At 41.3% G+C, this 72,089-nt stretch overlaps 2 protein-coding genes and 1 pseudogene across 2 annotated transcripts; 2 read left to right on the plus strand and 1 right to left on the minus strand.

Moving 5' to 3' along the window:
• Positions 1 to 4,106: 4,106 nt before the first annotated feature.
• Positions 4,107 to 18,207, minus strand: LOC148216514 (vomeronasal type-2 receptor 26-like). Its single transcript, XM_088135836.1, has 4 exons — positions 17,917 to 18,207; positions 9,891 to 10,118; positions 6,839 to 6,965; positions 4,107 to 5,017 (listed from the first exon to the last, which is right to left on the minus strand). Exons 1-4 carry the CDS (start codon positions 18,205 to 18,207, stop codon positions 4,107 to 4,109), a joined length of 1,557 nt encoding a protein of 518 aa, XP_087991962.1.
• Positions 18,208 to 30,160: 11,953 nt separating this feature from the next.
• LOC148216515 (vomeronasal type-2 receptor 26-like) lies at positions 30,161 to 37,691 on the plus strand (annotated as a pseudogene).
• A 6,766-nt stretch (positions 37,692 to 44,457) lies between these two features.
• Positions 44,458 to 55,606, plus strand: LOC148216516 (vomeronasal type-2 receptor 26-like). The gene is made up of 5 exons (XM_088135837.1): positions 44,458 to 44,739; positions 45,355 to 45,648; positions 47,465 to 47,692; positions 53,831 to 53,957; positions 54,696 to 55,606. The coding sequence occupies exons 1-5, from the start codon at positions 44,458 to 44,460 to the stop codon at positions 55,604 to 55,606; spliced, it is 1,842 nt and encodes a 613-aa protein (XP_087991963.1).
• The last annotated feature ends 16,483 nt before the right edge of the window (positions 55,607 to 72,089 follow it).

Genomic DNA, 72,089 nt, shown 5'->3' on the forward strand with positions numbered 1-72,089 from the left:
GACTATGCTAGGAAAAATGTCGCCTTGGCACTGAAGCCGCAGCTGGACTGCCTCGGTATTAAGGAAGCCGTGGCAATGTCTCCTCATTTGATTTTCCATCATAGCAGCTGCATTTAGCTTCAAAACAAGAACCACCATAATCGTTTTTCTACAAAGTTTTCAGATTGATAGATGCATTCCCTGAACATGTGAGGGGCATTCTGATAAAATGGCTGCCTGAAGAGCTATTGACAATTCTAAAATCCCCCTTTACCAAAAGACACACTGAGAAGGTGGTCCCCCTCGCCCTCCTCCACCCCCTGGGCAAGTGGCTCCCAGGCCCTGGGCTTCAGAATATGCACAGTATTATTTTCTAAACTTCTTCGGTGGTTTATATGGAGCCCAGAGACATTACGGGAAATGCCAAATAATACACTGAAAATTACGTTGTGATGGAAAAATAATAAAATAAAGCTGGACACTCTCCCCCCTCCCCCTTGCCTCTCCAGCAAACTCTTTACTCCCCCCTCCCCTTTGCCTCTCCTGCAATCTCTTTTCTCCACTTCCTCCTGCCATTCTTTGCTCATGCAAAACTGGATTAGCTCCAAGCTATTGCATGACCCAAGAGTGACCACGTTCCCCTGCCAAAAATAGCCCTCTGAACACCATCATACTGAAACAATGGGAGGGTCATCACCTGTCTGCTTAAGGGTTTGCCCTGGTTCTTATCTCACAATAGAAAAAACCATTTATCCCCCATTTAACACTTATCCAAACCTATCCTCGAATCAGAACCCTCAGATTTCCCGCCTCTCAACCTCAACAGTGTCTAAATTCTATGCTCTTCTATTGTTCAGGGCCCCTCTTTCCTGAAAGCAGGCACCCAAGGATCATTGCAATAAAGCTGGTTCTTCTCAGTGTTGTGCTCCTGTCTTTGGCAAAAATTCCACAACAATATCTACCGCTTCTCCACTTTTTTCTCCATTTGCTGACTTCATACAATTCTCTTGTTTAGTATGGAGGTAGATTCAGACCAAGAATTTTTTTTGTCAATGCAGAGTTGTATTGTTAAGGGCCACATTGCCAATTCTTCTACCCTATGGATAGGCAACCAATTTGTCAAGGGGCTGCAGGTTATGAGAGCTGGATTTAGGAAATGGCAACAAATGTTCAATGGGAAACTTTTTGAATTCAAGGAGGGTTCACATGAACAAAAGGGATGATTTCCCATTGGAGGGGGCACCTCACTGGCCTCCAAGCAGTGCTCAGGGAGGGATTGTTCCACCAGATGAGGGGATGGTACCCAAGTCCCATTATGGTTTTGCCCCCCCCCCCCAATCCTCCTAAGGGGCAGAGGAAATAGCCAGAGGTTGGAGAAGAAGTTTCTTTCACTTCACGTTGAGTCCCCATATGTCAGCCCTACGAGATAGACCAGATCAAGGAACAGATTTTGCATAAGCCTAAACCTACTTTTATTAGAATGGTTATAGTAACAGAATCTCACAAGTCTGAGTGTGCTTCCCCTCCTCGCTCTTTTATCTTCATGTGTTGATTAGTGGGGCTGGGAGGACCAAATAGCACTTTGGATCGAGAGGAAAGTAGGAAGGTCCTGTAGGGAGAAAGAGAGGCTCAGTTGCAACCAGGAGGTGGCAAAAAGGTGGGAGGTGCAAAAAGAATGGGAGACATGTCTCTTTCTAATGGCATCTCTCTTCCCAGATATAAGGGATGATTTTGTCCTTTTTGTTTACATAATGGTTTCTGAATATTTGCTTAAAGACCACCCCTTGGCTCTCTACAGATTGACAGATAGTAAATGATTCTCTTCGGGTGTGGAAGGAGAACAAACACTGGACAAGACTAGTGGGATATTGTTCCCCTTTTCCCTTTGAACCAAATTGGGGTTCTATGAGAGGGGCCCTACTACTTTTGGGGGGGGAATCCATGATGGTCCACACTCTTATGAAGCAGGGGCAGCAGGACAAGGCATTTCTGGTGCTCCTCAAGAGCACTGGGGGCTCCTCTGTGTGGCCTGGGTCCCATAGTTGGTGTATCAGTGATGAAGCATTACGGCTGCACAGGTGGGCCCTTGGGGTTTAAGAGGGGAACGGGGACTTGGAAGAATGAGTGGGGAATGGACAGGGATTGATTAAGAAAGCAGCCCTCAAGGATTGGAAGAGGTGGGGCAGACAGGGTCATCCCAGTAGAGGAGAATAAGAAGATCTGACCCAACATTATGTTTTTATACTTCTAAGGTGTGTTGTTGTATCACTATGTTGATGTCTTAGAGGGGCCAGTAAAAGTTCTGTATGACTGTGTCATTTGGGCAGGGAAGTACCATAGTGAGTCAAGTTTCAGACTGCTGGCCAATCAGATTGGCCAAAGTTATTGCTGTTTTTTTTTTAAATTTGGGGATGGAGTGAGGTGTCAAAAGATGCCAGGACCAACCTCCAGCATGTTTTTAGAAGCCATTTCCAAATGTTATCTGGATGTTCTGGACTTCAAAAATGTTTCAGCCCCTTTTGCCTGGGCAGGAGCTTCTGCATATCTCTGATAAGGTCATCTTCCTTACTCTCTACACTGAGGGCCTTCAGAAATCAGGTCCGGGCAGCAACCGCGCTCCCCCGTGGGAGAAGCTGAGTTCATGCTCATGGTCTCTGGCAAGTTATTCAGGGACCATCTTCTCCCAAGAACATCTGCCCACCCCACAATCTCACAGGGAGGGCCTGCTCCTGGTTCCTTCTTTTGAATCCTCATCTTATGGGACCTGGGAATTGGGCCTTTTCTCTGGTTGCCCCTGTTCTCTGGAATGATCTCTCCCTCTTATAAGACAGGCCCCAACTCTTCTTGACTTTCGGAAAGCCCTTAAAACCTAGTGAAGCTGAACCCCTTGCTGGTTAAAAGCTGCCTTCCTGCAACTTAAACACTGGACATGCTGTCTTCTCTGATCATATTTCAATGATCTGTCGATAGGTTAGCTGTTCCTTTCATTCTCTCACTTTAGTTTCCTTCAAGAATTGAAAACACCTCTTCTTTGATTCCTCCTTTTGGCAGAGTGGCACCAGAGATAACACTGAAACAGAGACATGTGAATGATATCTTTATTAAGGGTATAGTTTCACAATGCAAAATTGCTTGCCGCAGTTCTGGGAGACCAAATTATGATTCTTACGTTTTTGTTCTATTTTCTGCAAATCAAGACCAAGGTCGGGATGCAAGGATCTGATCTCATAGGTTGCCCATGCCAAGAGATGACCTGTCATATGCCAAAGGGGAAGAGTAGATGCAAAAAGCAAGGAAGCGTGAGAGATGACACAGGTCAGCAATGCAATCAATGTTGGAGAACCCCTGGCTCTTGACCCCAAGGTTAGTCCTTTTATATTCTTTGGGGTCCAGCCTACTGGCCCACTCTTCTCAAATCAGACCTTCATATCCTAACAACCAGCTGACTTCTGCATCTCAGGATTGCTCCAAACAAGGAATGTAGTTTGTCTACTCTCAGTTAACATTGCATCTCATGAATTGGGAGGGCATCTCTGGATGGAACGACCAGACATTTTAGGTGCATGCTTGCCAGAGTTCCTGAAGCTGGCCCATCCCATGGCATTGCCTATGGTCTCAATGTTCCAGATTTTGTTTTTCCCTTGGTCTTCAGCCATTTCTTGTTGGTAAAGTATTTACAGAACCCTGTATCTTGGACCTTGACTAGCTAACGTATGTAAGGAGTAAATATCACATGTGCCTCTGATGATTCAGCTACAAATTATGGCATCACCTGGAGCTAATCACTTGAATTTAGGAAGAAGAAGAAGTCCTAAAGAAGTCCTCATCCACATCAGGACAGGATGAGGAGGATTTATAATATCCCCACTTACTAGTTAAAAACTGAGAAAAAATGACAAAACCAAGCATCAAAAAATGGAGCACATGGGGCACATGGTTCAGCACCGTCGTAACTATGAACAGTTGCTGTACAAGTGGTCATTAACTGAGGACTACTTGTAGTCAGCCACTGTAATTCAGAATTGATATGGATGGACAAAGATTGTTTAGAACATCTAAAAAGGAAATTACTTCCAAGACCTGTTATTTTATAACACCAGTCAGCTGTAGAAAAATAGGATCTAAAATCATGATCCTTCACTGATTTTCATCATTAGGTGTTCCTTGGTGTTCATGTGAGGTCTCAGGATAATGATGTAGCATTTAGGGATGAATATGCAGCCCAGTAAGCCCAGGCTGGAGGCCAGGCTGGAGAAGATCTGCACAGCCACCATGTATTTCCCTTTGGTACTCAGGTAGGTGGGGACAAAGGAGACCCAAACGCTGCAGAAAACCAACATGCTGAAGGTGATCCACTTGGCTTCATTGAAGGTCCCTGGCAGCTTTCGGGCTAGGAAAGCCACCAAGAAGCAGATGGCAGCCAGAAAGCCCATGTAGCTGAGGGCAATGTAGAACATGGTGACTGAGCCTTCATTGCATTGCAGAACAATGTGTCCTGTTTGGGAATGCAGGTCAGAGTCAGCGAATGGGGGAGAGATTCCCAGCCATATCAGGCAGATGCCCAGCTGAATCCCAGAACAGGACAAGACAATGGAGTTGGCCAAAGTCTTTCCCAGCCATTTCCTCATCCTGCTGCCTGGCTTTGTGGCCAGAAATGCTACCACCACCATGACAGTCTTGGCCAGCAAGGAAGACACAGCAACTGAGAAAACAACACTGAAGGTGGTTTGTCGAAGAAGGCAGGTCACCTTCCTGGGGCGACCAATGAATAGAAGGGAGGTCAAGAAGGAAAGCAGGAGGGAGACCAGGAGAACGTAGGTGAGGTCCCGGTTGTTGGCTTTGACGATGGGAGTTCCTCGGTATTTAATGAAGATTCCCAGAACAAAGAGAGTGGCAAGGGACAAAGCAAAAGCAAAGAAAGCCAGGATGAGTCCCAACATTTCCTGATAGGACAAGAAGCTTATAATTTTGGGGACACACTGATCTCGCTTCTTATTGGAATATTGGTCATCTGGGCATTTGTTGCAATGAGCTGCATCTGAAAAACACAAACCGTTCCTTTTTGATTAGCATCTATCTTTATCTGCAGCTACAGCATTTAAACAATGCAATTTAAATTAAGTATTCCTACCATATACTGTATAAAGTATGTTTTGGAGATGATGAGGTGGGAAAGCATAGTGAAAGCATGTGGAGACCTTATTCCAAAACACCTTTCTACAGTACTTGGTGAAGGCTTAAGTTGCGTGGTGTGATGGAATGTCTCTACAAGGAGGAGAGTGATCAAGGCAATCAAGAAGGAGGGGGTGCACTCCAGGAGGGTGGAGGAGGAAAGAGGCAACACAGTCTGCAGGGGGAGCGTGAGAAGAGAAAAAGAGGTTCAGGATAGCCACTCCCTAGAATCTCACAGGGTATATCCACTAGTTGCTGTAGAATAGATTTACTTCGGCAAGATTCTGTCTATAAGGTGTAAGCAAATCTAGGAACTGTACTCGACTGGATGGTTTCATTGTTGTTCTTGGGCTGGGCCTGACATATAGTTCTAAAATAAATTAAGAGTTTAATAATGTAAAATTCAGCCCTCTCATCCACATATTTTCCCATTGTTCCATTTGCATATTACATCCAACATTTTAGCCCATTTTATCATAGTTTTGAACTTGTTCATCTCCTGTTTCGAATCTCAACAAAAGTTTGTACATTTTAGCAATAAGGTGTTCATCATTAGTACATAACTCAGTTTCAAATTCAGTTTTATCATGTTCAGAACCAAAAGTCCTTTTATCCACCTTAAACCTTTCTACTAATTGTACATGTGAAAACCATTGACACATATATCCTGTTAATATCAAATCTTCTCTTGATTTTATTTTAAATTCTCCCTGGGAGAATCCTAGTGTGCCACCCTAAGTTAACCATTTCGCTTAGTTACCATTTCTCTTCTGTAAAATGCTTCCTATGGTGAGAGCCATAAAGGCATTTTCAGACACAATCTAGATTCCTATCTATTCCAAATTCTCAAAATGGCACATCTAATAAAATGATTTCTGAATTCTACATTAAACTTAACTTTGTCATACCATAAATAGCCATGCCACCCAACTCTCAAATCATGCCCTTCCAAGACCAGTAACTTTCAATTTCCCAGCATCACCCACTCTTGCATCCAGACTAAGCAGCAAGCTGCAAAGTACAATTTCAAATCTGGTAAATCTAAACCTCCTCTTTTTTGAGCATTTTGCAACACCTTATATTTAACTCACAGTTTTTGCCTTGCCACACAAATTTAGATATATCTTTCTGCCATTGTTTAAACGGTAAATCAGTAGTCAGAATAGGTATTCTCTGAAACAAAAGTGACTTTCTAGGTAGGCTAGGTGTCGTTTATGTGAAGCTTTCCCACTTTCGCAACTCTTCTGCAATGGGGTTGTGCAAGTCCTTGGAAAGAGGTGTGGAATGCCAAGGAGCATCTTCCAACTCTCTTTTGTCCTGAAGTTAAGTAGAAATTTTCTCTCTTCGTTTAAATGCTGAAGACCAATGAGATGACCAAATCCCACACTTGTCTTCTTTCATGAACCCTAACAAGAACAGAGGACATTCACTCTTTTTCATTATTGTAATGTTAAAAGCAAGACCACTGCGCAAAATTGCGTGCTGGTGCCAACTCTTTGAAAGGTCTGTTGGCAGCTTAAGGAATCGCTTGCTTTGAGAAATTAAGGAGAAAGTAATTGTACCTAATTCTATTAATTAGGTGTACAATTAGCATGAAAGAAAGCACCTTGAACAAACCCTGCCCCAAAGAGCAAGAACGAATTCTGATTGCTTCCACAAGTTCCCTCTTTGCTTTAGAGCTCCCTACCTTCCTGTCTGGAGATTGTTCCTTCTTGACACGGAGAACAGTCGTAGCAGCAAACCGGTTCTCCCTTTCTCATGAGCTTGGCGTATCCTGGGTGACAACTTTCAGCACATCTGGAAGAAGGCACCGTCTAAGCAAAGAGGAGCCAGGGAAACATGGATTAGAGGGCTTTCCTTCTAGGACCTGAGATGTGTTCTGAGCTGGGTCCCCACGCTGGCTTAAACCATGGCTTCTCTTAATCATGCCTGGTTGAATGCTTTCTGTTCCTACATTATGCTGAGTATGAATCATTTTTCCACACCATAATGTCTGTGTGCACACACCATGGCAAACTGAAACCAAAGAAGCCTCTCTGTGTCCGTAGATAAGCTATGATTTCTACCTTGGCAGGTTTCTTCAACTGTTTTCCCTATTTTGGGAAGAGTCAGCATGCTATCCATCAGAGGTATGACCTTTACGTTCCATCAGGTTCAGCTAGAATGGCCAGTGGTAATAACTTGGGAAGTGTAGCCCCAGTCATGATTTGCAGAAAATTGCTAGTTCCTTTCTTGGCTGTTGGTAGGAGAGCTTCTAGCATACACTTGTCTCCAGGTCTCTTGTCTTTTTCCAGTATATATCCATTGAATCTTAATTTCCTTATAGGTGAGATTCGTGCCTCCTAACTCCTTAGACCATTCTCAAAGGAGGCTCAAGTTCTCGTGAATTGCCATCCCAAAGCTACAGTTAGCATGATATCCCACCGTGTTCCACAAAAATGTTGGGATTCCCACAGTCAGAAGGACCAAAACTTGTTGAGAGATCCTTGTTCTATTGACAGCTGAGAAATACTTTTTTGATATCTGAACTGTGGGTTGAATTGTACTGTTTGATTTTAACTCTTGCATGCTGCCCACTGTCACTGCCATGAGATGGGCAACTGTATAAATCATTTCAATTAATTAAAAATCAGCTCCGTCCAGCTACATCTTCTTCTTCTTCTTCATCATCATCATCATCTTCTTCATCACCATCAATAATGTTATTGGGTCTGCCCAAATCTTGATGTTATCTGGGTGGATGTCCCAGATTAGGAGTCAAGGCACCTACTTCTAATAACCGCTCATATATCCTCAACCCACGGACTTAGTGCTCTCTTGGAGATTTTTCTCTAATGGGTGTGGACACGTGGAAGTAGTAGTCAATTCATCATCCAAGGCCTTGCGTCTTCCATGGTTCATTAAATCCTCCTAGGAACAGAGAGTTCTGAAAGCCAAAATATTTCTGAAGGATCCAGGAAGACCAGGCTGTGATACAGGGAGCCTTCCTTTGTTTGATGAAAAACTGATAAACCCAAACCCATCTGTGGCTCTCCTAAATGGGATCCTCCTAAATCCTTCCCTGCTTGCTAGGTGAAGTAGGTCATAACATTACACAACTTCATTGTGCCCTGTGCCTTCTTTAACAATAAATTAGTGGCACAGCTGTTACATGACTTGCTCCTCACCTCTAAATATGACCCGACATTTGATTCAAGGTTTGTACAAACTTAATGCTATGGCCAAAAGAGATCCAAAATACGGGTTGCAGAGAACAGATCCCCTTTTCAGTCAAACTGATAAGCTCCTCTCCTCTTTTCATGTCCATGCATCGCTGAGCTCATTCAGAAGAAATGCAGAGGGGGACAGCCACCCTCGAGACCTTCCTCTCACTTGCCAGTCCTTCTGTTCATTGTAGAGAGAAACTTCTTTGAGCTCTCGGCAGCCAGATCTGCTCGCCACAGACTCGACTTGAGTCCAGCCGGTGTTACTCTCAAGGGGACTGAGGCTTGTCAACATCTTCCACGGAGCTAGATTTGCAGTGCCACCCCAGTGAGGCTACTGGGCCATACAAACCCTGCGCCAACCCCCTCCAGTGATTTGTTCTCTTAGACTTCGGAAGCACAGACTTCCTGCATTTCTGAAGCAGCCTTTCTCGACTGGGTTGCACAACCTGGAACAGCCAGTCAGCCAGCTGCACTTGATCAGCTGGTCCAGAATCAGAGAAAGGAGCAATATGCCAATACTCACCCTTTGACCCGAGTTTCCACATCCAGGAGAACCAGGGTTTCAGGCAGCCAAGGAGCACCCTAAGCAAATTCAAACACTGCTGGCATAGCAGTTACGGACAGGGAGCCCCGTCTGCCTTCCACTCTGACTGTTGGAGTCGCATCTAACACTGACCTTCAAGAACCAGGACTCTGCTCATGTGCTGCCAGTGAAAGGGATCTCTTTCTCCCTCCATCTCTCTTGTCTATCCAGAAACATTCCCTTGTTTTATTCTCCATTCCCACGTGAAGCAGTATCCTTGCAAAAGGGGCTCCCCCTTAGTACATGTTTGTGTGAATGCTACATCCCATAAGTTTGCCTCTCCTTTAGCTGTGGCAAGAAGCCTCCAAAATCAGCCTTCCTTTGTCACAGCAAGAGTCCCCGTGTTTCTCTCTCTGCCTTCTCTAATAGCCAAACGCTATATCAAGGGAATGATTTTTTTCAGCTTCCCACATGGCCCGTCCCTCCACCTGATGTCTCTCTGTCTGGCAATTCAGTGTGCTGCACTCATAACCTCTGGCTTTTCTCTTATTGAAAAAATTGTGCCACTCTCTGACTTTTATGCCTTTCTCTGATTGAATCGAATAATGTGCTAAATTCTCATAGATGAATACTCTTCTCATTTTACTGGTTTGAACGTCAGCTTTAATTTTTTTGGACTGTATTCCCCAATTGCTTATTGACTGACTTTATATTAGCAGTCTCAAGTATTAGCTAGTACACTGCTTGATTGGTTATTAATTATGGTTTCATATTCAGGTTTAATAAGAGAATTGATGCCATAGCAAACCTCAGTTTTTCATTTAGCTATCCCACCACTTAGACATGGTGCATGCTACTGAATGAAACATGATATCTAATCAATAAATGGGGCTTAGGTTCCCTTACTTGGAGGCTATTCCAATTGTGTTCAATGGGATTTTTTTCTGAGCAGACCTTTCTGCATCTGAAGAGATCAATAAGAAGACCCAAAATCAAGAAGCATTGTCTACCTTGTTAAATGACGCTGGCCATCGGATGGCATTCTGATTGATGGAGACCTTGACACCTGAGGCAGCCTCTCTTTCTACACTCCCAATTTTCACCCCAGCACCAGACTTGTTGGGAAATACTGCCCAGTGCATGATATCAAAGTCAGTAGCAGGAACTCCATCTTCATCCAAAGAAACTTCATCCTTGGAAATATTATAAAGCTGGAAGTTTCTCAGAAAACGATGAAGCTGTGAAGACAGAGGAAAATCAGGCTTGTAACTTTGCAGTTTTCCGTTTGAACCCTTATTCCATGTTTTTAGTACATGTAGTCCTCGCTTAATGACCATTCGTTTAACGATGGTTCAAAGTTACAACAGCCGTGGGAAGGGCCCTTTATGGCCCATAAATCACTTCTGGATGTCATAAAATGTTGTGCTGCCCCCTCCACAGTCATGTGGCTGCACATCAGGTGCTTGGCAACTGGCCTGCATTTACAACTGGTTGCCAAGCAGCTTGCGATCATGTGATCACCATTGGAAACTTCTCTGCTGGCTTCCCAAGAACGTCAATGCAGGGAAGGTTGCAAGCAGGGGGGTTGAAGGGAAACCTCTTGGCGGTGTGCAGGAATGGAGCTCAGATCCTGAAGATTTGAGCTCCATTCCTCCAGCCCCAGAAAGAACTTCCCCTCTGTGCACGGAGGGCAGGGCAAACATTTTGGCGGGCTTTAGGAACGTTTGAGAGTGAAAGGGCTGCCTGCCGGGAGGATTTCAGCTTTGTGTAGAGCTGCAATCCTTCAGCAGACAGCTCTTTCACTCCATCCACTTAATGACCTGGGAGTTTGCTTAACGACTGTAGCTGGGAGTGCCTGGATTGTGGCTGTTGAGCAAAGCAGTCACGTGGGCATCTCGCTTAATGACTGCTTTGCTCAACGATCAAGATTCCGGTCCCAATTGTGGCCATTAGGTGAGGACTACCTGTACTATTATTACAGTTTGGGATTGGTCTAAATAACTCAGCTGCTTTTATTTGGAAAGAGATTCAGCATTTTAGGGAAGCATTTCTCCTGCCTCTCCAGAGAATGCTCGATTTTCTTTCCAATATGGTTTATCCTTTCTTGAAGTAATCACTTTATCGTCCTACTAAGCTGTAGGTCAGCAACATAATTTTAACAAAAATGAAAATTACAGAAGGCTGGAAGTTCATGCGATAACTGAATCACATTAGACTTGGGTGTTCCCCTGGGATATTGCATCAGGTATTATGACTTGTTTTATGCTTTAATTTCTAAAAAATGTCTTGTGTGTGTGTACATAGGGCTGTTATAGCAGATTTCAGGAATCAATACATTCCCTACTGTCTAAAAAGGGATCAAACCCGGCTGTTGATTGTTTTGTGCAGTGTTGTTCAAACTGGGCAACTTTAAGATGTGTGGACTTCAACTCCCAGAATTCCCAAGTTCAGAGAGCCAAATTGACTTCTTTGATTAAAGACAATATGCACGTTTATTCCTGACTGGAAACCTCTTATGGACTTTTTGTGGAAGAGAAAAAAATAACCTTATGATTTATGTTTGATGATTAGACAGGACAGATTATAGAAAGAAGAGAGACCTGTTGTAACCATGGAGTAAGAGGTGAATTTATATTTGTGCTTATAACTGCTGTAAAGAAGATTGGAAGCCACTTCTTTATATCATTTCTGTTTTTCTTTTTCTTCTTTCTTGCAATTTTAGCCTTCTCTTTGATTTCTTTCTTTGTTTTCTTACTTTTTCTTAGTTTGTATTAGTCTTTATCTTCCTTTTTAAAACTTTTAATAAAAGTATATATAATATGGAACATTACATACAAAATTATATGTATATAAAAAAGGAAATAGAGATGCCAATATTATAATACTTCATATAAATCAGTGGTGCAACCACCTCTGGATATATTGTGTGCAGTTCTGGTTGCCCCACCTCGAAAGGGATCTAGCAGAGCTAGAAAAGGCTCAGATGACGTAACCAAGATGATCCCGGGGCTGGAGCAGCTTCTCTGTGAGGAAAGGTTGCAACATTCAGTGCTTTTTAATCCGGAAAGGGGTAAATGAGAACGGCATGATTAAGGTATACAAAATTGTGTATGGTGGGATAGAGCGGAGAAGGAGAACCTATTTTCCCCTTCCCAAAATGCTAGAACCAGAGGTCACCCAATCTTGGAAGAGTCAGGGCAGACAAAAGGATTTTTTTTCCCCACACAACATGTAATCAGACTTGGAATTCACCACCCCAAGATGTGATGCTGGCCACCAGCTTGGCTGGCTTCGAAAAAGGGTTGGACCAATTGATGGAAGTGATGGGGCTCAATGGGTATTAGCGCTGAAGGCAACGTGACTACCTCTGAAGGACATCTGTTGGGAGACTAGTGGGTCTCCTTGTGCAGTTGGTTGGCCACTGTGAGGACAGACTGGGCCAGGTGTCTGAGCCAGCAGGGCACTGCTTACTGTATATTCTTGTGTTCTTAAGATATGTGGATAGGCCTCTTATTGCCCCTAGAAGATGCTGTGAAGGGACACTGATTTTGTCCTTCCTTACTATGGTCAGATCTTTTTACCAAGAAAACTGGTTGAGTTTCCAGAGGTCCCTTAAGACTTGGTTGTGCCAGCAGGCCTGGGGACACCAGGGGATGGGGGAATTAGTGAGGTGGCTCCCTTATTTTTAACATCCTTTTATTCTCTGTTTTACTTTGGTTTTTATATGTTTAATGTATTTATTGACTGTTTTTAGCTTTGTTGTACACCGCCCAGAGTCGCCTGTGGTGAGATGGGCAGCCATATACATTGGTTTAATAAATAGATAAGTAAATAAATAAATAAAAAACTATTTTTAATCCAGAATACAAAGCCTTTACTCATTTCCTGGAAACCAGGCTAGCTGATCAAGGGTGAACCTGAGGATTACTTGGAGTACCATGGTGCTTATTTAATTTGCAAATGGGGAAGGTCTCTTTGTCACTATAGAGGTGTCTCTGTCACTACAGCATTCCAAACCGGTTTAGATGGAAGTTTCAGCAAGGGAATCTCTCTCTCTCTCCCTGTCCCCCTCCCTCCCTCCAAGACTCCACATCTGGCCAAAACAAAAACTATAAATTGAGCAACTGCTCTTTGGAATATCTCACACCCACTCCTGCAGCCCTGCTTACCCTCAAGTGAAAACTAAGTAATTGAATGGGAACTATCAGTGGAAACTCAAAGAAAAGTCCTACCTGCCATGGCTGCACCATCTGGGGTATCTGATGGTCTCCAACCCGTGTCCTCCTCCTCCTTAGTTGGGCAGAATGGGCAGCATTGTGGACCCAGGACACAGCCTGGATTGCTGTGGATATACTGGAGGCATCCTCAGAAAGGATTCTTTCAACCATATTATGGGGTGGGATTTCCCAGTTCTCTTTTTCTGAGCATTTTTCCCAAACTTTCTTTGAAAGAACAGGACTTGAGTAGGAACATTGAAATACTGCCTCCCCAAACTGCTTGATAGTTGATAAATATGAATAAAAATCATAATATTGTGTCCTTTTAATGTCCCGGGTTAGGAAGGATAGGAAAAGGTGCTTATCTGGGAAATCAATCCAGCTGTAAAGTAATCTTACACTTATGTCTGACAAAGTTGTTGCAATTTGCACTTTTCCTTTAATGAAGTTGTAGATCTTTTCAATGCTTCCTATTATAGATATTAGTGCTAGTGTGGCTTGAAAATCCAGTTGATAAACAGTAATTTTTACTTCACTTTTGCTAAGATCTAAAAGCCTTTTCCATTTCCCCCCCATATTCAGCTCTGTGAGACCTTGACCCATATTCAGTGCTAAGATGCTTTCTGAGAAGACAATGCAAATCCCGTTTTTTACAGCTGCAGCTGCCAAGTTTCTTTTGAACTTTTCTCCACTTTCATTATCCAGAACAAGGAGACCGATCCACGTCCATCGGAAATGCAGGAGCAGTTTGACAATGGCCATGTAAGGAGGTTCATGTTTTGGACTCAACCGGTAGAAAAAAGGGAAATGATGCTTTTGCTCAGGAATGTGGCTGAGAACCCCATAACTGATCTAATAAGAAAGAGAAGATCAGAGTGGTTTGTCTCATTTTTATGAATTAAATTCAGATGCTTAAATCTAAAAGCCTTTCAGTGTTGCTGAGTGAAGCTTCCAGAAAACAATGCACAGCATGAAATTTTCTGGCTCCCTTGAGGTTCTCTCCTGTTCTCCTGTTCACTCCCTTTGAGGCTAGGGAGCCCTGGCTTGATCTGTGGGTGACCCTCATGGGCGATCCTCACGCAGCACGTTCTTCTGGTCAAACCCTATCCTTGCAGCTAAGCATGGGTGATGAGCGTGACGCAGTGGGGCACTTTTGCTGCCACCAGCTGATGCCCACCTGAGCCCTCCACACTCCATGGGTCACCCACATAGATCAGACCCTGCAAGTGATCCACGGCAGACAGGAGCATCTTGATACTGTAGGTAGAGAGAACTCTCCTGATGTACCAGGAACACACAGACCCACCATTCAGGTTCTGAGAGACGGCTAAACCGAGCTCTCCATCAGAACTTGCCTAAACCTCAACCACAGCCCAGAATAGTGAGAGGAACTGGTAGATGGGACGGTTACCTGATTTGCTTGTCTGCTCCCAAAACTATATCCCCCATTTGGATCAAGGTTTTTCAGCCAAAGGGATGGCCTTAGGCACTAGAAGGAATCTGACAGGCATTATAGTTAGGAATACAACCAGTCTGAAGAAAGCAGAGGGCCTTCAATTGCCCCTTCAATGAGACCAATTCTAGTAGCAATGTGGAAGAAAAATGATACTAAAAAGGACTCAGGCATGAACTCTCCAAATTAATATCGAGCAGACTCTCCCCTTTCCTTCATATCTTTGACGGGGGCAGATTGTGGTAGGAAAAGGATTTTTGCCTAAGGGAAGTTTGCAGAGCAAGGAACAGATCCTAGTCTGCTCTTTCTCTCAACGGAGCAATAGACTTGCTTGTCATTGACTCATCTGGTCTTCCTTGAAGGTTCTTGGTTCAACAAAGGAGGCTGAAAATAGTCTTGGATCATCTGTTTCCTTTTTAGTTTGTCCCCCAGTTTTTGCAGGGCAGGATTGCCCTAGCTAGTAACACTTCTGCCACAGGCAGACATTTCTTATAAAACTAGTAGGGCAAGCCCCCTGCCCCACTGGCTTCCTTGAGCTCAAGCTTACACTTCCTCATGTTCTCCCCTTCTCCTTTCTGCATTTTCATCTATAGCTGAAAAAAGTTACTTAGAAGAACTACAGAAAGGGACAACTAGCCTAGCCTTGACCTTTTCCTCTTACTTGCCAAACTTTTTTTTTTTTTTTTTTTGTCCCCAAGGGAAACCTCTTTGAACAGTCAGGAGTTGGACCCCCTTGCAGATTGAACCTGAGCCCAGCCAGTATAACCCTGAACCAGGCAGAAGCCTTCCAAGTTCCTCTAATTTGCAGTACAGCCCCAAGGAAGTTGTTGGACCTTATAGAAGTCTTCAAGTACTTTATCCTCTTAGATACTGGAAGCAGAGTCTTTCTGTGTCCCAGAAGCAACCATACTGAGTTGGGTTTCATACCCTGGAAGAACCAGCCGGCTTCACCTGATCATCTGGGTCCAGAATCAGACAAAGGAACAGAATACCAATAGTCACCTTTGACCTGCTCTGAGTCTCCAGCTCCAGAAGAACGGTGATTTCAAGAGGTCAAGGAGCACTGGAAAAGCAATCACTGATAGGAACTCCTATCATCCTTCCTTTCTGACTGTATGATCTTCAACTGACCTTCAAGGGCTTGGATTCTGTGCATAAGCTTCAAAGGAAAAATGCTGTCCTCTCTCTCTCAATTTCTCTTTTCAACCCAGAAACATTCCCTTGGTTTGATTCTCCATTCCCAGTTGAAGTAGCACCTGTGCCAAAGGTCCTTCACTTTAGGGCACGTGTATGTAAGTTTCTCTCTGGTTTTCTCTGTTGAGCAAGACTCCATATTTCCCCGTCTGCCTTCTCCTATTAGTGAACACTGTCTCAGGTGAAGCACTTCTTTAAACTTCCTTCTTTCTCTTTACTCTCTACTCCTCTGTCTCTGAATTCAGCATACTCCCAACACATGACTTTCTCCAATTGCATAAACCATATTAGTCTCTGAACCTTCTGCTTTTCTCCCATGGAAATAGCAATACTACTCTCTGAAAATCTTGTCTTTAACTGAATTGAACAATGGTTTAATTCTCATAGATTATTGCTTAATTGATTGCTTTGTATGTTGGGTTTAAATATTGTTTGTGCTATATTCCTTCCTGCTCCAATTTTCCACTGTTTATTATTTGATTGCCTTTATATTATTCGCTTCAAATATTAGTTAATAAATTGTTTGATTGGGTATTCATTATATTTTCATTTTTCAACTTCTGGAATACATAAGCCTGTTTAATAATCTATACAGTAAAGATCCCAACAAAACTGGCATTGTGGCATGATCTCTAGTTCCTGTCTTATGGACTGTAAGAAGCATATTAAAGCAGCTGTGTCAATGTGCCATTTAACCTCTCCATGCCTTTCTATTCTTGCAAAGCCTCTTATTTCCACGACCCCCATACATGATGCCTGCTACCCACAGTTCTCTTTCTGGTGAGCTCATCAGCTCCATCCAACCAAAATTTCTTCCATCTTCCTTGACTCATTCACTCTTCTTTCATATTTTTGTTTTGCAACTTGACCCTCAGACCCACCTTTGAAAAAAGGAGGAATTTCTTGACTATGAGAGCTATCGAGTGGTGGACCAGCCTGTCTCCTGGAGCTGCATCAGTGGAGGTTTTCAAGCAAACGTTGGACAACCATTGGTCTGGGATGATCTAATGATTCCTCTTCGGGGCACAGAAGTGAGCTGGAAGATCCACAAGGCCTCTTCCAACCTTACGATTCCATGTTTCTATGATTTGCTCTAAATTACCAGTCCTACCTCTTCTGCATTTTTCATTCACTTTTCAATTTACCCCCCACTCATTCAGCATTCAGACGTTCTTGAACCCCTCTCTCCTCTCACTCTTTGTTGTGCCTTTGAGTCAGTGTTGATTCCTGGCAACTGCCTGGACTAGTCCCTAGTCTTCTCCTGCCACCATAAGAAGGGGTCACATCTCTGCCTCCTCTTGGCATATTCACAGAACAATCATTTGAATTGATCTTCTGCTGCCTCCAACCTCCTGGTCAAAGACTGGCATGCACAACCATGATCTTTCTTCAGCAATTGTCCTCACACTTAGGGTCAGGTCCCAGGATCCTATTCCTGTTCTTCCTTTCCCCTATTAAAATCAAATCTCACTATATCCAAAATTTTCCATAACCTTTCCATTTCTTTTTTTGTTTTGGTTCCTTCAAGTCAGTGTTGACACCAGGCGACTGCCTGGACAAGTCCCTGCAATTTTCCTGGCAAGATTTCAGAAGTGGTTTGCCATTGCCTCCTTCCTAGGGCTGAGAGAGAGAGACTGGCCCAAGGTCACTCAGCTGGCTTTGTGCCTAAGGTGGGACTGGAACTCCCAGTCTCCCAGGTTCCAGCCTGAGGTCTTAACCACTACACCAACCTGGCTCTCCTTCTCATTTTATCACACACATTTTCAAAGTACCCCATTTCCACTGTCTTCAACTTACTTTAATCTTACTTGTGACATACTCCACTCACACTTTCATTTACCAAAGTGGGCAGAAACACATTGTTAGCTTTTTTCCCCCGAGAGACAATCATTCTGCACAAATTCATCTACGTGCTCTGGTTGCTTACTTGGAGAGAGATTCTTCAGGGGCAGAAAAGGGAAAGTCACAGAGCCTAGGCATTGTTTCAAAAACCACGCTGTGCCAGGAAGACAAAAGAAATATGGATATGCCTTATGGAAAGAAAATCATTTCAGGTTTTTTAATGCCTCACAGCTGACCTGAGCTTTACTTGGAGATAAACACTAATGTGTTGTCTTCTGTACTAATGTGAAGAATCTACAGCATGGAATTCAATTCATTTTACTTTCATACCTGTGGGATTTTGTAGATGCCCAACATGGTAGAAATATGATTGAAGAGTTCAAAATCTGTCCCTTCAAGAAGTGCCAGCAGGTTCTTTTGTCTTCCACATCTGTAGTTCGGCACATTCTCCTGCCCCGTAGATAACAAGTCAGTCAGGGCTTCGTAGGTCATCTTTGCATTGAAAAAGTTCTCATAGATGTTGTAGCCCAGAGAGATGTTGAGTAGCAGTCTCGGACTCTGGTTGATCTCATGGACAGCAAGGACAAAGGGCAAGATATGATAGAAGCCCATAGATGTCATACTGCAACATAACAGTAGATTTCCATCTTCAGTTTGGATTTTCATCTTCAGTTGGTAAAAGCATGCACTATTTTCTATAGTTTTCCTTTAAGTGTGTTTTTTAATAATAAATTTTATTTCAGTCTTGCCAGTATACCCTGTACCTTTCAGAAAGCAGCGTATGAAATCAATGGAAGAAGGATGGAATGGATCAATCTAAAAAAGTACAAACTAGCCTGTTGATCTCATGAAGGGAAAGAAGGCTGGATCTTACCAGAAGTTCATTCTCACTATATAGCAACGCAGACAGTCTTGCCAAGCACTCATGACTCAATTGAAAAATAGTAGATTTCTGTATCATTTGTTTATGGGACTTTTCAGGAAGATTGATTACTCTGGACATTCCTATTAGAAGGATAGTCCCATTGTCCCCAATCACAGCTTCTTCTCAAAACAAAAGAGATACGCTTGGGATGTCAGGATCAAAGGCATCCTATCAAAAATATCAGAGCTGATCTTAACTCAGATTTTCTGTAAATTATGATTTGGGTGAGAAAGCATGGAAAAGAAGCCTTACAGCAACAGTAACACAGTTAGGAGAATAGTAAACGAAATTAGAAATTAGAACTAGTAAAAGAAAAGAAAAGAAACTACTAAAAGAAACTCCCAAAAGGAAGTGGAGAAGTTTCTGAATACTCTTTCAATTTGTTTAGAGCAAGCTTTTGCAAAACCAACCATTTCTAAGGGTGCAAACATGATCTCATGATATTATAGGAATTCTTCCTATGGTATCACCAAGGAGATGACTAATGGCTGGATTCAAGTGGTGGTAAATTCAAACTTGAGGAGGTGGTCAGTGAATTAACACATTCCCAGAGTTTTTCATTACTGTGAACCATACGGAGTAGGATTCCAGAAAGACTAAGACACACACACAGAGAAGTTTAAATTACATTAAGTTTCACATTTTGGGAAAATTCAAGGGTTAGATTTTTAGTTATCCTGGTTAAGCAGGTTGTCTGATCCAGACCATGAAGCTTTTGAAAGGTCACCCAACATCCCCGATTGAATGCTGTTTCTCCAGGATTCTAAGACACACCATAATTATCTATACATCATTAACTGTGGCAATGAGGATCTTTCTATCTTTTTATTAAAACAATTGTACCAAAAAAGGGTTAGATTCCAAAAGTGGAATAAGGTTGGACTGAATTCACTTCAGCAAACTTAGAGAGACATTTCAACCTCAAAGAATTGCTTACTAGCAAAATGTATTTCTTTTGGATAGCTGAAATGGCTTTTCCATAAGTTCCATTTTATACTTTTTTTAAACTAATCATTCCTTAAATAACTCAGGTCTCTTCTTTGACCTGAACGTGATGGATAGAAAACCTGAGATTACACCCTCTTCCTTTTACAGTTTAAAGTATTCTTGTGTTCAATATTTTATTCAATGTATAATTCTTAAAGTAAACTAATAGGAGTAAAAAAATATACAATGAATTAATGATTTTGATACTCTGTTTTATTATCCTTTTGGCTTTAGATTCTGGATTCCTATTCATCACATAAGGTGAACTTTGTCAACTTCTTTATCATTCAGGAGCCAAAAGATTTCCCTGAATTTTATACTGCATGCTCTTTCCTTGGTGAATTCAATTCAAATCAGCAATATCCTCTTCTAAATCAGATAGCACTTCCTTTGTCACAGTCCTAACTCACTATATGCTCAAAGACAACATCCTTGATTCTATTGAGCTCTCTATCCTCCTTGACTTAATTTTTTTTTTTATAAAGGACTGCTTTAAAATAAATTTAAATACCAAAGAAGGAAGGAAGGAAGGAAGGAAGGAAGGAAGGAAGGAAGGAAGGAAGGAAGGAAGGAAGGAAGGAAGGAAGGAAGGAAGGAAGGCACAGTGTATGCACTGTAGCAAATGAGAAGAGATGGTGGGGATCACCAGAGTCAAGTACACCTTGATAAATACCTTAGAAAATTGTGGCTTGGAGGCTGGAAGAAAGCATATGGTCGAAGTGCAGAATGTGATGTAGATATGATTCCAGTAATCGTGTAGTCCCCTGGCTTGTAGAAATTAAACCCCTTTTTTCTTCTCTTATCACATTCAATGGACATTTCAGCACCATAGTCGCACAGGAAAATTGGGACAGTAGAAGTAGGAAGAGCTGACTCCTCATGGTGGAGATCCTTCCTATAGTTCTCTGTCTGACACAGATGCTTCTTCCTTGGTGTCAGGGCTGGTGAATTATGAGGAAGAAGATGCTCACAAAAGAGAAGACTGGCACTGAAGATGGTCCAGCTTGGCCCTAGATCTGAAGGAGCAGCCTTCAATTTCTGACTGGCATAGTCCTTGCCTAACCTAAACTAATCCTATCCTCTGCTCTCAGCAGAGCAGGAGGTAGTCCCGATCAGATTTTCAGTTTTCATATGCCAGGCACTATCAGTGATCTGTCACATTGGCTTAAAAAATGACTAATCATGGTGGTGGGTGGAAATCCCATAAACTTTGTTGAAAATAGATCACCATGGTTTTAATAATTAGAAGGGGAATTTGCAACATAGTCATTTGTGACATAGGTGTGCAGTTGGAGAAAACAATTGTCTATGACCCAAGGGCATAATTTGAGAGTTAGGAAGGGAAATTTTCCCGAAAGTTACACTGCCCTTTTACTCAATGAACTTATTTTTGAGATGCTAAGGATTGTAATATGCTAAAACAACTGAACAGTTCTTAACTAGCCAGTGGGGACATTATTATTCCTCCTCACACTGTCCTGGAGTGGATGAAGCCACCTTCCTAAATGCAGGTCAGATACTCTGGAATATTTATAGAATTGGGCTCTCCTATAAATTTAATAAAATGACGATAGAGATAGATAGATAGATAGATAGATAGATAGATAGATAGATAGATAGATAGATAGATAGATAGATAGATAGATGAGAGATAGATGAGAGAGAGAGAGAGAGAGAGAGATCTGCATGGTAAGATATCATCTGGATGATCCATCACAAGCACTTATTATAAAGCATTCCAAAATGGAATCTTTATGTTTACAGTGATAAGATCTGATGGAAATTCCTTGGATATTACTGTGCTGCTTTGGATTTTATACTATAATTTGTTTAATTTGTACCTTTTCTTCTATAATTAATCTCAAATATGGCTGCTATTGACTTGCTTGTGCATTATGATACTTGTTGCACTTATAAAAATTAGACTAAGACATTTATTTATTTATTTATTAGATTTTTATAGCTGTCACCTTCTGAATCCTAGGTAGTTCACAACAGTATGCAGTTACCTGAGTCTAGTACCAACCAAAAGTTGCTGAAGTTCAAGGGGTAATCAAATCTGGGAAGGTGAAGCTATGGGTGATGCTATGGGATGAACCAGTCTGAGGTCTTTGGATAATGTGCACCTAAGGCCCATTGCATACAGAGGCCTCCTCCAAAATCATGAGATGGAATGGTAACTAAGGGCAATAATCTCTGGACTAATCCCGAGAAGGGGGAGTCAGGTGTTAGAATGTGCATCAAACTGAAAGCCTACTTCTAAAGGTGTGGAGTCTGAACCCCAAAGGACGTAAAAGGGCTGAGGATTAGTTCTTCACCTTGGGCATTCAACAAGTCATCCACTGGGTTGACCTCCCAACTGAAGCCTGCCCTTTAATAACTTGACCTTAGTCCTGGTGTACAGAACACAGTACAACAATTTTAAAACTGATAATTTGGTCTCCTAAAGCTGCTGAAAACACTGTTTCTTTGTGGAACAATACCCACCATCCCGGTGGAGAATGGATGATTGGTACTTAAGTGTGTCCTCTTCGGCTGTGGAAATATTCTACTATTCAACACAATTCAACGGTGGAAGAGGCTGCCTCAGGAGGTGGTATGGTGTCTTTCGCCAGAGGTCTTCCAACAGTGGTTGGATGCTCATCTGTCAGAGGTACTATTGTAGTGGTGTCCTGCACTGGGTAGTCTCTTCCTGAATGGATGTCCATATTAATTGAGTAAACAAACAAATACCTTTGGACCAGATGACTTTCAAGACACCTTCTGAGCTCTCATTCTATGGTTATCTTATCAGATTCTGTAATTGCAACTGGTTCCTCCCTTTGTGGAAATTGGTGCTGGTGACTAGTTGTCGGTTGACCAAGCAAACATTTGGCCTAATGAAGGCCCAATGTTCATGTCCTACACTTTCCAGTTACATCTCACCTCCTGCAAGGTCAAAACCAGATCACATGTATGCCTTCCTCCTGGGCCTGGACCTAATATCAGTTGAGGAATGTCAGTATTTATCATAGAGGCCATGAATTCCTGAGCCACCCTGGATCCCCCATCCTGGGAATGAAGTCCCTCAAGACCACCAGTCTGGGGAAATTCAACACTAGTCCCAGCATGAGATATGGAAACTCACACAGAGATGTGGCAGTGCAGCCTCATGGTTGGTGCACCAGCTGAATCTCCAGCTTATCCCTGGAGTCAATCTTCAGATAAGGTAACTCCTATCCAGCTAGTTATGCAGCAGGAATAACCTGTAAGGAATTTAGAGCTGAGCTCAGGGATTGGGAAGCAAGGAATGACACAAGGTGGGACTTTCAGGAAACATTACTCAGTCCTAAAAGAGAGGAAAGGATGAGCGAGAAACTCAATGTAACCCTGTCATTAATCTATCTATCTATCTATCTATCTATCTATCTATCTATCTATCTATCTATCTCTATCTCTATCTCTATCTCTATCTCTATCTCTATCTCTATCTCTATCTCTATCTCTATATCTCTATCTCTCCATCCATACACACATAAACCAGACAGATGGATGGATGGATGGATGGATGGATGGATGGATGGATAGATAGATAGATAGATAGATAGATAGATAGATAGATAGATAGATAATAATGTTTATTTTTTAAAACTACATGTATATGAAACATAAAACACTTCATTTGGGAAGAATGTTAGGAAGAGTTGTGGTTTCTTGGTTTTTTTTTTTACAGCGACAGGCTCAGTTTAAAAGTATCTGAAGAATATTTTTCTTGAAATATCATGAAGGTGATTTCGAACTCAAAAACTCCTGGACTTCTTATGTAAATGACAGAGATGGTAAAGCAGTAATCTTCAACACATACCATTGGAAGACCAGTTAGGGACAGTTTGTCATGGAGAAAATCTTGCTAAGAGTCGACACTGACTTGATGCTATATAATCAATCAATCAATATTCAACACCTACATTTAGGAACGTCTGGGCGGGGGGGGGGATGGTTCATTCTGACTCACTTCACAAGAACTTCTCCGAATCAAGTTTTGGTGAAACCTTCCAGGTCTCTTCTGACCAAGTCATGGAGGACTTTGGTCTCATTGCATACAGATCTGGTACTAACAGCAGTCTGAGGCCAGGGTGTCTGCAGCAAGCAAAGAGACCAGTGTGTGCCAAGATGCCAAATGTAAGCACCACTCAAATCTCATTGCACGTGACATTGTGATGCAAGTACAAAAGGCGCCGAGGTTCTCTCAACCCAATTTGGCTCATCATTTTCCCCAAGGATAACTAAGGACAGAGACAGCCATCAAATCCAAAGCTTTCATCATAATGAAGTATGCACTTGTCCATAAGGGTAGAACTTGAATCATGGCCATGCAACATCATGACACAACTTTTGTTATCTTCCAAAGCCTAACTGATTTTCACTTCAGACCTTTTCACGCTTGCAAATAATCTAGTGCACAGATAGCCTGGCAACTTCTTTGTTCTGTGATATCCCCATGACATGGGCTCCATTGATCCCTAGCCCATGAGCCCCACAGCGTCAAGCTATCCTTAGATGCACTGGTGATAGAGCTTATCATGAGGATGCAGAGGTAACCTGGTCTTCGTAGGAAGAGTGATAGGGTCAAGAAAAGAATTCGGGAAATTTAGCCTGTATGAAGAAGAGGACAGCTTTGGGAAGGGAGGGAGAGGGGTATGGACCAATAAGAGCTGCTGAATTAGCAAAGAGGTGTTGATGTTGCCTGGTTGGAGGGTGAGAGATGAGTTCTGGAAGTTCCTTAGATGCTTGAAAATGAGGAGAGGGCAGTTGGAGTAGTGATTGACGGAGGGCGATATTGTAGGGGGACTGCACTGGCCAGGCCATTTCAGGAAATGGGGAATTAGCCATTTGGTGGATATTCGACCTTCTAACTCACATCCACCTTAATCACTTTAATATCTCCATGACCATATATGTATTACTTATTTCCTAAAATTTATATGCTGCTATAATTCAACAACACTCTGAGCAGCTTATAAAGCCATACAAACCTTCAAATAAAACAGTAGTAAGAAAGAAAATAAGCTTAGTAAGTGAATAAGAGAAAAACACGGCAGCCCAAGGAATCAGCCCCAGCTTCTAAACCTTTGCTTGTGAAAAAGCCAACTTGTTTATTTATTTATTTGTTCAATTAGTGTAGCGGCCCATCTTAAACAAGTGACTCTGAGTGGGGAATGATCGTAAAACCAATTAAAACAATTAAAAACACAATACAGAAAGAAAAATTAAATACATATAGCAGCTGAGAAATATTGTAATCCATAGATGTTAACCTAACCAGGAAATGGGGCTCTTAACATACTCGGGACCCCAGGCCTGGCACATAAGCAGGTCTTCAAAGCCTTATGAAAAGCGAACAGGGTTGGGGCCATCCTAATCTCAGGAGTGAGGATGTTCCAGAGGGCAGGTGCTACAGCAGAAAAGGCATGGCTCCTGGTCCTACCAGCTGACATTCCTTGGCTGATGGGACCCGGAACTTGCCCATCCTTCCCGATTGGATTGGATGGAGAGAAACAACTGTGAGAAGATGGTCCCTCAGGTACCCCGGCCCCAAACCAAGAAGGGCTTTAAAGGTGACAACCAGCACTTTGAATTGCACCAGGAAACACACCGGCAAGCAATGCAGCCTATGAAGCAGTGCTGTTAGATGTGCCAAATAACCAACACCATTTACAACCCATGCAGCTGCATTCTGCACCAGCTGAAGCTTCTGACTGCTCTTGAAGAGCAGCCCCATGTAGAGTGTGTTGCAGTAGTCCAGATGGGAGGTCACGAGGGCATGAGTGACATTGAGCAGAGCCTCTTGGTCCAAAAATGGGCACAACTGGTGCACAACCCAAAGGTGTGTAAAGACCCTCTTAGCCACGGCTACCACCTGCTCTTCCAGCAGGAGCCGAGAGTCCAAGAGGACACCCAGATTGCGCACTGGGTCCATCTGAAGCAGTGCCACACCATCCAGGACCAGAGATAGAAAACCTTGACACTGCTAGGTTCAAGCACTCAAAGCCACTCAGTCTTGCTTGGGTTGAGCTTAACCCCATTGCGTCCCATCCAGGCATTGGGACAGGACATCCACTTGATGGAATTTGCAATTCATGGAAGTTGCTCTGATCTCGGAAGAACTATTCTTCAAGAGGGTGTGTGTGTGTGTGTGTGTGTGTGTGTGTGGCACAACTGAGAAGGTTCGTCACTGTGCTTTCTAGAGTTGACATTTTTTAAGGGAAGGGACCAAAAGGGAGTCCACCCTTCCCAGTCTTACCATGTAGGTAAGCAGAAGCCACTGAGAAGGCAGTGCCATAGATATTCAGCTTCGAGTCTTATAGGCTTTCAGAGTAACAACCAGCACCTTGAATTGCACCTGGAAAGAAGTTGATAACCAGGCAGCTCTCACAGGTTATTGGGCAATACCTTGAGGCTCCCATCACTAAATGACCTGCTGACCTCTAGACCAGTTGAGGCTTCCAGGTGGTTTTCAAGGCCATGCACATGTAGAGTGCACTTGTGGGAGTCAAAATGAAAGGTGACTAAGGCATGAGGGATTGTGATCAGGTCCTTCTGAGGCATGAAAGGTGTAGGAGGGACTTCCGTTTGGATTAAGAGACCAGTTGCAGTTCAGTGTTGGTAGTACCAGCAAAGGAAACAACCTGCAAGGGAAAGGACAGGGCTAGAAAGAAGAAAAGAGGAGAAGTCCTAGTCCTCAGATTCAAGTGGGAGGATATACTACCCTTTGTGAGTGACAAGGCCACCTGCAAGGGGAAGAGTAAAGGATAGTAGCAAGAGAGGTCTAAATTCAAGTGTGACTCACGGGGAGAACAAAATCCCTGTCAAGGTTCACTGTCAGCCTCAGTGAGGAACCCATCTTTTGCTCAGGTTTCTTTTCACTGGGAAAGAAGTCAAAGCTGAATGAATCAACCCAGCCAGAGAGAAAGTGCTGCAAAGTGGGAACAGATTCCAGAAAAGTTAGTTGAAAGTGAAAGCTAAGGATCAGGTCTCAGCAGTGATCTGAGTCTAATGGAGGAGAATCAGTTCAGGAGAAAAGTTTATACCTCTGCTTTGTTCAAGTCTGTGTAAAAATAAAAGATACATTTTCACTGGAAATTGATCTTTGGGTCTCATCGAGACACAACCCTGATCACATCATCAGCTACATCATCTCCATGAGCAAAACTGTTTGTAGCAGTTCTAGGAGAACAAACTATTGGTTCTTATATTTTGATTTCCTTTTATGTAAATTAGGTCCAACGTGAATATAAACAAAAGAAAATACAATATAAAATCCAAAACACCATGGCAAAATAGCAAAATATCTCCTTACTAAGAATATGAAGATTTCTAGTCATCTTCTTTTCACAACTCAGAAGACAACTTTGTAAGAGATGTCCCTCATGATTTATCTCAATGACATTTCATTTCCTGGATGCAGCTATTCTGGGTATCTGACCTGAATTTAGGAAAATGGCCTTACCCACACCAGGAAGGGGTGAGGAGAAATCATAATATTCCCATTGGCCACTTAAGCATTGTTCAGTTGTATTAATATTTTTATTTATTTTATTGATTGTTAAATCAAAATATGATTCCCAGCAGATATTAAGATTATTAACTTTAATATTATTCAACTTTTAATATTTTAAAAAGTTTGTAGAGTAAAAGGCAATCAGACTTTCCTGACTGGTTCCTTGTTGACTGCCATGCTGGAACCACACCCACGAGTCATACAAAAATGTTTTCTGCACCTGCACACCTTTGTTGCAACAGTGACTCCCAATTCCCCTTCCTATTATCAAAATCATAGTGATCTATTCTTTTTCCAACCAAGCCACTGGGATTTCACCGGTATTATTGTAGGTCATTTTGGAAACACCATGACAAATATTTGGCAACTTCTGTTATAGAAAACCTGTAAAGTTGGCCCATGACTTCTTCTTCCTCTGCTAAGAGCAGTGGGTGGGACTGGATTACACACAGACTATACCAGACTGACATTAAAAGTTGCCCCTTCCAGGTCTGCTACCAGGCTGGACCATCTTCACTATAGTTGTGCTCTTTTGTAAGAGAGTTTTCCTCCTAATTACCCATCTCAGAGACTAAGGATGAGGCATCTCTCTGAGAGATAACTGCAGCAAGGACCTCCATCATGATTCCTAAAATGCTGTTTCTGCTTCTCCTGGTGTCCCATTTTCCTTGTGGGACTCTGATGAGAACATGTCCATTGAATGTGATGAGAGAGAGAAAGAACAATTTTAATTTCTACAAAACAGGAGACTTCCAGATCAGTGGAATCATATCTACATCCAATAATCTATTTCGACCATATGTGTTCTCCATGCCTCCCACCCACAGATTCATTAGGTAAATATTGATGTGTACGTGACTCAGGTGATTGATGTTAAGCTCTCCAATGTCTTCTTTCTAGTAGGAAATGATTTCCATGTCCTGATTCCTGGCTGTTAGCAATCAGGAAACACCATTTGAGCATCTCTTGCAGTTTTAAAAGATAAGGTTTCAAAGGTTCCTCATAATTGTTCAGCAAAGGCCAACATCAGCACCAGGCAGCTTCAGCAGCACTCTGACAAATTGCCTGTTCAGCAGGTTGGATCTTCCCTGTTCACAAAATGACTACCATGGCACCCTGAAGTGTCAGCAAATATCCTTTTGATCAGAAGGCAAACTTTTGAGGTTGTTCTCCACCATCCCCTCCCTTCCTTCCTTCCTTCCTTCCTTCCTTCCTTCCTTCCTTCCTTCCTTCCTTCCTTCCTTCCTTCCTTCCTTCCTTCCTTCCTTCCTTTTCTTTCTTCTGCCAGCTTCCTGTTTCCTTTTTGTTTAAAAAAGGAATACTTTTTAAAAAATCAAGTCAAGGAGGGCAGGCAGCTCAGCAGTGTTAAGATTGTGACAGAGGAAACATTGTCTGATTTGGAAGAGGAGTTGGCTGAATTGAATGTATATACAGTAAATGCCAAAAATGACAAAAGGACATTTTGTCAGATATGCAGCATAAAGTTCAGAAAAGCTTCTGCACCCAAGTGACAATGACCTTGTTAGAAATCATCTGATGTTCCTTTGCCTGACAGATCTCATCAATAAAGTCAAACTAGAGGTAATGGTAGAGTATCAATGGCATTAGTTCACTATATATTTCATAGTTATCTATTTAAAATAATTTTGCACTGATCAAAGCACTTGGCTCAATAATATGTTATACTGTGGAAAAGAAGAGACTGCACTTTCCTCTCATCCATCCCTGTCTATCTGGTAAAACAGGAGAGGCAAGGAAAAAATTAGATTTAAAAATAAGTAAAAAGGGAACCCAATACATACATACACACACACATACATACATATGAAATGTGTTTGTGATTTGCTGAAGCGAATTCAGAGCCATCCTATCCCAGGTTCGTCATCTAATCCTTGTAATAGACTCATTTTAGTAACCAGAGAGAAAAACACTCTCTGATTCAGAGGCTGAGGTGAGGATCCATCCTCTGTGTAGGAAACTCAAAGACATCTGCCTCAACCAAGGACACTGGATAGAACTTCAAACCTCCATGGCTGGGTTCAGATGACAAAGACCTAATTACTGCATCTTTACAACGTGCTAAGCTAGATGGATTTTAACCTTGTGTGTGGGGGACTTAATCAGTTGTGGAAAGAGAACCACATTTGGGGTTTTGGTCATGAAACAACAAATTGTAAGGCAGACCTAGTGAACAGCAGAACATTCTCCTGCTTTCTTCAGATTTTATTTCTACACCCCTCTGATCAAGGTGAGCATTCAAGGCACTTAACTCCAAGTAAAATGCAAATACCAAAATATTTTGCAAGAACATTCATACCACTAACTATCAACAGACTACTATAAAAGAAAAGTTCAGGTAACATCATAGGAGCAAGTTTGTATATTTGGGAATGCTTTGTTTTACCCAGGTTAACTTTCAAAATGTAAGCAATTGCTCAGAACCTTGTCCACCTTCCTGTCCTTTAATATAAATGTGTTACTTTTGCTGTAAGAATTTCGTAAAATGTTATCTCCCCAAGTCCTACAGTAGTTTAGGGGAAAGAATAGTTGGGATCTGTGAGGATCGCTTTGAGCCCGATTTAACAAGCTTTTCTTTTTGCTGCTTATTTTTTGTGGGGCGGGGGGGACTACAAATGGTATCGATGGGTAGCCCTTCTAATTAGCCCTTCTAATTAGCCCATCTAATAGGAATGTCCAGAGAAATCTATCATCTAGAAAACCCCACTGAATACATGACATATGGGAATTTGCTATTTTCTACCTGAGCAATGAATGTCTGGCAAAATTTCCTGCATTACTATGTATTAAGAGTGAGTTTCTGGTGAGGTCCTGTGCTTCCTTACTCTTCATGTGATCAAAGACATTAACATGCACTTTTTTACACTGATCTGTTCTATCATTATTGCACTGATTTCAGACTGTGGATTTATGTACTGTCCAGAGTATAAGACTGAAATCCAATTGATCAGTTATAAACATTCTTAAAGGAAAACCTGCAGGAATTATGACATGTCTTTATGAACTGAAGATGAAGATGAAAGCTGCAGATGAAAAGCTATTGAATTTTCTTCTCTTGCAGTAAGAGTATGAGTTTCTGGCATGTCCTGCCCTTCTTATTTGCTGTTCATGAGATCAACCAGAGTCCAAGGCTCTTAGCCAACCTCACTCTGGGCTACAATGTCTATGAGAACTTTTTCAATGCAAGAATGACATACGAAGCCCTGATGGACTTGCTGTCTATAGGTCAGGAGAACGTCCCAAACTACAGGTGTGGAAGACAAAAAAATATTTTGGCAGTTCTTGAAGGCACTGATTCTGAACTCTTTAAGCATATTTCAACCATGCTGAGCATCTACAAAATCCCACAGGTATGAATGTAAGTAGAAGCTCTTTGTGTATTCTCCAGATGACTCCACAAGGTGGCAATGGTGGATATCACATAGTGTGGATTGGATTACGTGAGTGGTTTGATTACATAGAGTTTATGGAAGTGGACTGAAGGAAGTGATGAAAGAATCCTTCATAGGTCAAGAGGAAGAGGAAGAACTAGAAGAGAGTTGATGAGCTCTTCAAGCAGAGAAAAGGGAGAACAAAAGGCACTGTTTGGAGTTTTGTAGGAACATGGGGGAAGCAAAGAGGCTTTTCAAGAATAGAAAGTTCCTGAGAGCTTAAGGGCATAACCAGCCAGCCACTTTAATGTGTTTTGAGGCACAAAGTATGTCACCCTAAATTTGCTCTGCACCGACAGCCAATCTCTGGTATGCTTGTCAATGAGGTTGGTGCTGTTTCCTGAACAGCACATAAAGGTGAAGTGACTGGTGGATTTTGCTGCCAGTGGGAAAAATCCCAACCAATTGCTCTCTTTAAGGTGGGATGAGGATGGCAAAGGGGAAAAGGCTAGTTCTGAGAGAAGGCTAGAGCAGTGGGTTTGGCCACTTTTCAGAAAACAGTCTGCAGCGGGCGGGGGGGGGGGAGGATTCCCAAGGGTTAAAGAAACACTGCTCCCTTCCTACTTTGCTCTACTATCCAGCATCTGTAGCACATGATCTTTGGTACTGAGCTGCAGATGATCATCAGAGTGGAGAGGGGTTCCTATCGGCATGAGCTCTTGGTAGCAAAAGTGGCCCACTGAGTGCCATGGCATCAGCTCATACTAATCTATGTGGGTAGGGGATATCTGCCAGGTGTCACCCATGGGGATTACCAGGTGATCACAGGTTAGGCAAGGTTTTCTCAGCTGAAAGTCAATGAACAGAGAAAACGGAGGCAGGAGAAGTGATGGGGAAGCACATTTCATGCAGGTATTGTTTTCTGGAAATATTAACTCAGCTTTGGGGAAAGGTCCTTAGATTTAAGCATCTAAATTTTATCACTAAAAGGGAGACAAGCCACCATTTTTTCCTATTTTTATTAGATCAACTATGGGGTCATCAGCCACTTTCCTGAACAAAAACATCATTTTCCTTTTTTCTACCGGATGACCCCAAAACAAGAGCCTCCTCACTTGGCAATAGTCAAGCTGCTCCTGCATTTCCGATGGACGTGGATCGGCCTCGCTGCTCCAGAGAATGAAAATGGAGAAAACTTCAGAAGAACCTTTGCACTTGTGGCCATCCAGAAAGGTGTATGCATCGCCTTCTCCGAAAGCCTCCCACCAACTGATAAAGAAGTCAAAAAGGTCATGCTTTCATATTTTCACAACAGCCAAGTCAAAGTAATTGTTTGTCAATTGGACTTTCAGGGCACAGTAATGCTGGCATTAGTAACAAATACAATTGAACAGAGCAAAAACCTGTTTGGGGGAAAAGTGTGGATTGTCACAGCTTTGCCAGACATAAGTGTGCGGTTGTTTTACCAAGTGCTTGATCTCCACCATAAGCACCTTTTGTTATCCTTCTCAACTCAGGGGGGGGAAAGGACACAACACGATGATTTTCATTCATATGTCTCTGCTATTGAACAATTTGGGAAGGCAGCATTTCAGTGTTCCTATTCAAGGCCTGTGCTGTCGAAGAAAGTTTGGGAAAGATGCAGAGAAAAAGCAAACTGGGAAATCCCAGCCCGTGATGTGGTTGCAAAGATCCTGTCTGAGGATGCCTCTAGTATTTCCATTGTAATCCAAGCTGTGGCCAAGGTCCTCCATGCAGTCTTTTCCTCCCAACGAAGCCAGAGGGGGATGCGGGTTGGAGACCGCCTGGCACCTCAACTGGTAGAATCTTTGCAGGTAAAGCTACTTGTTCAAAGTTTCACTGATGGTTCCTCTTTGGGGCAGGGAGGAGAGGAGGTGGGATGAGGCACTATGAACAGAAGTTGCCAGATTTCTGGTTCTGAGCAGAAGCGGAGCCTTAGAGAGAGTGAAATTCTGTCACTGAATTTTCTACATAACCATTTGTGCTATTTTGGGATGCCATGTACTCAAGAATACAGTCACTATAGAGATGGCTGTTGTCTTTAAACACACACACACACAAACACACACACATATAATCTATAGTAAGTCCAAGGTAGCCTAGCAGCCATCAGCTTCCTCCATGAGATCAGCACCCAATATTGGTGTTTCCAGCCCAGGGAGTCATCCACTGGGGACAACCAAGTAAAGTTCTATTGAGAACTGCAGTGCCCAATTTTTGGGTGATCAATTTCACACATACACAAACAGGTATATATGTGTATATTTGTCTATATACATGAATACACACATACATATATATCTGTTTTTAGTAAAGATTTTTTAAGAAAGACAATAAAAACTTCCATGTCTTAACATAGTTGTTTTGAAATAACATCAAAGTCTGTGGTAGAGATCTCCATTCTCATCCAAATAAACACCATCCATGGAAAGAATTTAAAGCTGGAACACTTTATAATTTAAGATTGAGAAGAAGGTAAAATACCTGGGTATCATATTTGTCATAGTGATATCCAGGTATTTTACCCTCTTCTCAATCTTAAAACCTGTTTTATTGATCAATTCTGCTTGATCTTCAGTTTTCATGTTTTTCTGTTAAGATCTTTGTCTTCTGTTTGTTGATCTTAAAACTTGCTAATGCACCAAATACCTCTGATGTTCCCTTTAATGTTTAAATTCCCTTTAAAGGGCCTTCCAAAACCAACACCAAGTCATCTGCAAATGTCCTTAACTTAAAAGTTTCTTTTTAAATCTTTACTTCCACAATCCTCTCATCTTGTCTTATCTCTCTATTCAGTATTTCAAGAACCAAAATGAACAAGAGAGGAGACAGTGGTCATCTCTGTCTTGTTCCTTTCTGTATCTCCCAAGGGTTTGCTAGATCTCCACTAACAATCATTTGTACTTTCTGCAAAGTGTAAATCGATCTTACCCATTTCATAAAATTCTCTCCAAAGTTCGTATCTTCCAAACCTTGGAACAAGAAAGCTCAGTTCAAATTGTCAAAGGCCTTCTCTGCACCTATGAAAATCAATCGGCTTGTTTTTCATTACGTTGCTCCAAATATTCTAAAATGTCCAACACATTTCTCATATTGTCCTTTCACTGTCTTTTAGGTAAAAACGCACATTGATCCTTATGAATAAATGCTTGCAAAATTATTTCCAGTCCATCATCCAGAATCATTGGAAACAATTTGTAGTCACTATTCAGTAATGATATCGAGCTATGGTTTCTTGTTAAAGTTGTTCAACACGGGTGGTTTTCCATATCTTTGTAGCTTCATCCTTTTCTGAGGAAGTTCCAGCTTTATAATTTTTCCATGGACGGTGTTTATTTGGATGAGAATGGAGATCTCGCCACAGACTTTGATATCATGCAATGGGCAGTTTTTTCCAACAAGTCTGCTGCTGGGGTCAACGTTGGGAGAATAGAAAGAGGGGCATCCTCTGAAGTCAAGGTCTCTATCACTCAGAGCACCATCCTGTGGCCAATGTCATTTAATTGGGTAAGTGATGCGGTTTCTCTTTGGTTCTTACCGTTTATTTGCTGTTCTGCATGCCAGCTTGGAAAGGAATCCCTTTGAGTTCAATGGGGATGTAATGGCACCAAAAGGCCCATTTACTCAGGATATACCTAATTATATCTTCTTCAACAGCATACTTACATAGTCCATGAAAAGCATGATGTGTCCCTCACTGATTGGTAATTACATAAGGCAGGGGGCACAATATTACTGTATGTCCTGCTTCAGCTACTTGGCAGGGAGGTCTTTCCAATGAACCTGTTTAGGAGAGCCACAGATGGGTTTTGTTTCTTCACTTCATTGTTACCTGAAGTAAGCCTCCTTCTTTTACACATTTACAAAAAGGCAAGGTTGAAGATGAGACAAAAGTTCATAGGTTTTGGGCCCAGAGATGGTATCTTTAGGAAGGGCACACCACACCCCCTTTCAGACCAGATGGTATTACCTTTTCAGAGAAAGAAGTGTTCACTGCTGCCTGGACCCAACCACATGCCAAGTTCCAGGCAACTTTAATCAACCAGGACGGCAAGAAAGTAACAGAAAGTTGATTAGCCCAAGGCTGCTTGTGGCCTTGGGAGGACAAAGAAGGTGGCTGGAGCTAGAGAGTTCAGAGGCATGAACCTGGCTAGTGAGAAATTCAGGTTCAGAGGGGATAGCTTGGAAAAAGGCATAGATCTTGGTGCAAGTGCATGATAGATGTGTCCTAGCAATTGTCAAGACAGAACTCAGCAATCTTCTACCTACCCACAGGAGACTATAGCTCTCATTTTTTTTGCCATTGGTCACTCTAACTGAAGCTAATGGGACTTGCAAAACAACCTTGCCTCACTCTGGCATAGGAGAAATACATTGCTGAAGAAATCTTGGCCAAAGGAGCAGTCGGTCCTTACATTTAAGGCACAGGGAGGTTTGATTTGATTTCAATGTAATTTGTTGAGTGAATGCAGCCATTATATTAGGGAAAATGGTTCATAACTTAGCATGATTTGTAAATAACATGCATGTCATGCTCAACCAGCCATAATTAAAATAAACATGGTTTAGCCCAGTGTGTGTACCCAGTCCATAACTTACTTCAATTCATATTAAGTAAGAGATCCCAATTCACACATCAACCTGAATGCCCTTTATTTTTATGTCTAGAAGGTGCCATTTTCTGGGTGTACTGAAAGATGTCTCCCAGGATACACCAAGCTCAAGAGAGAGGGAGCGCCAGTCTGCTGCTACGATTGTTCCCCATGTACGGAAGGTACAATCTCCATGCAAGAAGGTAGGTGGCTCTAGAGCAAAGAAAGATGCAAATTGCACTCTTGCTCTTCTGGGAAATTGTTGTTAAAGGTATTTTCTTTCCTAGTTGTATATCTAATTATTAGCATTTTTTTTCTTGGTCCCATTGGTGGGTAACAGGGCAACTACAGGGCAGGCATAGCATGCTGGGAGCCACACTTCAGAAAGAAAGTAGAGCCAGAATAAAACCCTAAATTCAGCTTGAACGTAAATTAACCTAAACAGAAATGGTTAGGGTCAATACAGTTTCTCCCCATATATCGCCTCACCAGCAACCAAGCACCAGCAATCATCACCAGCAGTCATCAGCCAGATAAGCAAAGGTTACCACGAGGCACACAATCAAGCAGCAAACAATAGCTAATCAAAGAACTACCAGAGGAGCAAAACAAAACCCCCACCCTTACAAGCACTGGCAAGGCAGGCCACAGCACATAAATAAAGAGCAAACCCCATCGCATTTACCACTCTGGATGTTACCTAGCCGGGTAATGAAATGTTTGCAAGAAAAGAACCAAGCTCAGAGAACTGCAAGGACTCCGCAGTTCAACCCTGAGCTACACATATTTGCCTCTATTGATACAACTCCTGTCTATTACCCACTGATGATGTTTCCTCCATGAATCCCTGTTTTGTAAAACCACAGTTTAGGTCCAAAGCAAGTACAGTGAGAAGGTATTTTGGTATAAGGTGTCCACCTCTCCCAATATTCTCTCTTAGTCCCCCACTTCCAAAAACCTATTTCACATATTGTTGCTGTGTTGTATTATTCATATTTATTTCCTTATTTGGCTGCCATTGTGCTGTTGTGACTCGAAATGGTTAACATGAGATAAAAACAGAATACAAAAATGACCAATAATACATCAATAAAAACCTGTAAAGACAACCCAAGAGAAAGCTAATCAACATAATAGTATATCTCACAGGCTCCCACCAACATACCAACTCCCTTGCCCAGGAACATATTTAAGGTTTGCAAAGGTTGGGCCATTCTAATTGCAGGGGGTATGATGCTCCAAAGGGCAAGTGCTGTGACTCCTTCTTTGGGTCCTGCTAGAGGACACCCATTAATTGATGGGACCCAAAGCATGCCTTTCCTGTCTGACCTAACGGGGCAGGTGGAAACAATTGGAGAGAGGCAGTCCTAGAAATCACCCAGCCTCATGCCATGAAAGGCTTTATAGGTAACAGCACCTTAAATTGCACCCAGAAGTACACTGGAAGCCAGTGCAGCTTGGAAGCCAGAGTTGTAATATGGGTGTGATAAGATGCATCCATTACTGCTGCACCACCATTGCAACTTCCACATATTCTCAAAGAGCAGTCTCATGTACAACGCATTGTAGTAATCCACTCAGGAAGTGATTAAGACATGAGGGACCAGGAGCAATGGCTCCCAGGCCAGGAAGGGGAGGGGAGGGGAGCAATTGGCATACAAGACAAGAATGGATTTTCATCATGTTACATCTAGAGATTCAGAGAGATGGTTGTTAAACAGCTATTGCTTGTATTTTTCAGATGCAGCTCATTGCAAAAACTGCCCAGATGATCAGCATTCCAATAAGAAGCGAGATCAATGTGTCCCCAAAGTTATAACTTTCCTCTCCTATAAAGGAATGCTGGGTCTCATCCAGGCTCTCTTTGCCATTGCCTTATCCGTAACTACGGCTTTTGTTTTGGGAATCTTCATTAAATACAGAGAAACTCCCATAGTCAAAGCCAATAACCGGGATCTCACCTACATTCTCCTGGTTGCCCTCCTCCTCTCATTCTTGACCTCTCTTCTATTCATTGGTCACCCCAAGAAAGTCACCTGCCTTCTTCGACAAACTGCTTTCAGTGTTGTTTTCTCAGTTGCTGTGTCTTCCTTGCTGGCCAAGACTGTCACAGTGGTGGTGGCGTTTCTGGCCACAAAGCCAGGCAGCAGGATGAGGAAATGGCTGGGGAAAGGTCTGGCTAATTCCATTGTCTTGTCCTGCTCTGGGGTTCAGGTGGGCATCTGTATCATATGGCTGGGAATCTCTCCCCCATTCCCAGACTCTGACCTGCATTCCCAACCAGGACATATCCTGTTACAGTGCAATGAAGGCTCAGTTACCATGTTCTACTCTGCCCTCAGCTACATGGGCTTTCTGGCTGCCATCTGCTTCTTGGTGGCTTTTCTAGCCCGAAAGCTGCCAGGGAGCTTCAATGAAGCCAAACTGATTACTTCAGCATGCTGGTTTTCTGCAGCGTTTGGGTCTCCTTTGTCCCCACCTACCTGAGCACCAAAGGGAAATACATGGTGGCTGTGCAGATCTTCTCCATCCTGGCCTCCAGCCTGGGCTTACTGGGCTGCATCTTTGTCCCAAAATGCTACATCATTATCCTGAAACCTCACCTGAACACAAAAGAGCATCTGATGATGAAAACTGATGAGACCTCTTAAGTTTGGAATCTATTTTTTTCCCTATCATTTACTGGTAATTTAAGATCATATCACTTAGAATTAAGGTCCTTTATACATGTTCTGAAATTCAAAGTATGTTTTTTAGACAATAATGGAATAAGTACAGCAACATGTTTCTATATCAGGATATCAGATTAACAAGAAAAACACAGAGTGGATTACATGGAATTGATCTGAAGAGGAAAAGGAATATTTGCAGTAAAGAGTAGGCTTTAATATGACTGTCAAACTGATTCACTTCCTGGGAATTTACTTCACAAAATTTAATAAAGATTTATTCAAGAATAATTATTCATAATTTGGGTAAAATACAATGGCAAAAATTATAAGATGGAAAACAACAGTCCTAGATCGGAAGAAGAAAAACAGTAAAATGAATGTTTTTACCCCGTCTCAACTTTCTATTTCAAGTGATTCCAATAAGGATTGAAGATAAAACATTGAATGAGCAGCAAGGACAAATCACTAACCTCATTTGTTCAAACCAAAGTGTAAAGAATAAATTTAGGATTTTGCAAGACATAAAACAAAGAGGTGGATTTGTTCTATTAAACTATACTCTCAAACCAGCAGTATGACCTGAATAACAGATTGGGTTAAATGGCCATTTGGCCGAGTTACCTCTCCCAGAAGGCTTGCATCTTTGGTTAATTACAAACAGAAGCATGCAATCCATAAGAGATGACTCAGTTATAAATAGTATAGTCCTTCTAAGGGAAAGAGTACCAGGAAGAGATCTCATTCCTACCAGGACAGGGTGGATGTAGAGGAGTATGGAGATGGCCTTGAAGGAAATATGTGGCATGTGAGGGAGAAAGAAATGAGTTTGAAAGTGCCCTCTGCACATGGGAAAGGCAATGCTGAAGATGCTGAATGCAGTGGCTGCAGCTAAGCAGAAAGCGCCACCACTTCCCCACTTCCTGTCAGCTTTTTGAGGTAGTCCAGACAAGAAGCACATCCAGAAGTACTAGCTCTAACTTTATTGTAAGATTTCATCAACAGAATCTTGCAAGCCTGAAAGGACATCTCTCCCCCCTCGCCTTTACAGTCCAAGAAACTAGGACATTTTGTTTTCCATTCCTTAAGGATCTGTTCTCTTGAATTGCATTGTTCAGATCCAACGGTGTGTTAAGAAATTTATTACAAACACTAGAATATAAGAAGTACTTTTCCTGACAAATTCTTTTAGTCAATTGTAAGAGAATCCTCATGCAGGAGAAACAGTTCAGTTCCCAAGAATGTGGTACATGCTTTGCTTTGTGGTGCCTTTTCCTGAATTACCAGAGTTTTCACAATGAAGAAAACCTGGGACCCCACACGGGTAGGAGGTCCTAGAGGGGCACGGAGTGCAGGAAATCTTTCCCAATTCCCCAGTTTGGTAAGAGATCTCACAGTCCACACAGAAGAGAAATTGTACAGATGCATATAGCATAGGAAATGTCCTGTTTAGAGTTTGAGCTTCTTAGAACAGAGGGGAATCCATACTGGATAGAGGCCATATTAAAATTTAGAGTATGGGGACTGCTGAGTCACCAAAGACTTCATATAGGAAAGAAAATAAAAACCATCAATGCACTGAGTGTGGGCAAGATTTGGCTGAGAAGTCTACAACTGGCATCAGCAAACAATCCGTATGGGAGAGAGACCATATAAATCCCATCAGTGGAAAATACTTTGGTTACCATTTGTCTGTTTGAAATGAGAAAATTCACACTGGGGGTCACCTAATGAAGGATTTGAGTGTGGGTCCTGTTTTTCTCAGATCTTAAAATCTATATGAGTATCCATCTTAGAAATATCACTAAGTTCACCTCAGATGACCACTTTGGAGAAAAATACAAAGGAGGACAATTATTATAGCATCTAAGCAAAAAAAGTACAGTTTCCTCTCTGGAAGGGTTATGCGTCTCTGAAGGATAAAGCATGAATGCTGTCTGCCCCATGAAAAGTAAGCAAAAGACGAGTCTGAAATGGAACTACAGGAGATGAATGACCTACAGTATGTAGCACCTCCATGATTTGGAAAAAAGTAATCGCGTCAATAGTAATAGGAGACAAGGGGAATTTGACTGGGGAGGGGGGAATTGGATGCAATGCCAAATTGGCTGGAATTGTTTGATTTGCCATTTGTTAAGTTGATCTAAAAGATGATGAATGAAGTAAGGCTATTATGGAAGCCAATAAGAACTGACATGGATTCTTGGACACTGTAGCCTACAATCTATTGCCCAGAGAAGTTGAAGGAGTAGGCCAAGATTTCATGGAAACTGTAAACATAAAGATTGCTTGACTTGCCCTGGATATAGTTATTCCGGAGTATCTGAGCTGAATTGAGGAAAGTGCCTCATTCACAGCAGGGCAGGGAGGAATTACACTGTTTTCTCTGGCTAGTTATATAATATTCAGTTTTATTAAGACACCCCAAGGTTGCAGGAAAGTTGCACGCAAAGCAAGAAACATGAAAGTTGTTAAGTGCAGGAGGCAGGAGGCAGGACATGGATTCATCTGAGAGGGACATTAGCTTCAGATTTTGAGAAGAGATAAGGAAGGCCTTTGAACCTGCAACACCTGCTCACTGCAGCTTCACCTTTGGCTAGACTCAGCACCAAAGTGAAGTCAAAGGGAATGGAGATAGAATGGAGGGAACTGAGCTAATTTGGGAGGAGTGGCGAGAACTGGATCGGGATTACTCATGAACAAGAGATAAAGCCAAGAAGTCACAAGGCTTTGTGCAAAGAATACCAGAGCAACAATTAGCAGCTGAGTCAATGGGAACTGGTGAAGAGATGGAAATTGACCTATCTGGGGCAGCGGAGAAAGCGTTTAGAGAGATCTAACTGAGATGGAGAAAGATGCTAGGAGAAGAGGGAGAGAAGACCCAACTGAAGACCTGGTCATAAAGGCCGAAGCAAGCAGCCAGTTCCATGAGACACTGGAAGAGACAACTGAAGGAGCACATTTGGGAAGGGAGCAGGGAGGAGAGTGAGTTTAGTTCCTGGACTCTTCAACTTGGTATCGTGTGAGGTTTCTATCGTACTGTGTCCCAGGTCTGTGGAGGGTTTTTAAGGGTCCAAAGTAAAAGCTGCCAAAGGTTCACAATTACAGGTGGGACATTGGTTTTTCCTTCCTGGATGCTCTGTGGAAGGAAAGCCCCACTGTAGAAGGAGCACCCCCATCTGCTGATGGAAGAGTGTACTGTAACGTGTATCTCGAGGTTAACTTTCTTAGGTAAAGGGAATAAAAAGTTTGCTGAGTTGTTTTCTCAAAGACTCTTAAATTGGAACTATGCCCATGAGTCACGCAGAGTTTTTTCCCATATGCACACCAGTAAATGAAGTCATACAGAAAATCAACTGTGATCCCTAAATCCCTATATAATTATCAAAAGCACAGTGATTTCTTCTTCTTCTTCTTCTTCCACCAAAGCCTATGGGATTCCCTCCATCCACAGTCATTTTGAAACCAAGGTAAAGATACTTAGTAACTGTCATCAACAGAACTTGACAAATATTTGGTAATTCTTATAAAAAACCTGAAAATCTGGTCCATGAGTACCACAAGGACTATGGAGAGCATCTGGAAGGATTCCGATTGGCAGGACTATGCCACTCTGAAATGTAATGCTTCCCATTGCAGATCTGGTGCCAGACAACATTTCATATCCTCTTGATCAAGTTTGTGCATCTGTGTTCTTTGGTGAGAGAATTTGGCTTCACTTTTAGCAGCTCTAAGACCACAACAGTGGGGCTGGTCTCCGAGAACAAGAGCAGATCTCCATCATGATATGTGAAATTCTGCTGCTGCTGCTTCTCCTGGTGTCCTATTTTCCTTGTGGGTCATTGATGACCAAATGTCCACTGAATGTACAAAAAGAGGAAGAATACATATTTAATTACTACAAGCCAGGAGACTTCCTGATTAATGGAATCATATCTACATCTAGCACTATATTTTATCCTTACATTTTCTCTAAGCCTCCAACCAACAGTTTTGAAAGGTAATTCCTGATGTGTACTTAACCCTGTTGATTATTTTTATCCTTTCCACAGTTTTTTTTTTCTTTAATAGGGATGGTTCCCATTTCCTGGTATCTGGTCTCTGTCACCCTTTTTCCTCTTCATTTGCTTTAAGGAAAAGGCTTAATTTTGGGGGAGAGTGTTCTTGGATCTTAACAAAATAAGTCCCTGTGATGCCAGGGAGTGTCACCAAATACCCTTTTAGCTGAAGGCAAAGAAGTAAGGTCCTTTCCCATTTTATTTTCCCATTCTCTTCAGTTGTCTCCATGATGCACTATCTATCTATCTATCTATCTATCTATCTATCTATCTATCTATCTATCTATCTACCTACCTACCTACCTACCTACCTACCTACCATCTACCTACCTACCTACCTACCTACCTACCTACCTAATATCTACCATCTACCATCATCTTATCATCTTTCCCTTCCTGGGCATGCAGCCACAGTCCTCACCCACTGGCTTTCAGCTTTCTTTCTTAAGATGGCTTGAGGGGCACTCTGGATCCCAGAACAAGAGAGAGGCTGGCATTCTGCTTTGCATGGCAGGACACCAACTTCCTATTTAATTTTTTCTAAAGTAATGGAATACTTTTTAACTTTTCAAAAACCTAAGAGACCAGGGAGGTTTGCAAGCAGAAAGGGAAGTGGCCGTGGGCATATCATGTCTTAGCACTACGGATGGTCTCTCGGATTTGGAAAGGAATTCGACTGAGGCCATTTCAGCCTTTCCAAAGAAAGGTAAAGCTCATTTCTGGTCAGTGCTTACTTTTATACACTTCGAAGTAGAAATCTGTCACTGATCTGTTGAGGCGAATTCTAGGTACCTCATAACTACCTTTATTATCTTATTTTATTTATTTTGTATTATGTATTATGTAGTCACCCACTGCGGGAGATGGGCGGCATACAAATTTAATGTAATAAATAAATAAAGTTTATTTGCATCATTGCCAGGCATAAACTAACATTAAAGGAAAAACTTCTTTTCTGAAAATAAATGTTTGCAGACAAGGAAGAAAGTATCTAAAAATTAAAATCACTTTTAATAGCACAGAACTAATATAATTACTATACTTGTTAATATTGATACATAAGAGAATCACCATATACTGCTGAATACAGTGAAATACCGCAGAATGTTCATCTATTCAGGATTGTATCTGAATGTAAAAAAAAAAAAACCTAAAATATTATTTTATGCTAAAGGAATATTAAAATATAGTAGTAAATAGTATCATGTGGGATGATTAAATCAATAATTAAATGTAACAGCTGACATTACAACAGTGCAGAAGTCTGAATGCAGGCTATACGACAGCTAACTAATTCTTACATAGTTTGTTCTGAATTTCACAAGCTGATGCACCAAAAGTAGCAACTTTATATGTTACCGAATCTGAGAACAATACGAAACACAAAAATATAAAAGTGATCAGTGCACCCTGTCAGTCTGGTGAGCCTTGGGGTGATTAGAGCTATTTGAATCTCGCTATGAAAGACATAACTGAAGGGTTTCAAGTTGCCCAGAATCACAGGAGATTATTCTGGAAGAAGGCTCTTTCATTTTCTTCCATCAAGAGCAGGTAAAAGAGGTGTGATACAGTACCTCAAGCTAATGTGTGAGAACTTCTGGCTGTCTTAGATGGTGCTCAGGACTAACTAGAGCCTTTGTTGGTGATAAACAAGGTTATTATTTTTATGGGTCATGGAGTCAGAGTTGACTCTTTGCTATCTACATAGATAGCCTTTCTCCAGGATGATCTATTCTTAACCCGGCCTTTTAAGTCTCTAAATAAGGAGATTGGGAATCTATTGGCGGGGGCGGGGGGAAGACTTAGGGCACTCCATTTGGTACATTCGTGGTAGAGTGCATTGAGCAAAATCAGTAGGCATTGAATTCAGTGACCAAGTGAAGCCTATTGTGACAACCCAACCTGCAACAGGACCACATCAGAGATTTTTCAGTATATAGGTTTAAGAGACAAAGTGAATAGGCATTCAAAGCAGCAAAGCATAAATAATCTACAAATCTCAAATATTTTGCCAGAATATTTGCTTTCAAATATTTGTACAATTAGTAATCAAAGGAATCCTAGATGACAGCCTACAAAAAAGAGACGTCTGGAATAGAAACCTATCTGTATATTTGGAGATGGTTTTACATAGTGAATTTTAAATAGTTACATCCAGTTGCTAAGATACTTGATGCATTTCATTCCGTAATATGAATACCTTAGTTTTGCTGGAGGTGTATTTCTCTAAGTCACTGTTATAGGAAATAATACAGCTAATTGTCTTGGAAAGAAGCTCCAAGGTATCAAAAGGACTGTCCTGATAGGAACGTCCAGAGAAATTTATCACCACAAAAGACCCTGGAAGTAAATCACAGAGGAATTTGCTATGTTTTGATTGAGCAATGAGTGCCTGACGATTTTCTGCATTGCAATGTTTTGACAGTGAGGTTCTGATTCACCTTCTTTGCTCTTCATGAGATCAACCAGATTAGTTTACCTGTTTTAGGCTGATCCATCCCATCGTTATTCCACTGATTTCAGACTCTGGATTTCTGAATGGTTCTTCACATAGTCATAGGACAGAAATCCACCTGATATGTTTTGAACGCCCCTAACAGGAAACATGGCATGACTTTATGAGATGAAGATGAAAATCCAAAGTGAAGGTGAAGATAAATTGATGTATCTTTTCTTGCAGTATAAGTGGTATGAGCTTCTCCTATATCCTGCCCTTCTTCTTTGCCATTCATGAGATCAACCAGAGTCCAAAGCTCTTACCCAATATAACCTTGGGCTTCAGCATCTATGAGAACTTCTTCAGTGCAAGAATAACATATGAGGCTATGATAGACTTGCTTTGTACCGGGCAGGAGAATGTCCCGAACTACCAATGTGGAAGACCCAAAAATCTATTGACAGTGTTGGAAGGGACGGATTTTGAGCTCTTCATACACTTTTCAGCCATGTTGGGCATCTACAAAATCCCACAGGTATGAATGGACGTTGAAGCTAAATCCAGTTTGGAAAGTCTCCAGAGAGTCCAAAAGGTGGCACTAGTGGATATCAAGAAATAAAATGAGCCAGACAATGGAGCTTGAAAGGCACTTGGCATAGTATTCATTCCATGATGCATGCAAATTCTTCTTGCATAAGTGCACAGCACAGTTTTTGAAAAAAACCATTGGTTTCACAGAATTCCTCTTTCTTTGCTACTGAATTGCATTTAGACTAAGGGCCTTTATGAAGGTTTGAGGAGAACGGCTCTCATCCATCCTCTGCATGAAACATTCATCCCCTTTGCCAATCCCTCTCCTGCCCCTTTTCTTTATCTTCCAGGCACTGAAGTCACTTGACTTCCCTCAAACAAAATCATTCACAAAACAGACTTTAGCCCTTTTTTCAAACCACCTCCAAGGAAAACCTCAGAAAAAGTCTAATGGAGGAAGAAGGAGGGAAACTTTCCTGTAAGAGGACTTTTGTGCATTTAAAATAAAGCAATATCTATGCACCTAGCTGACATCTTTTTCTCTCTGCAGTGGAAATTAAGCTTCTGATTTTTGTCCCTAAAAGCAAGACAACAACTCAACTTTTCTATTTCATTGTAGATCAATTATGGGGTCATCAGCCACATTCCTGAGCAAAAATATCATTTCCCTTTTTTCTACCGGGTGAGTCCAAAACAAGAGCCTCCTCACTTGGCGATTGTCAAGCTGCTCCTGCATTTCCGATGGACGTGGATCGGCCTCGCTGCTCCGGAGAATGAAAGTGGAGAAAAGTTCAGAAGAAGCTTTGAGCTTGTGGCCGTCAAGAAAGGGGTTTGCGTTGCCTTCTCAGAAAGCCTCCCAGCACTAGATAAAGAGAAAAGGAAGGACTTCCTTTTATATTTTAGCAACAGTGATGTAAAAATTATTGTTTGTCAGTTGGACTTTCAGGCCGCATTAACATTAGCAGTGCTAATACAAGAAATTGAAAAAGCTAAAAGAGTGTTTGGGGAGAAAGTGTGGGTTGCAACAACTTTGCCAGACATATCTGTGAGATTTTTTTATCGAATGATGGATCTCCAGCATAAACAACTGTTGTTATCTTTCTTAACTCTGGCAAACAAAAGGACACAAAATTATGATTTTAATTCATATGCAATTGCTAGTGAGCTGCTTGGGAAGACAGCATTTCAGTGTTCTTCTTCACACCCCGTTCTATCTAAGAAAGTTTGGAAAAGATGTACAGAAACCAAGAACTGGGAAATGCCACCCCGTGATGTGGTTGCAAGAATCCTGTCCGAGGATGCCTACAGTATTTCCACTTCAGTCCAGGCTGTAGCCAGAGTCCTCAATTCTGCCTGTTCCTCCCACATGAATTGGAGGAGGATCAGGGTTGGAGATCATCTCATACCCCAAGTGGTACAGCCATGGCACGTAAGACTTTTCTCTGAATTTCTGCTAATGATCCCCCTTAAATTCCTTAGCATTTGTTAGAAATGGGCAGGGTTAGAAATGGGGTGGGATATTCCCCACACCAATTGCCCAATTTTCAGTGTTTTGGGGTTTTTTTCCGGCCAAATGTGGAAGCTTGGAGAGAAAGGAGAGAGAAATTCTGTTGCTAGATCTTCCAAAGTGAACAGTTGGGCTGGTTTGGGAAGTTGGGAGAACAAGGAATGAAGAGGCAGGCCCTTTCCCTGTTTGCAGAATAAATCAGCATCAGGATGCTACAGTAGCCATCAACTTTCTTGATCATCCAGCATTGGCCTGATTTACCTTCTAGACCAGGGAATCTTTTCTCACTTCCTCTACTGCCTCCTTAAGAGGATGTGAAGCCTATTCATATCCATTTCAGCCTGAAATGGTTAATCTCCCACCCTTGCTGTCCACCTCAATTGCCCTCCACATTCCGCAGCTCTCACTCACAAAAACACAACTTTCATGGGGTGCAGCTGAGGCTGACCTGAGGTTTCTCACTCAAGAGCTGCAGACGAGAAGAAGGCAACATGGTGGGGACTAGGTGCAAAAAGAATATTGCCAAGGCTAGTGTCTGACATGGTTAGCTGCAAGTAAGGAAAGGCCCAGAAAACAACTTTCATACATTTCCAAATCCACAAGACCTCTTGCCAATTTCAGGGGCATTCGGTAACACTAGTCAACTTCACTTTCCTGCCAATGTTTGCCCCGATATACAGCACCATGAGATCCTACTCTTAAAACGCAGAAGAAGGACATTTATTCAAAGATGAAGTGCTGCAAAGCTGAAATGGTACAAATCAGAAATGTCACCAAGGGAGATGTTGAAGCATCCAGATGGTTGGATGTTTCTTTCTATAAAAAGACATGGCCATATGGAAGAGGTGGGGGGCAATAATTACACATTAGAGGGGAGGCAAGAAGATTGAATTCAGAGAAGCATCAAAGGAGATAGAAATCAGGGAGAGGTTGGAAGGGAAATTGTAGTCCAGATGTAGAGAATATGCCTAGTGAGATCGCCACCTTACAAATCACCTGATTTTTGGAATCAAAATATGCTTGTGACTTGAGAGTAGCAATTTCATAAAACAGAACATACCAGAGATCTTTTGATAGACAGAAAGGACATCGAGAGTAAATCCTTAACTAGATTTCTCCCAAACATTGGAGAAAGAGAAACTGAGCTGAAGTAGCCCCATTTGGATTTAGGAATGAAATAAGAATGTCGAAGGTCCAGGGGTGATTCTCCATGTTGTTTCAGCTTCATCCTTTCCTAAGAAACTTCCAGTTTTACAATCTTACTGAAGATGATGTTTATTTGGATGAGAATGGAGATCCTGCTGCTGACTTCGATATCATGGACTGGGCAGTATTTCCCAACAAGTCTGCTGGGGGGGTGAAAGTTGGAAAGATAGAAAGAGAGGCCTCTTCAGAAGTCAAGCTCTCCATCGATGAGAGTGCCGTCATATGGCCGACATCATTTCACCAGGTAGCTGAGTCTGCTTGTTTGTGGGTTTTATTACTTTTCTGCTCCTGTATAACCCTCTGAGGTTTCAGATTATTAGCCTTGTGACTCTGATCCATGGTCTGTGTCGGAAAAAGGCAGGTGGAAGGTCTATTTCTTCTGGACCTCCAAAGACCTACTGTTTACAGAGGGAATCCTGGCAGTGATGTGGGGCAGGATGGGAAACCTTGTTCTTGGGTAGCCCACTGCTGCTTGGAATTGAGATTTCAGACCTACATGTTGGAAGAAGGCGGAGACTCAAGGAGAGGTTATGATAGGTGCCTTCCAAGGAATTACAAGTATTAGAAGACGCAACCTTACGCTTCTTCTGCATTTGTGAGCCTTGAAGGTAGATCAGATTAGGAGGTCACTACTATTTTAGTGTAAAGCTATAGTAGCAGAAACTTGCAAGTCTGAATGCACTTCTCTTCTCCTTCACTTTATCTTTGTAAGAACTAGGAAAGGTTTTGTCTGAGACATTTGCATACCTTACTGTCCTGCCCTGGACTCAGTCCTCTTTTATCTGACTGTTGTCTTGGTAGTGGCTCTTCCACCTGCCTGTCCCACTGCCTTCTATACCTTTGGACCACATTGCCCATAGTTTATTGTTTCTGCCCATTCAATCTCAAGGTGATGATACTTGCCATATAAACTGCCTGTTGCCTTTAAGGCGGAGGCGGAGCTGGCGTCGCGGGGAGGCGGAGCTGGCGTCGCGGCGGTACGGTGTGCGATCTGGAGCTCCCAAGATCGCAGCTGATATCTCTGATGCTGGACGGTCCCGAAGGACCTAAGCCGTCCCGTAGAGACGGCGACTAGATAGGGCACGTCCTGTTGATCCCAGGGATATCGCAAAATCTCTGGTTGATCCGGGAGAAGTCCCTGAAACCAGCGACGGAGTGGCAGCCATTGAGACTGCAAAAGCCGGGACAGCTCCAAACGGAAGAAGAAAGTGTGCCAACCGGGTGAGATGGACCTTTATTATTCAATTTTGCTTAGAGAACACCCTAAGTAATCCAAAGTGAATTTTTAAAAGTGAAGAAAAGTGGGACTAAGCGGCGAGATTAAGCCTTTGGGAAAATTCTTTTTAGTTATTTAACTTTCCCTTTTTATGGACTTGAATCTGGCAGAGTGTGGTTTATTTCATTTTTAAACTCAACTGGACTGGCTTTTCTGTTTGATACTCAATAATTTCTGATTTCAAGCATTAGGACTAAGATTTTTTTTTATTGTTTTAAGAAGCATATTTCTTTTTCTCTTCTTTTCCCTTTCTTTTTCTCTCCTCTCTCCCCGGCTGGGAAAGAGGAAAAGCGAAGTGAAAGCTAATGAAAGAAAGTAGCACTGCCACCTAGAGGCTTGGATATATATATATATATTGTTTTTTCTACTGTGACTTGTTTTACTCATACTCAAGGACTCTTAAAAAGATAGCGAAGTGCATCACAAACTGTTTATATAGGTGCCACCTGAATAACTATAAACAAGACAGCGGAGAGTGGATTCTGAAAATGTTTAAGGTGGAAAGCCTGATTTAGTCACAAGAGCCTTGGACATTTAGTGGCAGTAGCGTACTTTTTGCTAGAGCCTTGGTTTTTTTTTTCTTTTTCTTTTTCTTTTTCTTTTTTCCTTTTTTTTTTTTTCCTTTTTGTTCCTTTCTTCCTCTCTACCTTCTCTTCAGCTGGTTTTCTTTTTTTTTTTTAAAAAGAAAAGAAATTTAGCTTTCTTTTCCTCTTCCTTTAATTTTTTTTAACTGTATACTATTGGATTAAGGCGGACAAGTGCCTGAAGGTTTTTCCTTTTCCATTCCCTTTTACTTCCAGGTTTTTTTTTTATCTCCTTTCTATTGTTTTTCATTCTCACTTTGTGGAATAGTATCTGTGGTTCTTGCCTTGTTCTCTCCCTCTTTTCTTTTTTCTGCAGCTTTAAGCATCAAGATGAGTAAGAAAATAACAGCCCCAATCCCATCAATGTCAGTAGCTTCCTCTTCACCTCCTGGGAGACAACGTTCAATTCAGACAATGATACAATATGAAAAAGAGAAGGAAGTGACATTACAGGCAATTATGCAAGAAATTCAGAAGATTGGAAAGAGGACGGAGAATATTGAGCATAGAATTGAAAAGACAGATGAAAGTATACAACAGATGATGACAAAATATGAGGAGAGATTTAAGAAAATTGAAGATGAAGACATACAAAGAGATAAGAAAATTGGAGATATCGATACTCGACTGAGTGAAGTCGAAAAAGCCAGGAGTGACTTGCTAGGATGGGAAATTGATAAATCAGAATACTATTTGAGATTTCAAAACATAGAGGAAGGAAAAGGTGAAAACCTTGCGGAAATAATGACAGAAATACTGGCAGAAGCATTGGAGATAACCACAGAGAAGATGTCAGATGGGATGGATGAAATCTTTCGTGTCTATACGAGATATGCAATGAGAAATAAACTACCAAGAGAAGTACACATAAGATTTACTAAAAAAACTATTAAGGCACAGATACTCCAGGTGGCACGAGAGAAAACACTAAAGTACAAAGATAAAGAAATTGTAGTCTTGAAGCAGGTGCCAAGAAAAGTAAGAGATATAAGAAGGCAATATTCATTCCTGACTAAAGAGCTACTTAGAAGAGGAGTAAACTACAGATGGTTGATTCCAGAAGGTCTTCAGTTCATTTGGCAGGAGCAAAGACAAAGAGTTGATACAGTCCAAAAAGCAGAGCTATTCTATTCAGAATTCTTTAAAGGAAAAGAAGAAGACACACAAAAGGAAGAATCGTTAATTGAGTTTCAAGAAGAAGGTGCAGCAGCAACTGGAAAAGAAAAAGAAGAAAGTGGGGGAGATGGTGTTCCTAGAGAACAACGAGAAGTAAGATCTACTAGAGCAATTAAACCCTCGTATAAAGCCTAACATGGAGGAAAGAAAATTGATTACGATCAATATAAATGGACTTAATCTGGCTATTAAAAGAAGGAAAGTATTTCATAAATTAGAGAAGTTAAAGTTTGATATAATTTGTCTGCAAGAAGTACATATCAAAAAACAACACGAATATTTGTTGCAGCAAAAAAAACTGGGTAAATTATTTACTTCCTTGACACAATGTAAAAAAAGAGGTGTGGTCCTATATATTAGAGATACAATGCCAGCAGAACAAATCTATGCGGATGATGATGGAAGGATTTTGATGGTTGAAATAATAGATAATAATGTTAAAACTCTTTTAATTGCAATTTATGCGCCCAATGACAATCAAGAAAAATTTTATAGGAAATTACATATGAAAATAGCTGAATTGGATTATGTTAATATTTGTATGATGGGAGATTTTAATGGAATAATGAATGATCAATTAGACTATAAAACACAGAAATTGACAAAGAGAACTAGGAAGACATTGCATCTTGCAGAATCTTATATTTAACCCTTGATTTCTTTCCCTGCCATATACATCTGGATATGCCGATTTGCCAATGCTTAAATGGTGCGTCAGTTCTCAAAACAGGTATTGTCTGAGATAAGAACCATATTCTAGGTAACACATTCATTTTTATTAGAGAAATTCTCCCCAGCAATGACAGTTGTAACTTTCCCCATCCTAATAAGTCCTTCTTAATTTCATTCCATATTTTAAAACAATTACTTTGAAATAACATACAATTCATGTTTGATATAATAATTCTCAAATATATCACTTTTTTCTCAATCTGAAACCCAGTTTTTACAGTCGATTTTGGTCTTCTGTCTTCATATTCTTTGTCAATATCTTTGTTTTCTCCATCTTAATTTAAAATTCAGCCAATGAATCAATTTCTCTCACTTTTTTCCATTAATACAACTATCCCTTCTAGAAGCCTCTCCAAAATTGAAACAATTATCGGCAATGCCCCCCCCCTTTTTTTTGCTTAAAGCAGCTGAATTCCTCTCTAAAATTGTTATAAATCAATTATTTTTTATCTTTCTTTCTCATATGTGTTTCTTGTAAACAAATTACATCCACCTTCAGTTTCTTAAAATAACAAAATATCTTCTTCCTTTTCTGGGGGCATTTGAGATAGATAGATAGATAGATAGATAGATAGATAGATAGATAGATAGATAGATAGAATAAAATTTGTCACTGTCTATCTTGTGAAATGACTCTGAGTGGTTTTCAGCAAGATAAAATTCAGTAAAATGCAACATAAAAAGAGTAGTTAAAAAAAATGTTCAAAGAAGACAGAGAGTTGGTGAGTAACTCCAGGCAGCATCATTGGGGGCTAACCATCCCCAGGGATGGGTAGAGCCCCTGTCACCCCAGGCACACTGACAGAGCCAGGTCTTTAAGCCTTTCCAGAAGGCCGGGAGGGTAGGGGGCCATCGTACCTCTGGGGGGAGAATATTCCAAAGGACGGGGGCAACAGCAGAGAAGGCCCTCTTCCTGGGCCTCACCAGCCAACATAACATATTCCATGTGGAGTATTTAAACTCCATATTTATTTTATGAATTTTGAAATCTCTAACCCTGTATCACCTAATGTAGTGGTATCTTCTTCAGCTTCTTGTTAGGTTTACTGCCTAACTCCTTCCATTTGCATCTCTTGAATCTCCTCCAATTCCACCTTGTGTATTTCCCAAAATTATCTCACCTTTTGAACTGAATTAAGTCAAAATCTCTGCTGCTCAAAAGTCAAAATCACTCCTTCTAATTTATCCTGACTAAATGGTATCTTCTCCTGTTTTAATTTATCAGTCAGGAAGATGTAATCTTTTCTCTTAGACAGGATTCTGATAGGTATTTCTTTAAGCAGGATTACATCTATCTTTAACTTTGGGTTAAAGTATTGTTGTACAATCTGGTCTCTTGTTCTCTTCTTAACAAAATGCATTAATTTCTGAATTTGCTGTATCTTGTGTTAATTCTATAGACCTTATCCAATTCTGCTTCCATTTCTTCTTCTTCCCAGTCCAACAATGTTGTAAACATCTGAACTATCCTGTGTCTTATATCTTCCCCAGGTTCTTCTGAGACTGCCCTCAACCTCAGGTAAAATTCCTTCTCTCTCAACTCTAGTAATGCCAAGTTATCAAAGTCTTTTTGCATCTCTTGGTTGATTGCTTCAGTCTTAGTTTCCAAAACTTCTACTTTTTCTTTAATTTGTTGAACCTCACCTTTAAAATGTATTTCAGATTCTTCAAATTCCTTATTCATTCTTTTCTCCAAATTCCTCCTCTATGGGTATTGTCACAGCCATAGTTGAGGCTGTGACAGTTCTTCCCATCTCTTCAAACCTCCTCAGTAACATCTCAGATGTAATTCCAGAAGGCTGGCCTGTCAGTGATACTCTTCTCCCTTCTTTCATCATTTTTCTAATAGTGGCCATCTCTTTCTGTCTTACTTTAATCCAGGCAATAAGATCATCAAAAGGACCCAAATTTTACCTATTTTTTCCATTCCTTTCTTGCGTTTCTTAAATCTTTCAGTTTCATGTCCAAAAAGTCCAAAAAGCTCTCCTGGACTCTTTATCTGTTTGAAATTTTATAATCCCAAATTCTTACCATGCTTACCATGCTGGTACTACTACTTGTGTCTCTGGTGAAGAGGATAATATTGAAAATGAGGTTTTGAAAAACATGCTTTCACTATACTTTGAAAAGGCTTTGAAAGTATATCCTTGACTTTTATAAACTGAGCACAATTAGCATGCAGAATTAGGACATTTGGAAAGGAGAAATCCGTAATGACTTTGAGTTAAAAATGTTAAAGTCTTAGAAAATCTTGAAACATTGTTACAGTCAAGAACCAGTTTCAGGGCAACATCTCCTTTTGCTCATTGTAAATCCTGCTCTTAGAAAGAGCCAAGGATCCCTGGAAGATAACCCAAACTCAGTGGGGGAGTTTATTCATTAGGTAATAGTGAGATTTGGTTGGATTCAGGTCACTGTTTGGGGGGAACAATTATGTGCATAAAGATGGTTTATAACTTTGCACAGTGTGTAAAACACATTTGTCATGTTCAAGATACCATGATTATAACAAACCATGGTTTAGCCCGGTTCATCAACCTACAGTGTAACTCATTTCCATTCAAATATGTAATCCCCCTAATGAAGATATTTCTCCCATTTTCTTTATGTTTAGAAAGTGCCTTTTTCCAGATGTACTGAAAGTTGTCTCCCAGGATACACCAAGCTCACGAGAGAGGGAGCACTGGTTTGCTGTTATGACTGTTCTCCATGTACAGAAGGATCCATCTCCATACAGGAAGGTATGTGGCTCAAAAGCAAAGAAGAAGCTCCATCCAAGTCCATACCAGGCCAGACCCTAATTAACTTCCAAGCCCAATGAAGTGTGTGAAATGCTTCCATCTGCTGAGGAAGCCACCATTCTAATCACCTAGTGATCTATTTTTCTTGTAAAATGCTCCAGAAGCCAGACCATACTTTTGGAGGGATCTAGGGGTGTCCCTGACTGTGATAATCTCCCTTCTGGGGGGATTAGTGACACAAATCTTACAACAGAAAGGAGATTCATTTACAGCACATACATTAGAGGAATAAGCAAAACTCAGCACCTAATTAACTACCAGCTAACAGAGACCTAAAGCACACGATCCATCTCTCTGTGCTGGGAAGAAAAGCAGAAAAAGCATTTGAGTTTAGCAGTCTTTTAGATCAAGAGCCATCAGGGTGACAAAGAAGGAGCCCAGAGTAAATCCTTAATGCTCTATCTCCACTCTGATGACTCCTTTTGGTCATTTGGTGAGGATATGCTGAAGATGTATGGTCGAAGGCTTTCACGGCCGGCATACTGGGCACAGAGAGAACTGCTCCTGTCTGTGCTCCTGCACTCTGAAGATGCCAGTCACAGATGCTGGCAAAACGTTAGGAAACAAAACTTCCAGAACATGGCCACACAGCCCGGAAGAACCACACCAGCCATCAGATGCTGAAGAGTCAATGCCACCCAACTCATGAGTTAGACAGCAATGATTTCTATTTTTCAGATGCGGCCCGTTGTGAAAAGTGTCCTGATGACCAGCATTCCAATAAGAAGCGAGATCAGTGTGTCCCCAAAGTTATAAGCTTCCTGTCCTATCAAGAGAGGTTGGGTCTCATCCTGTCTCTCGTGGCCAGTTTTTTGGCTCTAATCACTGGCTGCATTCTAGGAATCTTCATTAAATACCGAGAAACTCCCATAGTCAGAGCCAACAACCGGGACCTCACCTACATTCTCCTGATTGCCCTCCAGCTTTCTTTTTTATCTTCATTTCTATTTATTGGTCGTCCCAAGAAAGTGACCTGCCTTCTTCGACAAACCGCTTTCAGTGCTATTTTCTCAGTTGCTGTCTCTTCCTTGCTGGCCAAGACCGTCATGGTAGTGGTGGCGTTTCTGGCCACAAAACCAGGCAGCACAATGAGGAAATGGCTGGGGAAGAGTCTGGCGAATTCCATTGTCTTGTCTTGCTCTGGAATTCAGATTGGCATCTGCCTTATGAGGCTGGGAATCTCTCCCCCATTCCCAGATGCCAATCTGCGTTCCCAACCAGGACAGATCCTCCTGCAATGTAATGAAGGCTCAATCACTATGTTCTATGCTGCCCTCAGTTACATGGGCTTTCTGGCTGCCATCTGCTTCTTGGTGGCTTTCCTGGCCCGAAAGCTGCCAGGGAGCTTTAACGAAGCTAAGCTGATCACCTTCAGCATGTTGGTTTTCTGCAGCGTTTGGGTCTCCTTTGTCCCCACCTACCTGAGCACCAAAGGGAAATACATGGTAGCCGTGCAGATCTTCTCCATCCTGGCCTCCAGCCTGGGCTTACTGGGCTGCATCTTTATCCCCAAATGCTATATCATTATCCTGAGATCTCACCTGAACACAAAAGAGCATCTGATGATGAAAACTGATGAGACCTCTTAATTTTGGAATCTATTTTTTTTCCTATAGTTTACTAGTAATTGAAGGCAATATCACTTAGAATTAAAGTCCTTTATACGTGTTCTCAAATTCAAAGTATTCCTTGAAGAGGAAAAGGAATATTTGCAGTAAAGAGTAGGCTTTAATATGACTGTCAAACTGGTTCACTTCCTGGGAATTTACTTAACAAAATTTAATAAAGATTTATTCAGGAATAATTATTCATAGTTTTGGGAAAATACAATGGCAAAAAAGATGGAAAATATCAGTCTTAGATAGGAAGAACAGTAAAATGGATGTTTTACCTGGTCACAACTTTCTATTTCAAATGATTCCTTTAAGGATTCAAGATAAATCATCGAATGAGCAGCAAGAACAAATCAAAAAGCTCATTTGTTCAAACCAAAGTGTAAAAAATAAATTTAGGATGTTTCAAGACATAAAAGAAAGAGGTGGATTGGCTCTGTTAAACTATACTCTCAAACCAGCAGTTTGACTTGAATAACAGGTTGGGTTAAATGGCCATTCGGTTGAGTTACCTCTCCCAGAAGGCTTGCATCTTTGGTTAGTTACCAACAGAAGCATGCAATCCATAAGAGATGACTCAGTTATAAATAGTATAGTCCTTCTAAGGGAAAGAGTACCAGGAAGAGATCTCATTCCTACCAGGGCAGGGTGGATGTAGAGGAGTATGGAGATGGCCTTGAAGGAAATATGTGGTATGCGAGGGAGAGAGAAATGAGTTTGAAAGTGCCCTCTGCACGTGGGAAAGGCCATGCTGAAAATGCTGAACAGAGTGGCTGCAGCCAGGCAGAAAGAGCCACCACTTCCCCACTTCCTGTCAGCCTTGCGAGGTAGTCCAGACAAGAAGCATACCCAGAATTCCTAGCTCTAACTTTATTGTAAGGTCACATGATCAGAATCTTGCAAGCGTGAAAGGGCATCTATCCCCCCTCGCCTTCACAGTCCAAGAAACTAGGGAGGGTCCCTTCTTAGACATTTGTTGTTCCCCTATTCCTTCTGGTTTTACTGTTTTGTGTGCTGCCCAGGGTTGCTGTTACCTCATGGATAGCTATATAGGTTGGGCAGGTATATATGTCTTAAAATAAAATATCAAAATTAATAAATATAAAAGCCGAATGCTTACATTAGAAAGAAATAAAATGTGCCATGACCTTTTGATATACAGTAAATATCTGGACTTATTTATTTGGTCCCTGCAGAATCTCTCATCTCCCTCTTTTTTAACAGATGCCGTGGACCAACAATTGATTCAGTCTTTTTATCTGTCCAGTGAAAACAGAAACATGCTCAATTCTGAACCAAGCTGGTTGATGTGAATACACACATGTACACACACACACACGTGTGTGTGTGTGTGTATAGTCTGTCAGTATCTTAAAGGGAAATAAATATGGCATAAGTTTCCATTTTGTTTTCCGTTCCTTAAGGATCTGTTCTCTTGAGGTGCATCCTTCAGATCCACGTCCATGTTGATAAATTTATTACAAACATTTGAATGTAAGATATTCTTTTCCTGCCCAATTGTTTTAGTCAATTGTAAGAGAATCCACATGCAGGAGAAATGGTTCCAGTACCAAGAATGTGGTACCTGCTTTGCTTTGTGGTCTTTTTTCCTGAATTATCAGAGTTGTCACCATAAAGAAAACCTGGGACCCCACATGGGGGGTCCTTCAGGGGTATGGAGTATAGAAAATCTTTTGCTAAATCCCGAGTTTGGTAAGACATCACACAGTCCACACTGAAGAGAAATTGTTCACATGCATATAGCGTAGGAAATGTCTTCTTCAGAGTTTGAGCTTCTTAGAACAGAGGAGGATCCACACTGGAGAGAGGCCGTATTAAAATTCAGAGTGTGGGGAATGCTGAGTCACCAAAGGCTTCATGCAGAAAAGAAAAATGATCAATGCACTGAGTGTGGGAAAGTTTTGGCTGAGAAGTCTACAATTGGCACCTCTACAGAATCCATATGGGAGGCAGACTATATAAATCCAATCTGTGGAAAATGCTTTGTTTACTATTTGTCTGTTTGAGATGAGATCATTCACCCTGGGAGACACCTCATCAATGATCTGATGATGTTTAGTACATGCATGGAGCCACCATCTTGCCTTTTTGCCATCTTTCTCACTCACACAGACACCCATGCAGAGCCTGTGGCAGCCAAAGACAGGGCTAGCAAGGGGACTCAAACAGGAGAGGGCAATTCAAGTGTTCCTATGAAAGAATAATGGGGAGAGGACACAAACATTAAAAAAGAATTATACAGGAATGAATTGTTGGCCACAAATCATAGTTTTTGGTCCAGCCCTTTAACCCAATGAAAGATTGGACTCGAGAAACTCAGTTACTCATTTATGAAGGCACCTTAGTAATTGAGGACTGCCTCCCAAGAAGAGAGCCCCGAAAAGAGAAAGCATAAATCTTTTATACCTTTTCAAAAACAGCATCAGAATCAGAGGTTCCATGATGGGTCACATGGTTGAGCATGCGTTCTTAACAGCTAACATCCCATAATCATAACACCTTTTCAAACCATATGTGTCTGTGTCCGTGACAACTGCTGATTTCTGTATCTGAATGCTTAGTGGTTTTAGAACATCTTTATTTTATGCTTTATCTGAATGTACCTCTACATCTCTGTCCTGTTCTTCTGCTAACTAACTTCACACCTGATCAATATCTTCCTCTTCCAACTCTTTTGCAAACTTAACCACAGAGCTTGTTGGCATGTTCTTGTTGAGGGGTGCAAGTTCAATAGTTTATGACCCCAGTCAGACTCTAACTCTATCAATGAACTCCAATTTTGCTGCCATCATATTGTTTAGCAAAAGATAGGTAGAATACGATACTTAAGAATAGATAATCCTCCCAGGCCCACAAGGATGAGACATACATTGACCTCATAGACACTTCTAAGAAAAAACTTACAGAAAACCCATAGAAAACCTATTCAAGATGTGTAGGAACAGCAGCGTCTTCAAGGTAGAAAGTTCAGTCAGACTGCAGTGACCACCACCGTGACTTTTTCAACCCTCCTGTGTATTCTACCATATTGCATTGTAAATAAAGTTTAGAAAGAGACATTTGGAGAGAGAAGATTTACCCCCCCCCAAAAAAAATACTGGCTCTCCTCTTCTTTGGGGGGAAAAAAACCCTTATTTTTTAAAAATAAATCTCCCATAGAACCAAGAAAGACAAAACTTCCCTCTTTGTCTGTGATCTTTATAGTTCCTGAGAAGAATCTGTCACATTGAGGCTTATTCTACTGAGTAATTTAGTGACTTAGCAAATTGATTTGCCCCCTCATTTTAACCAATATAACTGATCCTTCATGTTTTTCCAACAGTATTCTCATTCCTGCTGTTACTGAGTCCTTTCATCTTGCTACTGATCATCCTCTTCTTCTATATCCTTCCACATTTCTTAGCGTCATAGAATGTTGGGCAGTTAGTTATTCTCCTAATATGACCAAAATACAATAATCTGGGCCTGGTCATTTGTGTTTGAAGTGAGAAATCTGGATTGATTTGTTCAATGATCCATTTGTTTGTTTCCTTAGCTGTCCATGTTATTCTTAGGGGCCCAGAAGCATCAATATCCTTTCTATCTTCCTTCTTGAAAGTCCAACTTTTCCTTCCATAGAGTGACAACCACTTTATGAAAGATTCTGATCTTTTTGGACATCTGAATCTCTTTTCCAGGTCCTTCAAGGCCGCTCTACTAAGTGCTCATCTGTGGCTAATTCCTTGCCTGTTGGTTCCTTTGCTTCTGATAGTTGATCATAGAAAGCAAAAGTAAAAAGAAGAAAATGTGGGAAACTGGTCTTAAATTTACACTGGGTCATCATTTAAGAGAGAACTTTTATAGAATGATTTCTTTTTGGTATACGATGCCAGTTAAGCTGTCAAAAATGTATAAAGGAACGTCAAACCAGTGCTGGTAATGTGAAAAAGAGGAGGGGACTTTTTATCATGCCTGGTGGACTTGTGAAAAAGCAAAGAAATGTTGGGTGCAAATTCATTCAATGATGCAAAAGATACTGTGGAATAATATTACAATAAAATCAGAATTATTTCTATTGTGTTCTATGGACAATGAACTAGAAAAGAAATATGGGAAATGAATACTGTATAGGGTAACTTTGGCAAGATTATAATATGCACAAAGATGGAAGAATAGCAAAGCACTGTATACTGCATACTACTGTATATAAACAGGGTGCAATCCCCACATTCCCTCGCACTGATGATATTACCTAGTTGGGTAATGAAACGTCTGCAAGCAAACAACCAAGCTCAGAGAGCACCCAGGACACCACAGAATATTAAAATACCCACAGTGGAAGAATGGATTACAAAATTGACTGAATTGATGATTTATGGATTTGAGTATTAAAAAGGGTTAAAAAGGAAAGGAAAAATTAAGATAGTAATTACGAGATGACAAGAAGAGCAGAAGTCATAATTCTATCTTTTCCCCCCCTCTTTTTCACTTTCGTTTCTTATTTCCTATCTTTTTTCTTCCATATTTTTCTTTAATTTTTTTTTTTTGGTTAAATTTTCTATACTTTCATTGTATTGAACTTCTTAAAAATAAAACATAGTAAAAAGCAAAAGTGTTACAAAATGATCGATTGAATCCACTCAAAATAGAGTTCAAAATTAGTTCTTTTATTCTTGTGTTATTTGGACAGAAAGCAAAGCAAACGTTTAATCAGTGTTTAATCAAAGTTGATTAATACATACAATTTCTTTAGTTTCCTGTAATATGTATTACAGTAAAATATATGCCCACCAAGGCTAGCAATAAATGTAAGTGCCCGACTAGGCTAACAACAGTGTATCAATAATCAATTGCCCAACAAGGCTAGCAATAAATGTAAGTGCCCGACTAGGCTAACAACAGTGTATCAATAATCAATTGCCCAACAAGGCTAGCAATAAATGTAAGTGCCCGACTAGGCTAACAACAGTGTATCAATAATCAATTGCCCAACAAGGCTACCCAAGTTGCTGTAAGTATTCTTGCCCAACAAGGCTACACATTCACACAGAATACTTACATTCACTCTCAACACAGTTGATCAGGCTGTGCTAGAGTGGGCTGGGAATCAGACTCAGGGCGTCCCCTGCTCCAACAAGAGTCGTCTTGCACTTCCAGGGAAGTATGGTTTCCATACTTCCTTTTATACCCAACTTGTTTACTTAGAATTCATCTAAGTCATCTCCATCCATTCTCATCCAGGTACGGTACATGCCAGGAACAGTTCGTGTTTGGTACAGCTGGGTAGCTTGTTACAATGGTACCTCTCGTCCCGTTTTCTTATAAATTTATGATGTGTCACTTTATTCCTTACACCCACCAGCGTTCCAGCCTTAACAATGTTGAGAACTCATTCGTACAAGGCATCTAGCATACATTCCATCATTCCTTCATGCCAGCAACGTGAGTTTCCTAGTAAAGTTCATGAATAGGATAAACATGGCTGTTCTATGGCTATATGATTATATAGATAGATAGATATAAGGCTTAAATTCATTACAAAAGCTTCTTTAGCACTTCTGTATCTTCATTGTCCATTCTGAAGGGGTTGTCCTGGAGGAATGGAATATTTCCTCTGGCTAGTTATATAATATTCAATTTTATTAAGACCTCCCAATTGAAGCCTGCCCTATCCAGCTAGTTTGCAGCAGGAACAAACATTGCTTCTTTGTGAAACAATACCCACCGTCCCGGTGGAGGATGGATGATTGGTATTTAAGTGTGTCCTCTTCAACCTTGGAAATATTGTACTATTCAATACAATTCAACAGTGGAACAGCCCATCCTCAGATAAGGAAACTCCTATCCAGCTAGCTATGCAGCAGGAACAACCTGTAAGGAATTTATTGCTGACCTCAGGGATTGGGAAGCAAGGAATGACACAAGGGGGAACTTTCAGGAAAGATTACTCAGTCCTAAGAGAGAGGAAAGGGTGAGTGAGAAACTCAAGGTAACCCTATCATTCATCAATCAATCTATCTATCTATCTATCTATCTATCTATCTATCTATCTATCTATCTATCTATCTATCTATCAATCCATTGACTGTTTTGACTGCCAGTTATAACAAATAAGATAAAACTTACATAAAACCTCATCCATCCATCCATCCATCCATCCATCCATCCATCCATCCATCCATCCATCCATCCATCCATCCATCCAAACACAAACCAGATAGATAGGATAGATAGATAGATAGATAGATAGATAGATAGATAGATAGATAGATAGATAGATAGATAGAGGTAGATAATAGATAAACAGATATAGATGTACATTTTTTAAAACTACATGTATATGAAAGATAAAGCACTTCATTTGGAAAGAATGTTAGGAAGGGTCCTGATTTCTTTTGATTTTTTTACACAGACAGGCTCGGTTTAAAAATATCTGAAGATAACCATGAAGATGGTTAGGAATTCTAGAAGTCCTGGACTTCTTATGCAAATGAAAGAGATGGTAAAGCAGTAATATTCAACATATACCACTGGAAGACCTTAAGTATAGTTTGTTATGGAGAAAATCTATCTATGGTGGCTAGGAGTCAACACTGACTTGATGGCAAACCTTCCAGGTGTCTTTTGACCAGGTCTTGGAGGACTTTGGTCTCATTGCATACAGATCTGGTACTAACAGCAGTCTGAGGCCAGGGTGTCTGCAGCAAGCAAAGTGACCAATGTGTGCCAAGATGCCAAATGTAAGCACCACTCCAATCTCATTTCACGTGACATTGTGATGCCAGTACAAAAGATACAGACTTTCTCTCATCCCAGTCTGTGTCATTATTTTACCCAAGGATAACAAAGGACAGAGACAGCCATCAAATCCAAAGCTTTCATCACAATGAAGTATGCACTTGTCCATAAGGGTAGAACTTGAATCATGGCCATGGAACATCATGACGCAACTTTTGTTACCTTCCAAAGCCTAACTGATTTTCACTTCAGACCTTTTCACACTTGCAACTGATCTAGTGAATAGATAGCCTGGCAACTTCTTTGTTCTGCGATATCCCCATGATGTGGGTTTCATTGATCCCCAGCCCATGAGTGCCACAGCTTCAGGCTATCCTTAGATGTACTGGTAATAGAGCTCATCCTGGACTGAAGGTGGACCTGGGACCCTGGGAACCTGGTCTTCGTAGAAAGCTGAGAGAGTCAAGAAAAGAATTAGGGAATTTTAGACTGTATGAAGAAGGGGACAGCTTTGGGAAGGGAGGGAGAGGGGTGTCAATCAATAAGAACTGCTGAATTAGCAAAAGGTATTGATGTTGGCTGATTGGAGGGTAAGAGATGAGTTCTGAAAGTTGCTTAGATACTCAAGAATAAGGAGAGGGCAGTTGGAGTAGTGATTGATGGAGGGAGATAATGTAGGAGGACTGCACTGGCCAGGCCATTCCAGCAAATGGAGAATTAGCAATTTGGTGGATATTCTGCCTTTTAGCCCACACCCACCTTAATTACTATAATATCTACAGTACATGAACATGTATTATTTACTTCCTAAAATTTATCTACTTCTTTAATCCAACAAAGCTCTAAGTAGCTTATAAAGCCATACAACCTTCAAATAAAACAGTAGTAAGAAAGAAAATAAGTTTAGTAAGTGAATAGGAGAAAGCCACATCAGCCCAAAGAAACAGCCCCAGGTTCCAAACCCTTAATCCCATATCTGCTCCTGATGTGTTCCACATCTGCTCTTCAATTTGCCAGGATTTCTTGTCTTGTGAAAAAACAATTTATGACCTGAATTTAGGAAGATGGCCTTACCATACTAGGAAGGGGTGAAGAGAAATTATAATATTCCCATTGGCATTGTTAAGCATTGCTCAGTTGTACTGACATTTTTATTTATATTCTTGATTGGTAAATCAGAATATGATTCCCAGCAGATATTAAGAATATTAACTTTAACTAATATTATTCAACTTTTAATATTTAATATTTAATATATATATTAAATATATAAAATATATTTAATATTTAATATTTTAATAATGTTCCTTCTTTTAAATCCTGTCATCTTATGGGACCTGGGAATTGGGCCTTTTCTCTGGTTGCCCCTGTTCTCTGGAATGATCTCTCCCTCTTATAAGACAGGCCCCAACTCTTCTTGCCTTTCGGAAAGCCCTTAAAACCTAGCGAAGCTGAACCCCTTGCTGGTTAAAAGCTGCCTTCCTGCAACTTAAACACTGGACATGCTGTCTTCTCTGATCATATTTCAATGATCTGTCGATAGGTTAGCTGTTCCTTTCATTCTCTCACTTTAGTTTCCTTCAAGAATTGAAAACACCTCTTCTTTGATTCCTCCTTTTGGCAGAGTGGCACCAGAGATAACACTGAAACAGAGACATGTGAATGACATCTTTATTAAGGGTATAGTTTCACAATGCAAAATTGCTTGCCGCAGTTCTGGGAGACCAAATTATGATTCTTACATTTTTGTTCTATTTTCTGCAAATCAAGACCAAGGTCGGGATGCAAGGACCTGGTCTCATAGGTTGCCCATGCCAAGAGATGACCTGTCATATGCCAAAGGAGAAGAGTAGATGCAAAAAGCAAGGAAGCGTGAGAGATGACACAGGTCAGCAATGCAATCAATGTTGGAGAACCCCTGGCTCTTGACCCCAAGGTTAGTCCTTTTATATTCTTTGGGGTCCAGCCTACTGGCCCACTCTTCTCAAATCAGACCTTCATATCCTAACAACCAGCTGACTTCTGCATCTCAGGATTGCTCCAAACAAGGAATGTAGCTTGTCTACTCTCAGTTAACATTGCATCTCATGAATTGGGAGGGCATCTCTGGATGGAACGACCAGACATTTTAGGTGCATGCTTGTCAGAGTTCCTGAAGCTGGCCCATCCCATGGCATTGCCTATGGTCTCAATGTTCCAGATTTTGTTTTTCCCTTGGTCTTCAGCCATTTCTTGTTGGTAAAGTATTTACAGAACCCTGTATCTTGGACCTTGACTAGCTAACGTATGTAAGGAGTAAATATCACATGTGCCTCTGATGATTCAGCTACAAATTATGGCATCACCTGGAGCTAATCACTTGAATTTAGGAAGAAGAAGAAGTCCTAAAGAAGTCCTCATCCACATCAGGACAGGATGAGGAGGATTTATAATATCCCCACTTACTAGTTAAAAACTGAGAAAAAATGACAAAACCAAGCATCAAAAAATGGAGCACATGGGGCACACGGTTCAGGACCGTCGTAACTATGAACAGTTGCTATACAAGTGGTCGTTAACTGAGGACTACTTGTAGTCAGCCACTGTAATTCAGAATTGATATGGATGGACAAAGATTGTTTAGAACATCTAAAAAGGAAATTACTTCCAAGACCTGTTATTTTATAACACCAGTCGGCTGTAGAAAAATAGGATCTAAAATCATGATCCTTCACTGATTTTCATCATTAGGTGTTCCTTGGTGTTCATGTGAGGTCTCAGGATAATGATGTAGCATTTAGGGATGAATATGCAGCCCAGTAAGCCCAGGATGGAGGCCAGGATGGAGAAGATCTGCACAGCCACCATGTATTTCCCTTTGGTACTCAGGTAGGTGGGGACAAAGGAGACCCAGACACTGCAGAAAACCAACATGCTGAAGGTGATCCACTTGGCTTCATTGAAGGTCCCTGGCAGCTTTCGGGCTAGGAAAGCCACCAAGAAGCAGAGGGCAGCCAGAAAGCCCATGTAGCTGAGGGCAATGTAGAACATGGTGACTGAGCCTTCATTGCATTGCAGAACAATGTGTCCTGTTTGGGAATGCAGATCAGAATCTGGGAATGGGGGAGAGATTCCCAGCCATATCACACAGATACCCACCTGAACCCCAGAGCAGGACAAGATGATGGAGTTGGCCAGAGGTTTCCCCAGCCATTTCCTCATCCTGCTGCCTGGCTTTGTGGCCAGAAATGCTACCACCACCATGACAGTCTTGGCCAGCAAGGAAGACACGGCAACTGAGAAAACAACACTGAAGGTGGTTTGTCGAAGAAGCTTCCCAGCAGATATTAAGAATATTAACTTTAACTAATATTATTCAACTTTTAATATTTTAAAAAGTTTGTAGAGTAAAAGGCAATCAAACTTTCCTGACTGGTTCCCTGGTTGACTGCCATGCTGGAACCACACCCACGAGTCATACAAAAATGTTTTCTGCACCTGCACACCTTTGTTGCAACAGTGACTCCCAATTCCCCTTCCTATTATCAAAATCATAGTGATCTATTCTTTTTCCAACCAAGCCACTGGGATTTCACCACTATTATTGTAGGTCATTTTGGAACCACCGTGACAAATATTTGGCAACTTCTGTTATACAAAACTTGAAGAGCTGGCCCATAACCTCTTCCTCTGCTAAGAGCAGTGGGTGGGACTGGATTACACACAGACTATACCAGACTGACATTAAAAGTTGCCCTTTCCAGGTCTGCTACCAGGCTGGACTATCTTCACTATAGTTGTGCTCTTTTGTAAGAGAGTTTTCCTCCTAATTACCCATCTCAGAGACTAAGGATGAGACATCTCTCTGAGAGATAACTGCAGCAAGGACCTCCATCATGATTCCTAAAATGCTGTTTCTGCTTCTCCTGGTGTCCCATTTTCCCTCTGGGACTCTGATGAGAACATGTCCATTGAATGTGATGAGAGAGAGAAAGGACAAATTTAATATCTACCAAACAGGAGACTTCCAGATCAGTGGAATCATATCAACATCCAATAATCTATTTCGACCATATGTGTTCTCCATGCCTCCCACCCACAGATTCATTAGGTAAATATTGATGTGTACGTGACTCAGGTGATTGATGTTAAGCTCTCCAATGTCTTCTTTCTAGTAGGAAATGATTTCCATGTCCTGATTCCTGGCTGTTGGCAATCAGGAAATGCCATTTGAGCATCTCTTGCAGTTTTAAAGGATGAAGTTTCAGAGGTTCCTCATAATTGTTCAACAAAGGCCAACACAACACCAGGCAGCTTCAGCAGCGCTCTGACAAATTGCCTGTTCAGCAGGTTGGCTCTTTCCTGTTCACAAAATGACTACCATGGCGCCCTGGAGTGTCAGCAACTATGCTTTTGATCAGAAGGCAAACTTTTGAGGTTGTCCTCCACCATCTCCCTCCTTCCTTCCTTCCTTCCTTCCTTCCTTCCTTCCTTCCTTCCTTCCTTCCTTCCTTCCTTCCTTCCTCTTCCCTTTTTCCCTCCTTTTCTTTCTTCTGCCAGCTTCCTGTTTCCTTTTTGTTTAAAAAAGGAATACTTTTTAAAAAATCAAGTCAAGGAGGGCAGGCAGCTCAGCAGTGTTAAGATTGTGATAGAGGAAACATTGTCTGATTTGGAAGAGGACTTGGCTGAATTGAATGTATATAAACGCCATAAAGGGCAAAGGGACATTTTGTCAGATATGCAGCAGTCAGGTCAGAAGAGCTTCTTTTCTTTTACTTTTGCTGTAAGAATGTATTAAAATGTTATCCCCCCCAAGCCATACAGTAGTTTAGAGGAAAGAATAGTTGGGATCTGTGAGGATCTCTTTGAGCCTGATTGAAGAAGCTTTTCTTTTTGCTGATTATTTTTTGAGGGGCATTGGGGGGGACTACAAATGGTATCAGTGGGAAGCCCTTCTAATTAGCCCTTCTAATAGGAATGCCCAGAGAAATCTATCCCCTAGAAAAGCCCCCTGAATACATGACATGTAGGAATTTGCCATTTTCTACCTGAACAATGAATGTCTGACAAAATTTCCTGCATTACTATGTAGCAAGAGTCAGTTTCTGGTGAGATCCTGTCTTTCCTTTCCCTTCATGTGATCAAAGACATTAACATGCACTTTTTTACACTGATCTGTTCTATCATTATTCCACTGATTTCAGACTGTGGATTTCTGTACTGTCCAGAGTATAAGACCAAAATCCAATTGATCAGTTATAAATATCCTCAAAGGAAGAGATGCAGGAATTATGACATGTCTTTATGAACTGCAGATGAAGATGAAAGCTGCAGATGAAAAGCTATTGAATTTTCTTCTCTTGCAGTAAGAGTATGAGCTTCTGCCATGTCCTGCCCTTCTTATTTGCTGTTCATGAGATCAACCAGAGTCCAAGGCTCTTAGCCAACCTCACTCTGGGCTACAATGTCTATGAGAACTTTTTCAATGCAAGAATGACATACGAAGCCCTGATGGACTTGCTGTCTATAGGTCAGGAGAACGTCCCAAACTACAGGTGTGGAAGACAAAAAAAAATATTGGCAGTTCTTGAAGGCACTGATTCTGAACTCTTTAAGCATATTTCAACCATGCTGAGCATCTACAAAATCCCACAGGTATGAATGTAAGTAGAAGCTCTTTGTATATTCTCCAATGAGTGCAGAAGGTGGCAATGGTGGCTATCAAAAAGTGTGGTTTGGATTCCAACGTGTGTGGTTCCATAGAGTTTATGGAATGGACTGAAGGAAATGATGGAAGAATCCTTCATAGGTCAAGAGGAAGAGGAAGAAGCAGAAAAGAGTTGATGAGCTCTTCAAATAGAGAGAAGGGAGAAGAAAAGGCACTGTTTGACGTTGTGTAGGAGCATGGGGTAAAGAAGTTGTGTTGGTAAGAGAGCGTCCAAGAATAGAAAGTTCCTGACATTTTAAGGGGATAACCAGCCAGCCACTTTAACCTTTTTGAGGCACAAAGTATGTCACCATAAATTTGCTCTGCGCCCACAGCCAATCTCCAGTGTGCCTTGTGTATGAGGTTGGTGCTGTTTCCTGAACAGCACATAAAGGTGAAGTGACTGGTGGATTTTGCTGCCAGTGGGAAAAATCCCAACCAATTGTTCTCTTTAAGGTGGGGTGAGGATGGGACAGGAGAGAAGGCAAGTTCTGCCAGATGGCTAGAGCAGTGGGTTTGGCCACAACTCAGAAAGCTATCTGGTGGTAAGGGGGATTCCCAAGAAATCAAGAAACAGTGCTCCCTTCCTACTTTGCTGTATTATCCGCTATCTGTAGCACATGATCTTTTGGTAGTAAGAGCTGCAGATGATCATCAGAGTGGAGAAGGGTTCCTATGGGCATGAGCTCTTGGCAACAAAAGTGGCCCACTGAGCGCCATGGCATCAGCTCATACTAATCTATGTGGGTAGGGGATGATTGCCAGGTGTCACCCATGGGGATTACCAGGTGATCACAGGTTAGGCAAGGTTTTCTCAGCTGAAAGTCAATGAACAGAGAAAACGGAGGCAGGAGAAGTGATGGGGAAGCACATTTCATGCAGGTATTGTTTTCTGGAAATATTAATTCAGTTTTGGGGAAAGGTCCTTAGATTTAAGCATCTAAATTTTATCACTAAAAGGGAGACAAACCACCCTTTTTTCCCATTTTTATTAGATCAGCTACGGTGTTATAAGTCAGGTGCCTGTGCATAAGCGTCATTTTCCTTTTTTGTATCGGATGACCCCAAAACAAGAGCCTCCTCACTTAGCAATTGTCAAGCTGCTCCTGCATTTCCGATGGACGTGGATCGGCCTCACTGCTCCAGAGAATGAAAATGGAGAAAACTTCAGAAGAACCTTTGCACTTGTGGCCATCCAGAAAGGAGTTTGCATCGCCTTCTCCGAAAGCCTCCCACCAACTGATAAAGAAGTCAAAAAGGTCATGCTTTCATATTTTCACAACAGCCAAGTCAAAGTAATTGTTTGTCAATTGGACTTTCAGGGCACAGTAATGCTGGCATTAGTAACAAATACAATTGAACAGAGCAAAAACCTGTTTGGGGGAAAAGTGTGGATTGTCACAGCTTTGCCAGACATAAGTGTGAGGTTGCTTTACCAAGTGCTTGATCTCCACCATAAGCACCTTTTGTTATCCTTCTCAACTCAGGGGGGGAAAAGGACACAACACGATGATTTTCATTCCTATGTTGCTGCTATTGAACAATTTGGGAAGGCAGCATTTCAGTGTTCCTATTCAAGGCCTGTGCTGTCGAAGAAAGTTTGGGAAAGATGCAGAGAAAAAGCAAACTGGGAAATCCCAGCCCGTGATGTGGTTGCAAAGATCCTGTCTGAGGACGCCTCCAGTATTTCCATTGTAATCCAAGTTGTGGTCAAGGTCCTCCATGAAGTCTTTTCCTCCCAACGAAGCCAGAGGGGGATGCGGGTTGGAGACCGGCTGGGACCTCAACTGGTAGAGTCTTGGCAGATAAAGCTATTTGTTCAAAGTTTCACTGATGGTTCCTCTTTGGGGCAGGGAGGAGAGGAGGTGGGATGAGGCGCTGTAAACAGAAGTTGCCAGATTTCTGGTTCTGAGCAGAAGTGGAGCCTTAGAGAGAGTGAAATTCTGTCACTGAATTTTCTACATAACCATTTGTGCTATTTTGGGATGCTGTATACTCAGAGATACAGTCACTATAGAGATGGCTGTTGTCTTTAAACACACACACACACAAACACACACACATATCATCTACAGTAAGTCCAAGGTAGCCTAGCAGCCATCAGCTTCCTCCTTGAGATCATCACCCAATATTGGTGTTTCCAGCCCAGGGAGTCATCCACTGGGGACAACCAAGTAAAGTTGGATTGAGAACTGCAGTGCCCAATTTTTGGGTGATCAATTTCACACATACACAGACAGGTATATATGTGCATATTTGTCTATATACATGAATACACACATATATATATATATATATATTTTTAGTAAAGATTTTTTAAGAAAGACAATAAAAACTTCCATGTCTTAACATAGTTGTTTTGAAATAACATCAAAGTCTGTGGTAGAGATCTCCATTCTCATCCAAATAAACACTGTCCATGGAAAGATTGTAAAGCTGGAACACTTTATAATTTAAGATTGAGAAGATAAAATACCTGGGTATCATATCTGTCATAGTGATACCCAGGTATTTTACCTTCTTCTCAATCTTAAAGCCTGTTTCATTGATCAATTCTGCTTGATCTGCAGTTTTCATGTTTTTCTGTTAAGATCTTTGTCTTCTGTTTGTTGATCTTAAAACTTGCTAATGCACCAAATACCTCTGATGTTCCCTTTAATGTTTAAATTCCCTTTAAAGGGCCTTCCAAAACCAACACCAAATCATCTGCAAACGCCCTTAACTTAAAAGTTTCTTTTTAAATCTTTACTTCCACAATCCTCTCATCTTGTCTTATCTCTCTATTCAGTATTTCAAGAAGCAAAATGAACAAGAGAGGAGACAGTGGTCATACCTGTCTTGCTCCTTTCTGTATCTCCCAAGGGTTTGCTAGATCTCCACTAACAATCATTTGTACTTTCGGCAAAGTGTAAATCGATCTTACCCATTTCAAAAAGTTCTCTCCAAAGTTCGTATCTTCCAGACCTTGGAACAAGAAAGCTCAGTTCAAATTGTCAAAGGCCTTCTCTGCCTCTATGAAAATCAATGTGGCTTGTTTTTCATTACGTTGCTCCAAATATTCCAAAATGTCCAACACATTTCTCATATTGTCCTTTCACTGTCTTTTAGGTAAAAACCCACATTGATCCTTATGAATAAATGCTTGCAAAATTATTTCCAGTCCATCATCCAGAATCATTGGAAACAAATTGTAGTCACTATTCAGTAATGATATCAAGCTATGGTTTCTTGTTAAAGTCATTCAACATGAGTGGTTTTCCATGTCTTTGTAGCTTCATCCTTTTCTGAGGAAGTTCCAGCTTTATAATCTTTCCATGGATGGTGTTTATTTGGATGAGAATGGAGATCTTGCCACAGACTTTGATATCATGCAATGGGCAGTTTTTTCCAACAAGTCTGCTGCTGGGGTCAACGTTGGGAGAATAGAAAGAGGGGCATCCTCTGAAGTCAAGGTCTCTATCATTGAGAGCACCATCCTGTGGCCAATGTCATTTAATCGGGTAAGTGATGCTGTTTCTCTTTGGTTTTTACTGTTTATCTGCTGTTCTGCATGCCAGCTTGGAAAGAAATCCCTTGAGTTCAATGGAGATGTAATGGCACCAAAAGGCCCATTTACTCAGGATATACCTAATTATATCTTCTTCAACAGCATACTTACATAGTCCATGAAAAGCATGATGTGTCCCTCACTGATTGGTAATTACATAAGGCAGGGGGCACAATATTATGTCCTGCTTCAGCTACTAGGCAGGGAGGTCTTTCCAATGAACGTGTTTAGGAGAGCCACAGATGGGTTTTGTTTCTTCACTTCATTGTTACCTGAAGTAAGCCTCCTTCTTTTACACATTTACAAAAAGGCAAGGTTGAAGACGAGACAAAAGTTCATAAGTTTTGGGCCCAGAGATAGTATCATTAGGAAGGGCACACCACACCCCCTTTCAGACCAGATGGTATTACCTTTTCAGAGAAAGAAGTGTTCACTGCTGCCTGGACCCAACCACATGCCAACTTCCGGGCAACTTTAATCAACCAGGA

Source organism: Python bivittatus, unplaced genomic scaffold (genome assembly GCF_059951505.1).
Source record: "Python bivittatus isolate LINGU-HERP-01145 unplaced genomic scaffold, Pbiv_v1 ctg000130_np1212, whole genome shotgun sequence".
NCBI classification, from domain to species: domain Eukaryota; kingdom Metazoa; phylum Chordata; class Lepidosauria; order Squamata; family Pythonidae; genus Python; species Python bivittatus.

What these genes read in the sequence shown, in the direction of transcription:
- LOC148216514 (XM_088135836.1), bottom strand. Translation starts at nt 18,207, where the DNA reads ATGACATCTATGGGCTTCTATCATATCTTGCCCTTTGTCCTTGCTGTC. An exon ending in GGCCAGCGTCATTTAACAAG is followed by an intron (nt 6,966 to 9,890) that starts GTAGACAATGCT and finishes CTCTTTGCTTAG; the next exon opens with ACGGTGCCTTCTTCCAGATG. An exon ending in AACAATCTCCAGACAGGAAG is followed by an intron (nt 5,018 to 6,838) that starts GTAGGGAGCTCT and finishes TGTGTTTTTCAG; the next exon opens with ATGCAGCTCATTGCAACAAA.
- LOC148216516 (XM_088135837.1), top strand. Translation starts at nt 44,458, where the DNA reads ATGAGCTTCTCCTATATCCTGCCCTTCTTCTTTGCCATTCATGAGATC. An exon ending in GCATCTACAAAATCCCACAG is followed by an intron (nt 44,740 to 45,354) that starts GTATGAATGGAC and finishes ATTTCATTGTAG; the next exon opens with ATCAATTATGGGGTCATCAG. An exon ending in GGCCGACATCATTTCACCAG is followed by an intron (nt 47,693 to 53,830) that starts GTAGCTGAGTCT and finishes CTTTATGTTTAG; the next exon opens with AAAGTGCCTTTTTCCAGATG.